This window comes from Rana temporaria, chromosome 9 (assembly GCF_905171775.1).
Source record: "Rana temporaria chromosome 9, aRanTem1.1, whole genome shotgun sequence".
Lineage (NCBI taxonomy): Eukaryota > Metazoa > Chordata > Amphibia > Anura > Ranidae > Rana > Rana temporaria.
The window spans coordinates 85,437,575-85,509,663 of record NC_053497.1 but is presented as its reverse complement, the minus strand read 5'-3'; the positions used below and the strand labels follow the sequence as shown (position 1 = coordinate 85,509,663).

The 72,089-nt window shown below is 44.2% G+C and overlaps 2 protein-coding genes across 2 annotated transcripts; one reads left to right on the top strand and one right to left on the bottom strand.

Annotated features, from left to right (window-relative positions):
• Positions 1-13,953: 13,953 nt before the first annotated feature.
• Positions 13,954-30,637, bottom strand: LOC120913684 (COMM domain-containing protein 5-like). Its single transcript, XM_040323827.1, has 7 exons — positions 30,406-30,637; positions 27,884-28,044; positions 24,822-24,850; positions 24,192-24,242; positions 21,619-21,714; positions 20,410-20,485; positions 13,954-16,641 (listed from the first exon to the last, which is right to left on the bottom strand). Exons 1-7 carry the CDS (start codon positions 30,560-30,562, stop codon positions 16,540-16,542), a joined length of 672 nt encoding a protein of 223 aa, XP_040179761.1. The 5' UTR covers positions 30,563-30,637; the 3' UTR covers positions 13,954-16,539.
• Positions 30,638-35,226: 4,589 nt separating this feature from the next.
• Positions 35,227-57,347, top strand: FAM199X (family with sequence similarity 199, X-linked). The gene is made up of 6 exons (XM_040323826.1): positions 35,227-35,594; positions 47,544-47,763; positions 48,294-48,443; positions 51,182-51,343; positions 52,652-52,912; positions 55,583-57,347. The coding sequence occupies exons 1-6, from the start codon at positions 35,428-35,430 to the stop codon at positions 55,751-55,753; spliced, it is 1,131 nt and encodes a 376-aa protein (XP_040179760.1). The 5' UTR covers positions 35,227-35,427; the 3' UTR covers positions 55,754-57,347.
• Positions 57,348-72,089: the final 14,742 nt, after the last annotated feature.

The following is a 72,089-nucleotide window of genomic DNA, read 5'->3' as shown; positions in this document are numbered from 1 at the left end:
AGGTGAGGCAAGAGTCAGCGGCACCCCTAGGTGGCAGTGCGCCTAGTGATAGCGCCGGCCCTAGGGTTGTCACCTTTTCTTCAAGCCAAACCTGAATACTTTAGCGGCACTATACACTATATGATTTTAAAGACCTGGAGAAGAGCAATAATGCATCACGCTGTGCAGTGGCAAATTAAAATAAAAACAAATGCAGCACAACCTCGCCCTATAATTATAGACAGAGAGAGAGGAGAGGGGGCAACAGAGAGAGAGGAGAGGGGGCAACAGAGAGAGAGGAGGGGGGGTGACAGAGAGAGAAGAGGGGGGCGACAGAGAGAGAGCAGGGGGGGCGACGGAGAGAGAGCAGGGGGGCTGACAGAGCAGATGAGAGCGACCTTAGGGAGACACACAGCAGGCAAGAGCAGGAGCAGGCGCGATTATCCACAGCCCAGCCCCGCCTCCACATGTTACCAGCAGCCTCCGCCTGGCCAATCGCAGACCTTCATGTCATGACCCATTCGGCCAATCACAGGGCACCTGCTAGGTTTAGACAGCACCGGCACTGTATGATACTGTAGCGGGCACGGGATGCGCGGCACCACTCCAGGTGTGGCAGCCGGGGCCAGAGATCCGCTGCCACTGGCCACATGACGGTGGAATGTGTGCCCGGGTTTCCAGTGGGTGGAAACCCGGGCACATGTGTCAAAACCAGACAGGTGGCAATCCTAGCCGGCCCTTTCTTGCGACTCACATTCTGCGAGCTGTGATGGCCGCACCGCACCCCTGTTGCCCATGGCGCCCTTTGCGGCCGCACAGCTCGCACACCCCAAAGGCCGGCCCTGAATACCATTCATTCATTCACACCTAGGCAGCGAATCATTGGAGAAAAATAAATGCAGATTTGTCTTATGTTGTGTTGTGCTGTGTTAGCGTGTTAAAATGTTTTTGGTAATGCACTGTAAACGCGCTCTTGAGCGTCTGTGGCGTAAGACTAAATCACAGAAAGATTTCAGCCAATATACATCTGCCCTCCAAAAATACCATTCCTGCCCCCACACTGCCAAACAGACCTACTATATCACTCTCATTAACACCCTCTCACGCAGTCCCCATCAACTCTTTTCTACCTTTACCACTCTACTTCATTCTCCATTACCTCCTCCCACTAACTTACTCACTGCCCAGGAAATTGCTAATCACTTCAGAAATAAGATTGAGACAATTTGTCCCGAGATCTCCGCTCTACAGATATCTCCCTCACTTTATACTCCTTGTCCTCCTGCACTATCAATACTTCCCTCTTTTAACCCAGCTACTATAGCGGAAGTCGATGAACTTTTTTCTAATGCCCACCTAACCTCTTGCCCCCTGGACCCTGTGCCTTCTCAAATACTACGATCACCATCTGACTCTATCCTACACTTTTTAACTCATATATTCAACCTCCCACTCTCTACTGGCATCTTCCCCAACCCTCTAAAACATGCGACAGTCACTCCCATACCAAAAAAGGCTTCAGTAGACCCCACCAATCTTAACAACCTAAGACCCATCTCTTTACTTCCCTTTGCCTCCAAACTCCTTGAACGTTTAGTCTACAACCGACTGAGCAACCACCTCCTTGAGAATAACCTTCTTGATCCCCTTCAGTCTGAATTTCGCCCTCAGCACTCCACAAAAATTTCCCTCCTAAAACTCACAAACGACTTACTAACAACGAAAACCAACAGTCATTATTCGATACTCTTACACCTTCTCGCTGCCTTTGATACAGTTGACCACCCCCTCCTCCTAAAAAAACTCAATTTGCTTGGTCTCCATGGCTGCACTCTCCATTGGTTCGAATCTTACCTATCTCACCGCACCTTCAGTGTTACTTACAACTCCACTTCCTCCTCTCCAACTCCTCTTACCGCTGGGGTCCCCCAAGGTTCTGTCTTTGGACCTCTGCTATTCTCGATCTACACATCCTCCCAGCTGATAGCCTCCCATGGCTTTCACTACCATTTATATGTTCACAATACCCAAATCTATCTCTCTGCCCCTCAGCTCACCCCATCAATCTCCTCACGTGTCACTGATTTACTAACAGACATATCAGCCTGGATGTCAAACCACTTCCTCAAACAGAATCTATCTAAAACTGAGCTCTTAATATTTTCTCCCCCACGTGCCCCTTCCCCTGACTTCTCTATCAAGATCAATGGCACATCTATCCGTCCCCACATGCCAGGGTGCTAGGGGTAAACTTAGACTCTGAACTGTCCTTTCAGGCCCACATCCAATCCCTGTCCAAAGCATACACCTTAGCCTCCGCAACATTTCTAGAATACGCCCCTTTTTAACTAACGACACCACCAAGCTTTTAATTCACTCACTGGTCATCTCTCGCCTCGACTACTGCAACTCCCTCCTCCTTGGACTACCTTTACATAGACTATGCCCCATTCAGTCCATCATGAATGCCGCTGCAAGACTCATCCACCTTACCAAACATTCAGTTTCCTCCACCCCTCTCTGCCAATCCCTCCACTGGCTTCCACTCACCCAACGAATAAAATTCAAAGAACTAACAATAATTTACAAAGCCATCCACAACTCGGCCCCAGCTACATCACTAACCTAGTCCCAAATAACCAACCAAGCCACTCTCTTCGGTCCTCCCAAGACCTCCTGCTCTCTAGCTCCCTTGTCACCTCCTCCCATGCTCGCCTCCAAGATTTCTCCAGAGCTTCTCCCATCCTTTGGAACTCCCTACCCCAATCTGTCCGACTGTCCCCTAATCTATCCATATTTAGATCGATCCCTGAAAACTCTTCTCTTTAAATAAGTTTATCCTGTTTCTAACACACACTGCTTTACTTCCTCCATCAGCTCATCCCCCAAAGCTATTATCTTTTGTATCAATTGACCCTCCCTGTTTAGATTGTAAGCTCTAATAAGCAGGGCCCACTGATTCCTCTTGTACCAAATTGTAATGTAACTGTAATGTCTGCCTTTATTTTGTTAAGCACTGCGCAAACTGTTGGCGCTATATAAAACCTGTATAATAATAATAAATCTAGTAGTAAATGAAAACTGTACTGTGAAAAATATGTAAACTTCCATTGCTCATTGACTTCTCAAATGCTAATTACCTGGCTTTCATGTAATCATATACATTTATTGGGGCACTAAACAAGCATGTAGACTGGTAAACCAGGATTCTCTAGCTACATACCTGTTAGGGTCAGTGACTATGAGTACATAGTTAGATATACATAGTTAGTCGGGTTGAAAAAAGACACAAGTTCAACCAAAAAATAAATAAAACACAATCCCATATACACAATCCTTTGCCCACAGTTGATCCAGAGGAAGGTGAAAACCCCCAGCAAAGCATGCTCCAATTTGCTACAGCAGGGAAAAAATTCCTTTGTGATCCTCCTATAGGCAATCAGGTTTTTACTGGATCAACTTTACCTATACAGAAAAACCTTGGTTTGCGAGCATAATTCATTCTAGAAACATGCTTGTAATCCAAAGCACTTGTATATCAAAGCATTTTTTACAGGGTATAAAAGAGAAGAAAGGCACCTCTAAGTGTAGCAATAAATTGCTAAATGTTGTACCTTCATTAAATGTAACCATATTGCTACACTTATGCCGCGTACAGACGGTTGTTTTTTGTGATGAAAAAAAACGTTGTTTTTAAAAACGTCATTTGAAATGACCGTGTGTGGGGAAAAAGTTGTTTTATGTCTTCTGAAAAACGACCAAAAAAAAAATTCGAACATGCTTGAATTTTTTGTGTCGTTTTTCAAAACGTCGTTTTTTTGTGTCAATTAAAATGGATGGTCCCAAAATAGTGTCAAAGGTGTCCAATATGTCCGCCGCAACGTCACAGAATGACAGACAGACTGACACTGTGGAGAGCAAACATTAGCAAAGTAATAGAAGCCCCTCCCAAAGATGCCACAGAACAGGGATCCAAGTCTTGTCCGTAGGGTTCAATATTGAGTTGGCCCACCCTTTGCAGCTATAACAGCTTCAACTCTTCTGGGAAGGCTTCCCACAGAGTTTAGGAGTGTGTCTATGGGAATGTTTACGAGATTACTAGCAGATATATATATATATATATATCTGCTAGTAATCTCATAAAAAGCGGCAGTACTCTTCATTACTAAAGATGACGAGCAGTTGCTCTCTCCCCCCTTCCACCGTGTAACACAAGATGGCCCCCAAATCCTGGAATGCACTTGGCCTCGTGGAGATAGATGTTCGGCAGGAAGAGGATGATATACAGATGAACCAGTCACATACAAACACATATGTGTAGCACTACCCCCTCAGGTTAGATGTGGAACGGCATGTTATGTTACCTCTGTGATGTGTCTAGGGATGATGATGATGATGATGATGATGAGCAATGACAGAATGTCCAAACAGCGGGATGTCGTTTTCTGTGCTTTTATTACTTGCCCAACACGGCAAACAGTCAACTTGAGGTAGATAGAGAAAGATTGGTGAAAGGAGAATTTGCAGATCCAGGCCTACGGATAACAGAAACAGTCCTGCCTCCAATGGGACTTTAACTCACGTCGCCACTCCAGACGGAGTGGGTATAGTGTACCTGGACAGGCCTCTCACACCGACCTGGCAGCCAGAGTATCACTCGGAACTTTTGAGAAGGAACAAGTCTCTGCCACCGACTTGGCTCTAATAGAATTAGAATTAGGAGTGGAACCTCTGCCACAGGCCCTCTACTCAGGAACGTAGACAATAGAGCGAATCCTCTCAATGAATATAATTTAGCCTGAATCTCCCTCAGGTAGACTTCTTGGTTTTGTAGTCACTGACTGACAAGTTGCAGCATACAACTTCTCAGTGTCCGGCTACCCAGATCCCTGATGGATTGTCTAAGCCCTGTTGGATCACCTGCCTCCGGGCTCACCTCAGACCGACTCCCTACCGAACAGCACAACTCGCTTGGGATCTCTTTCATAGAATGTGGGGACCCAGTAAGTCACTGGAGCCCCTTTGCAGCTTCAGTTGCTCCGGGCCATGAGGGCCCAGAACTGGGAACTCCGCGTAGCACGTGCGCCCCGGCGCCATCTCGCCGGGGCCCTTGATGTGCGCACACCCTAAAGGTGGGTGCCGCACCTGAAACCAGGAATGAGCAAAGGACCCCACAAAATGGCGTCTGCCCAAGAAATACCCTCCCCCAGCATGCCCCGCGAGGGAAAAACTACTCTGAATGGCTGCTGGAGAAAGGCGCCTCCGCCTGGACTCCTGTGGCGCCACCTGCTATCCAAAGATGGAAATGTATCTTTGGAACACAAAATGGAACCACAGAACAGCCCAGCCTGGCAGAAACCCAATTTACACAAATCAACATGGATGAGAGCAAAGTAACTCTCTTATCCCCCTCTAAATTTAACATAGCACCTGTACTGAAAGTACACAGGCGCTACACATGTGATGACTCTTGCTTATGTCACTTTGCCTATATAAGGGGCTGCTGTAAACTGAATAAAGCAGAACTGAGGAAGAGCCTGCACTGAACATTGTATCAGTGTGATTACTTCTGCATGCATGCACTTAAATTACATTGGATTAGAATCAGAGGCAGAATAGGAAATACATTCTGGTATTGGACCGGGATCAAATCCATAACAGATTAACCATCTACTTCAAATGGTAGAAAATATATGAAAATGATACAGATTTATAAAATACACAATCTCAACACACACACAGATTTTTTTTTTTTTTTTTTTTTAAAGGTAAAATACATAAAAGAAAAAAAAAAAAGGATATCTCTCAAACATCAAACTTTCTGCTTGATCAATTTAGCTAACAGTACAACATCCCACTACTGAAGTTGTCCGAGGATGGCATGTCGCAATGATGGTAAAGGCTACTGTATAGCTAGCACCAAGGCCTAGTTCGGTAGTAATTCACAAGAAATAAGGCTTAGATACTGTAACTTGTAGCAGACAAGGCTCTGGGAAGCATTTCTAATGCACTGAATCATGAAGGTGATCAATATTAAGAAGGAAGCAATAGGTCTACAAGTAAAGGCTCTGTGTAGTAGCGAGAAGTGTGCTACTAAGTTAGGTAGCCTTTTCTCCTGCCATACTTTTTATGTGGGGATCGTAATTGGCTTTAGGGGGTGAATCGGATTTAGGGGGTTATTTACTAAAGGCAAATCCACTTTGCACTACAAGTGCAAAATACAAGTGCAAAGTGCACTTGAAACTGCACTTGGAAGTGCAGTCGATGTAGATCTGAGGGGGACATGCAAGGAAAATAAAAAACAGCATTTTAGATTGCACATGATTGCATAATAAAATCAGCAGAGCTTCCCCACATTTCAGATCTACTCCTCGGATCTACGGCAAGTGCACTTTACACTTGTAGTGCAAAGTTGATTTGCCCTTCGTAAATAACCCCCATAGTTTGAAAATCCATGAAAAGCTTGAGGCTTTCAAGGAAGAATTGGGAGCAGACTAGATCTCGCCCTATTTGTTAGTACATTGTACCCAAGAGCCTTAGGCATAAATCAAAGTAACTAAAAAACAGTTGACCTAAATCTAATCAAATATTTTTTTTACTTCTCAAGCAACTATTCAGTGCATATTTATCATTGAATTTTGTGATTTACTTGGAGGTTTTATGTAAACATACGTTTTGGAATTACTGTATAAACAGCGTTTTTGGTGGCCATAGATAATTCTTTGGCTGATCAAAAGAAAACTGAACCAATTCTCCCATCCACACATCCTCTGTGTTGTTGTATTCTGACTGCAGGGATTTCCACACCATCAGAATACATTGATCAGCACTGCAGCAGATTGGCTGCAGCGATGATCTAGTGAAAATGTTCCAACATGGGAACGGCCATAGATCAGAATCTTAATTCCTGCTGAACTGAGTAAAAAAGGGAATTCCACTCTGCACAAAAAAACTTGTAGCGTATACATACATTTTTCATTAACATTCCCTTTTGCAGGAGAATGTTCCCACCATATATACACAGACTGTTTCATTGCTAGGTTTTTTTTTCCTTGCAGAATGGCGTCTGCTGCAACAGGAGATGAACTGAGCTGCCCCATTTGCCTCAATCTTTATACAGAGCCAGTATCCCTGAGATGTGGACACAGCTTCTGCCATGACTGCATTGTGAAAGCGTTGAATAATCAGGAAGGGTCTGGTGTTTATTTCTGTCTACAATGCAGAGAGGAGTATTTGGAGCGCCCTCTGCTGGGGAAGGACAGGAAGTTGCGTAACATTGTGGAATATTTTAAATTAAAGGGGTTGTAAAGGTTTGTTTTTTATTTTCTAAATAGGTTCCTTTAAGGTGACCAGATTTTTACAATGAAACCCGGGGACATTTTTTTTTTATTGGCAACTATTTTATACACATATTTTCCTCCAATGATATATGCAGTGTATGTGTTTATAAATAATTGTATGATATACATGTTATTTCTCACATTTCGTCCATGAGATAAATAATAGATGCCTCTTGGAATTTTTTGGGATAGGACTACTAAATGTTAAGAAAATAAGATAGAGAAAGAAAACTTGGAAGGAAGGGATGGGGCGGCAAAATTCGAATCCAGGCCGGGGCAACTCCAGACAATTATTTTTTGGGGGTGCTATGGTGGTGCTTGAGGTAAAAGTGAGGGTGCTAATGCAGCGGGCTACCGCACACCCTTGGATGTGGCCAAAAAGTGGGTGTGCCCAGCAAGTGGGCATGGCTTGAAAGCAGAGGTTTCTTCATGTCCTGGCCTCTGTATACCAATACACAACCCTACAATTCCACAAATGGACTTAGAAGTGCAATGGCGAGAACCTACAAATGAATATCCAGTGCAAATCAACCAATGTATTGCAATATAGTAGTGATGGTGTCACCCCCTCTGCAAAAATATTTCAATAAATTGCAGAGCTTTTTTTTTTATATACCGTATTTATCGGCGTATACCGCACACTATTTTGCCCTGAAAATCAGGGCATAATCGTGGGTGCGCGGTATACGCCGATACCCGCTTTCCCGCCACGAGTTTGAATACTGAGTTGGCATATACCGAGCGCAGTACACTTATGTATCTTCGGGCAGTCTCGGCTCTTCTCGCGCTGACGTCCTGAGCGTACAGGACGTCAGCGCGAGAGTTGCCGAGCCTGCCCGACGATACACGAGTGTACTGCGCTCGGTATATGTCGGCGCAGTATTCAAACTCGGCGCGGGAAACGAGCAGGGAGGACGCCGCAGAAGGATGCCGGACCCGACGAAGAGGACCCTCGGAAGCCGCAGAAGGACCCGTACCCGACGAAGAGGACACCCGAAGCCGCAGACGGACGCCGGACCCGACGAGGCCGCCGATGGACGCCGTGCAAGACACCAAAACTGTAAGTACAAAAAAAAAATTTTCCACAGGATTCGGGGCAACTTTAGGGGTGCACAGTATACGCAGGAGCGCGTTATACCGCGATAAATACGGTATATATTGCAATACATTGGTTGATTTCCACTGGATATTCATTTATAGGTTTTACCATTGCACTTATAAGTCCATTTGTACAATTTTATAGATAAAGTGTAGGGCAGCGCTGCATTTTTTGCTTTTTATTGATTCGTGTTAGACGAGGGAACCAGCCAACAAGATTATCTTATTGCTTTTGAGATCTTTTTTGGTTGTATGGTAGTTGTTTTACATGATTTGTTATGTCCTCTGTATACTGGCAACCACAGAGTGCAAGGTTCAGGAATGTATTACGTACAGAGAGCAAGGTTCAGGAATGCATTACGTACAGAGAGCAAGGTTCAGGACTGCGTTGTACAGAGTGCAAGGTTCAGGAATTAGTTAAACAGCACACTTATCTTCTAAAATCTTGATTACCAGCATACAGGAGCCGAGGCAAGAATGGCAGCATCAGATGGATCCCCCACAGAAAATATTGAAGCAATATTTTGCTAAAAATACATTAAAAGCATTATTAACTGATACAAAAGACAACATAACTTACATTTCTGCCAAATCTAAAATGTAAAACTGTATTGAGGTAATAATTAAAGCTCAATGTGTGAATGAGGTCTCGGGGCTCCTTTACGTGGGCCATGTGGCCTGTACTGTTACTGGAGCCACCTGGAGTTGTGCGCAGGCAGCCTATGTTACACTATGTGGCTGTATGAACACATCTGCAGGTCCTAATTTAAAAGGTGTGTGGGGGCAGTTGTACAGCCCCCCACTTAAATAGTGGACATTTGGGGCCAGTCACCTACACCTACCAGATTAAAACCTGCAGCTGTGTTCAACTGCTGTGTCCCCATAGAGTAGCAGGTGGCTCCAGGCGCCTGAGCAAACCAAACCACTCATCCACATGGCCAGAGAACCTGTGTGAATGAGACCTTTTTTTTGTTTGTTTTTTTCCTATTTTTTATTATTTATTTTTTTACTACTTTTAACATTTTTAAATAATGCTGTTGAACAGATGAATGAACAGGAAATTTTATGAATTGAACACAGTGAGTCATTGGTACCGATCACTCACTATGTTCACTGAAGAAAGAGGAAAAGAAGGGGGTTGGTAAATAGGACATATTTACCAACCATCACCCCTATCTGGTAACTATCCCCCTATGTGCAGAGAGCGGAGAAGAAGCAGCTGCTTCAGGGGGAACAGGGGGTTTAGGTCTGCTGGGGGGAGGCTTAGATCCGGGACAGGGAGTATGATCATGGCTGATCCTGGGGGATTGGTATTAGAGATCACCCCCCCCCCCCCTCAGATTAGTGAACTCCTCTTTATTTCCCTGCAAAAGTAAAAGCATAATGGGCTCTTATGTCCTGTACATGATCGGAATTTCCGATGGGATAAAATCTGATGGAATTTTCCTGTCGGAATTGTGTTCAAGCTGTCTTGCATACACACTGTCAGACCAAATTCCGACCGTCCAAAATGAGGTGGCTTAAAACACTACGACAAGCCAAGAAAAATTAAGTTCAATGCTTCCGAGCATGCGTCGACTTGATTCTGAGCATGCATGAGTTCCACAGACGATCGGAAATTCTGATGTTATTTTTTTCCAATGGAAAAAAATCCTATGTTCTATTTCTAAACTCCAATGGAAAAAAGGCCGATAGGGCCCAAACACGGTCAGAATATCTGATGAAAAAAGTCAGTCAGAATTTTTTTCATCGGAAATATTGATTGTGTGTACAAGACATTATGCATCGCATTCTGAAACCAATTGAGAGAGTTTCCTTGGCCTTGTGTTTGGGATCATTGTCTTGCTGAAATGTCCACCCTCATTTCATCTTCATCCTGGTAGATGGCAGCAGATTTTTATCAAGAATGTTTTGGTACATTTTTCCATTCATCATTCCTTTAATGATCTGAAGTTTGGCAGTACCGTATGCTGAAAACAGCCCCACGCCGTGGAGGTTTAGGAGATATTTCGAGCACCTACAGGCAAGCCTTAAGCTAGGCTTACCTGTGGGTAAAAGTAGTTGTACTGAGTTTACAACCACTTTAACACTGAATCCCAAAAGGTAAAAAAACGCTTTAAGAATTTTCAACCAGAACTGTGGAACACTTTGACCAAAAGGTATTTTTTTACTAATGCCATAGGTCAAAAACTCGTTAACCAGAAGAGTATACAGCTGTGGCCAAAAGTTTGGGGAATGATACAAACATACCATTTTCACAAAGTCTGATGTCTCAGTTTTTGATGGTAATTTGCATATACCCCAGAATATTATGAAAAGTTGTCAGATGAATTGCAATTAATTGAAAACTCCCTCTTTGCCATGAAAATGAACTTAATCCCACAAAAAAACATTTCCACTGCATTTGTGAAGAAGGCTTCAGGGCACCCAAGAAAGTCCAGCAAGTGACAAGACGATCTCCTACGGTTGATTCAGCTGTAAGGTCAGGGCACCACCAGTACAGAGCTTGCTCGGGAATGGCAGTAGGCAGGTGTGAGTGCATTTGCACGCACAGTGAGGCGAAGAATTTTGGAGACTGGCCTGGTGTTAAGGGCAGCCAAGAAGGCACCTTTCTACAGGAAAAACAATTAGAGACAGACTGATATTGTGAAAAGGGGACAGGTATAGGACTGCTGAGGACTGGAGTAGTCATTGAATCCCCGGAAAAACCTTGTCCGGAGAAGAAAAGGTAAGCACTACCATCAGTCCTGTCTCATCCCAAACAGTACAGCATCCTGAGACCATTCAAATGTGGGGTTGCTTCTCAGCCAAAGGAATAGGCTCACTCACAATTTTGCCTAAGAACACATCCATAAATAAAGAATGGTACAAAAAAGTCCTCTAAGAGCAACTTCTCACAACCGTCTAGGAACAGTTTGGTGACAAACAATGCCTTTTCCAGCATTGATGGAGCTTTGTTGAAATTATTCCTGAACCTTTGTGTCCCTTACTACTGAACCCCTGCACCAGGTCCCCCTTTAAGCCACAGCCAGTATTCAGCACATAGAAAATCACACCCAACCACTTTTTCTCAGCTGGGGGGGCCCCCAACTTATGATCCTGCAGACAGGCCCACTGCTTTCAGAAAATGCCCCTGACCTGAGTTCATCATTGCGCAACCATTCCAGATGCTTGTATGTGACATCACGTTTTAAATAACAAACATGTCATACTTACCGGCTCTGTGCACTGGTTTTGCACAGAGCAGCCCTGATCCTCCTCTTCTCAGGTCCCTTGTCGGTGCTCCCAGCCCCTCCACCCTGTTGAGTGTCCCCACAGCAAGAAGCTTGTTATGGGGGCACACGAGTCGAGCCGTTGCTCTGTGTCCATTCAGACACCGAGCTGTGGGTCACTGACCTTGATTAACAGCAGGGCCATGGCTTGCATGCATGCTCACCGCACAAGACCCCATTGCTGAAGAAAAAGCACGTTGAAGTGCTTTTAAAGTTTGCTGCACAACATTAAGACAAGCCAGGGAAAAAATAGTCTGGTAAGATGAGACCCAAATTGAACTCTTTGGATGCATAATACACACTATCTTTGGAGATCTGCATGGAGGAATGGGCCAACATACCAGCAACAGTGTGTGACAACCTTGTGAAGACTTACAGAAAACGTTGACCTCTGTCATTGCCAGCAAAGGATATATAACAAAGTATTGAGATGGACTTTTGATATTGACCAAATACTTATTTTCCACCATAATTTGCAAATAAATAATTTCCAAATCAGACAGTGTGATTGTCTGGATTTGTTTCCACATTTTGTCTCTCATAGTTGAGGTATACCTATGATGACAATTACAGGCCTCTCTCATCTTTTTAAGTGGGAGAACTTGCACAATTGGTGGCTGACTAAATACTTTTTTGCCCCACTGCATGTATTACATGAAGGTCCTGCACAGAAGCAAAGTCATGTTGAATAACTGCTTGCATTTGGAATAAACACACTGATTTTAAGCCAATCAGTGTATTTGTGAAGTTTAAATTGTTCATTTAGACCATGCTGGTCCAAACAAACTATTTACTTTACCAACAGATGCAGCTGCTATGTGCACTGTACAGTATGAAGCCTCATCTACATCTGGCCTCATCTCAGTCTGGCGTTGCTCAGCCATTCACAGTAAGCATTGTACTGTATTGTACAAATTAATACAAAGCTTCCTCTGACTGATCAGGCAATCATGACATCTGTCCATCTAAGCCAATCAAAGGATGCTCAGAAGAAAGGGTTCAGTTTTAGATTGACCAACTGAATGAACTGCATATATGTGGCACATACATTTGTATATACTATTTTGTTATACAACAATAAATAAGCTTTGGATGACTGCGGAGAAATGTACAAAATAATAATAAAAAAAAAAAAAAGGACAAATGCACATAAACCTGCATTTAATAGAAAGGTTTTAATTTTTCTAAAATATAATGTACAATAGATGTAGGTATAGTCCAAGTAGATGATGAAATATGTTAACATATTTATCAGAGAATGATAAAACGGAACTTGAAAATTGGTCCGATGCTCTGTACCCAGAAGTTGATTTTTCAGGCACAAGTAATGAAAAAAATAGGATTTTTTTTAATACAGCTTACCTGTAAAATCCTTTTCTTGGGAATACATCACAGGACACAGAGCCTTAATTACTTAATGGGTTATGTAGTCACCACAGGTGATTGGACACTGGTTAGCCCAATTAAAATTGAGTTCCTCCCCTATATAACCCCTCCCAAATGGAGAGTGCCTCGCCATTACGTAATTAAGGCTGTGTCCCGTGATGTATGATCAAGAAACATCTGTGTGACTCTGTGGAAGCCGTCACTATGTGACATACGTTGCCCATACTAGCTCTGAAGTACTAAAGATAAACATGCTCTCAGGCAATGCACAGCAACCTTCATGCTGCACTCCAATGAAGGCATGACCGTCAACCCAGTATAATGACTCGACTCTTTTGCTTCATGACAGAGACCCTTTAAAACACAGGTTAACTGTATTCTATACATTAATCTAATATTTACATGTTTTAAGAAATTATTTCTGCAAATTGTCTTATGACAAATCTTTCTGCCTTGTCTCACAATCCTTTTATTTTAGCCACAACTTTCTTTCCATCTGCTTGTATGTAATACAGTGGTATGAGAGACAAACAGTTCTCAAAATACCAAAGGGTTGTGTTTGTACAGCTCATCACTGAAATCAGATTTAAAAACATGATGGGGAGTGCATACACACCAATGAACTTTGTGCTGACCACAAACTTAAGCCGGCCATAGTTGGTTTGAATCTCAGTTGGCTCAGCAGAAACCGGCTAAGATTCAAACAAACTATGGGCAAGCTGAATCTACCAAAGTCGATCCAGCGTGTTGGATTGTCAGCATGCAATTATTGCCAGAGCCTCTAGCTGCTAGCAATAATCACTGTGTTAACTAAGTGGTAGGGATTAGAGCCTGTGGTTGCAGGAAAGAAAAATAAAAAAAATCACACCATCTATTGCCTGCTTGAAAGGTAATTTTAATCCTGTAAAAAATAACTTATATGGCACATAAATATCCATCTTAAACCGATATATGTACGCACAGGTGCACATGCATACAAAATGAGCACTACGAATACTCGTTTATTGACTTTTTCAAGCATCATTGGCACAGGAGGCCAGACAGATGCTCCAGAAGGCTGAATTTCCTTATGCGTTCTCAGATTACCTAACTGGACACAGAAATTCATAATATGGACTTAATGATAGCTTATTTATACTAAAATATAGTAGAGGCATGTGGCAGTTTAACCTTTATTTACAGAATGCCAGAGGAAATATGGAGTTTATTTATTAAAGACCACAGTGCCTAGAATAAGGGGTGTACAGTAACCTATAACAACCAATCAAAATTTGTTCTCCTTCATCTAATGTGGTGGTACCCATCCTGTAAATTAAATTACAAGCATTCCAAGGCATCTTACCTTATGGTCCTCAATCACCAGCCAAGCTATGAAGGGAAATACTTCAATATATTTTTGTTACAAACACTGAAGTTTATGATCCCTGCTATGCTGTAGACTGGGCAATGCAACATCAGACGTCCAAGCAAGGATCGTTTTTCTTTTTCATCATATTTGTGTGCACGAGAAGTAAACTTTAATAAGGGTTTCCAATCAGAGAGCCTGGATGGATGATGATGGATAAGATAATAACCTGCCCGAAAAGTGGTAAGCTGCCGAGTTGGCACAGTGACTGCAATACACCTTTCCTCACAAAGTCTTCCAGAAACATCCCTAGCACCTGGATACAATCTGCTCCCATCACAAGTTGGTCAGTGGTGGCTTGGACTGTCAACTTTTTTCTTCATGGAATTCGCAATGCAATCAGTAATTTCCTCTGTAACCAGGGTCATTAGCTTCTGGCAGCCATCATACTGATCCAAATAGCGGGTAAAACATATGGCGAAAGAATGTTCGTGTGACAGTCAGGTCTTGGGTCATTTAACACTAAATGGAAATATACACACATACATTGGTGCCCATTTTATGCTAAGGTGAGCAGTTGATAGTCAAAAATGGTTCAGTGCCAATATGAATAAATTTGTGCAAAAAAGGTTGTGGCGCTACCTCATATGTAAACCTTCAGAACCATAAGTTCCATAAAATCATAAGTGATACATATACTCATATATACCAGGGGTGCCCAACCTTTTGAAGAGCGAGGACCACTTAAACAATTCGGCAACCAGTCGCGGGCCACAATGAGCGGAGCGAGAGGATGACAGGCCCATGTCCACACTGAATATACAGAGAAAACACAGACACTCTACTCTATGGACCATCCGATCTGCCCAGACGGAAGGGGGACAGATACATCTGCCGCTCCATAGAGGTGAATGGAGGGTCCGATTGGGTTGGCTAATAACAGAAGTTTACGGCACAGTGCAGGTAACCCACAGATACGTCCATATATGCATTGTGATTTTAGTACCAAACTGGTATTTGATAACAGGATTCCATACTAGCATCACCGGCTGTTGCTGTCCCTGGCAGAGTGCATTTGGTATCACTCCACCTGTGACAGGAGCCAGCGCTATACAGGAAGCAACAGCTTATGTGGCTCTGCTCCCCCCGCAGCCACTTGCTTTCTCTATCGGCAGCTTCATTCACAACACTGATGCTCTGGGATAAAGGGCTGGCAACCCGCGATCTGGGCTTGCCGACCCGCCATCCCAAAACAGGAGGTCACGGGCCACTGGTTGGGCACCCCTGCCATATACTATATGTTTTTCCTGAGCTTTACTGCCTGATTAGTGCCAAGGATAGAAGGATCGCTCTCACTTATGCTGTAGGTTGGAAAAAACACTTTAATACCACAAGGCTTTTTTACTTTAAAGCTCTGGCGAGTTTGCATTTTGTTCACTCTGGAGCACTATTTGAAGAACTTTCCGATTTTCCTTCTCAAGGTAATTGGACTTTTTCTGTGAAGATATATTGGAGAAATTGATTTGGACTACATTTATCATGAATGTTTTATGATATCTCCCCCCCCCCCAATTCTGGTGCCGTAGGGTATACATGAATAAAGATGAAGGTTTACATATGAGGTCGTGCCAAAACCTTTTTTGTTCAAATGTATTTATTCAATTAGAGTGGTTCCTCCACTCTTAAAGGGACAGCTTCGCCCTATACTACATACATTTTTTCTGTCACCATCACTTGTCACTTTATATTCAGTGCCAATGTGTGTACTGTAATGTTACTACAATGCTGTGTTGATATCCTTTCATTTAAAAAGGTGATTTTGCAAAAAAAATACAGAATATAACATTTGTACCCTTTAGCGATGTCACAGACCACATGCCTAGCCAATTGATCACCAATGAGCTAACCAGCCAGACTAATAACGGTTTGGTCTGGGGCTCTGTATACTGTCAATTCAGTGCTGCAATTAGTAGAGAGACACATCGTTACCCCTAGTTACTTCCACTGCTTCTGTTTTCTATTCGTGTACTATCTCCAAAACCTGGGTAGCCATATATTGACATTCCGATTGGTACTATCAAGGCAGAATCCTGTGTAAAGTGCACAATAAAAAAAAATATCAGTCCTGGATTTTTAAAATATTTTTTTTCTCCAGGTCATTCATTTCCTTTAGAATCAGAGCAACGTTATATCTCAGTTCCTGGAACTTGGCAACTGAAACCTGGAAAAGCAAACAAATTACATTTTACTAGGCAAATAACTGGCACAGATTTAAATTGAACTGACAGAACACATTCACAGGAATTAAATAAATGCCAACAACTACACTCTTTTGGCCCTATGGCCCTTTCATAGACCATGTACCAGATTCAAAAAACCCTAGCATCTGTGTTTTATGTACATGTTCTATTTTTGTTCTTTCCCTGTGCACTTATTATGTATGCAGAAATAAAGATTATAAATGTTTTTTTTTTTTTTAAAAGGTGTGGGTGGTTGGATTAATGACAATGCCACTGCTTCAGCTTGTTTGTAGAATAAAGATTCTGGCCGAGGGCAGTATTTTTGGGGGTGTCGCGATTGATGTTGTAAGCGATTATGTGCTCTGTCTGCATTTCTTTAAATTAGTTTGTCACAAATGCTGTATGGAAGCTGCATTCTTTGCTGATGAACCGTAGTGCTGAATGTTGACTGTTCTTATGCTTGTCAACTTTATATGCAAAACTAAATAAAAACAAAATTCACAGAAAAAGGAAGTAAAACTAACAAAACTGTAGGCAATTAGGACCAACTCTAAGTTGGTGTACAGAGACAGGTGAAGCACCCGTTTCTGTACGCTGTGTAGTAATATTTTCCACTGCAGCCTCCTCATCTGTCCCTTGTTAAGGAAAAAGAAAGCTTCACAGCCGACAGCCTCCTAGCAACCAACCAATGACTCCAGCAGTGGGTGGAGCTTGATGCGGAAGATGAAACACCAGTTCTCCATCAGGCCTGCTTTTCTTTGTGAAAACAGGCTGTCTATTGGCCAACGAGAGTGGACCTGATGGGGAACTAGTGTCTGTGAATCCCTATCAGACTCCACCAACTAAGCTTTAAAATTCACTGCACTGAGGGTGGTGTGTCATAGGACAAGGTGTGTGCCCTAGCTTCATGCTCCCATTTACAATAGAAACTTGTATCCGTCACCCGCATTGGACATTTGTCACATGGAGGCAGGTCAGAATTCTAAAGAATGTCTTAGACATTTCTTATGAACTCTCTTAATAGTGCGAAATAGTAAACATGAGGCCCTGTGAGAGCTTAATAGGCATTAGGTTTATTGTTATCACATTATTATACAGGATTTATATAGCGCTAACAGTTTGCGGCCCTGCTCATAAGAGCTTACAATCTAAAAGGGTGGGGCAAGTGGTACAAAAGTTTGTAAGGGGGGGGGGGGGGGGTTATGGGCCGAGATGGGTTTTTAGGAATCGTCTAAAGGCAGCGAGAGTAGGAGAGAGCTGGACAGATTGAAGTAGAATTGAAGTAGAGAGTTCCAGAAGATGTGAGGCTCCTTGTGAGAAGTCCTTCAGATGAGCATGGGAGGAGACGACAAGAGAGCTTTAGATAAAGAGGTCTTGAGAGGAGGAGAAAGGATGGTTTGGGCGATATTTGAAGACAAAATTGGTGATGCAGGTCAGGGCAGAGTTGTGAATGACTTTTTATGGGGAGGGACTGATAGTGACATTATTGATTTTGATGGAAAAGCCATGGAGAGGGGGGGCACATAATCAGCTTTGTTTTAGAGAGATTTCGTTTAAAGGGAGTGGTGCAACATCCATGTTAAAATGTCAAGTTAGTAATGTGAGAGGAGACTGAAGGAGTAGAGGTGAGAAGTACAGCAATAGGACTTGTGTGTAATTGGCATAGAAGTGGTATTGGAAGCCATGGGAGGTTATCAAGAGAGGAGGTGTAGATAGAGAGGAGAGGCGCTTTACAGGTGCTATAGCACCTGTAAAGCGCCTCAGTGTGAAAGCAGCCTAATTGGACAAATGTATATCATAAAAAAAAAAAAAAGTTAATTTTGTAAGATTTCGTTGAGAATCCTTTTCTGGCAATGGATGCCTGAAGTCTGGAACCCATGGACGTTAGCAAAGACTAGGTTTCCTCCTTTTTGATGCTTTGCCAGGCTCTAACTGCTGCTGCCTCCCATTGTTGTTTGTTTGTGGCTCTTTCTGCCTTTAGTTTTGTCAGGTGATTGACTCGCCCATTGCAGAATATTCCACTTATTTTCCTTCAAAAGCTCCTGGCTTGCTTTTGCAGTGTGTTTTGGATCATTGTCCATCTGTACTGTGAAGCACCATCCAATCAACCTTGCTGTATTTCACTGAATTTGGGCTGACAGCATATCTCGAAACACTGCAGAATTAATCCGGCAGCATCTGTCACATCAAACACGAATAACCCAGTACCCACTGGAAGCCATGCATGCCCATGCCATCACACTGCCTCCGCCACGTTTTACAGATGACTGTGTGCTTTGGATCATTAGCTGTTCCAAGCCTTCTCCACACTTTTTTCTTACCATCATTCTGGTACAGATTAATCTTAGTTTATTTTGTCCAAAGAATGCTTTCCCAGAACTGGTCTGGCTTTGATTTACAAAAAGGCAGTTTTCAGGGAGGTAGGAGCCAAGATGGTTGTAGACTAAAGCTCGATACACACCATTAGATTTTCTACAGATTTTTTTCTTCAGATTTACCAAAACCATGTAGGGAAAAGGCCTGTCTGATTGCATACAATTTGAAACTCTTAAGGTTTGACCTCGTTTTATATGGTTTTGGTAAATCTGAAGACAAAAATCTGCAGAAAATCTAATAGTTCTAAAAGTTTAGAGGTGAATGGAAGCAATGAAGCATAGGTCTTAGATTGTTCAGGTTGATATGTGCATGCTTTAGAGCGGGGATATGCAATTAGCGGACCTCCAGCTGTTGCAGAACTACGATTCCCATGAGGCATAGCAAGACTGACAGCCACAAGAATGACACCTAGAGTCAGAGGCATGATGGGACTTGTAGTTTTGCAACAGCTGGAGGTCCGCTAATTGCATATCCCTGCTTTAGAGGAAAAGGGGGGACGGTGCCATTAGAGAGGGAGATGCACAAAATGCCAAGTCTATAACCCAATGTTATGCCATAATCTGCTCCCCTTGGCCTATTGCATTTCTGTCCTGTTTCTATCTACTTATACTGAGAAAAAACAATCATTGTTGGATAAAGTTATGTTTTAGGATAGGTCTTCAAACATTGAAGAAGCCCCAACAACAATTTTGGTGGAGTTGCTAATGGCATATAGGCTGTTCACTTTGAAAAGTATATGTTCTGCAAAGTCAATGTTCATATATAAGGGGAACCCGTGTACACTTTGAACACCCAAACGCATGAGAAAATTAAAAAGAAACACAATTTTTGCTAGCACATGATTTATTTATCAAGTTAGGGTTGGCTGCAGCAACCCTGAAAGAAGTGTTCTTGAAGAAATATACTTTAATGTATAACACCTTTAAGAACACCTACCTGTAAAGCAGAAACAGAAAAACAAATTTTCCAGCCACCTTCGCCTCCAAACTTTGCTCTGTTGCTATGAAATGGTTTACCAAAGTTTGCCAAGAAAACAATGCTCCTGGTAGTGTCGATCTCCTGGGTGCCCCATGCACGGTTTCCTCCTCAGTGCCATACCATTGTATGCTGAAGGAGGATGTGGGGGTTAGCAGGTGGAAACAGTGAGAAATGTAAATGACCCAAGAGATGGACACTCATTGAAATGATGGTCTCCCAGCAAACTTCGGGGGTTGATTTCACAGAAACAGAGAACTTTTTTGGGCAGTTGGTACTTTTAAACAATTAGTTTCTACAACTGGAAGAAATGTAAATAAAAAAATCCTAACATAACTTGAGTTACTTTATGAAAAATGTAACTGCATAATACTTCTTCGAACACATAACAGACTTACTTCAAAACGATGGGACTCCCCATTGGACAGCTTCATCTGCATTAAGATGGAAGGCTGCAGGGCTCTTGAAAGAGAACTACGTAGGTTGAAAATAAAAATAGATATTAATGTGCATTAAAAAAAAAAAGATGGTGCCTGAAGCAAAATTCATTCATCAACCCAAGAGAGAACATGACTCCATTAAACACCGTTTGCACCTAAACCTAAAATAATCTCTGGCAAGAATGCTATCTGGAGAGAAAATGCAAGACTTGAAAAGACTAGGATTTCTACATGCAACTGTATGGTATAGCTGAGCAAATAAATAAAGAAAAAAAAAAAAAAAACACACACACACACACACATTGTTCCCACCCATGCCATACTATTCTCCGCTTTGCCCTTTTAATGTGTTATTGGCAATCAGCATGGCAGAAAAGATAAGGGGGGCCCTGATCCTGGAGATCTTTTGACAGTGCCTAGCCACCCATAGTCGATTGTTTGCTTCAGTTGCACTACTAGGGACTGTAATGCTCCAGGAAAGCCCTTTTCATGCTGAGCTAATCAAAATGACCTCAGCTGATCACAGTTAAAAGTCAAATTGCTTTGTGTGCCATTGAGAAGATAATTAGCTACGCCCGATTAAGTTTACAAGTCATTTTAATGAAGGGTGGGGGATCCCTTTTCCAACTCAGTGATTCTGTTTTTTTATTTTTATTTCACTTGGATAGCATACGTTTCACTTAGTAAATACAGCTGGATAGAACAGAAACTGTCTTAATTTCAGGCTACAAAATCTTTCCTAGATTATGTATGTGTGTGCATATATAGTTGTGCTCATAAGTTTTTCATACCCTGGCAGCATTTATGATTTCTTGGCCATTTTTCAGAGATAATGAATGATAACACAAAAACATTTCCTTTCACTCATGGTTAGTGGTTGGCTAAAGCCATTTATTATCAATCAACCGATTTTACTCTTTTTAAATCATAATGGCAACAGAAATTGACCAAGTGACCCTGAACAAAAAGTTGACATACCCTGGCGATTTGGGCCTGATAACATGCACACAAGTTGACACAAAGGGGTTTGAATAGCTATTCAAGGTAACCATCCTCATTTGTGATCTGTTTGCTTGTAATGAGTGTGTGAGTGCGAGCGAGAGAGTGTTATACGGACGGAACGGATATGGCTATGTACTAAATGAAAAAAGAATTACACAGAATTACCTGGTTGAAATTGCAACATCAACTCTCCACCTTAAATCTTCCACAGTTGGTAACCTAATCTCTTGTTTTAATGCTGAATCCTCAAGAATTGGACGCCTAAATAAAAAAAAATAAAAAAAAAACACACAAAAAGTTAAACTTAGAGAAGGACAGGTTCACACTCGCGAGCTGCATTTTGATTGCAGCGTGATTTATCAAGGTTTTAAGTGCGTTCCCACTGATTACTATTAGACCATACGTTTTAATGAAAGCGCTTCAAAAGTTCTGTATCGTTGATGCATTTTTAGAAAACAGTGTCTAACAAAATCGTGGATTGGCAATGGAGAAGTATGGCACCGTCATCACCGCAACGGGACAAACTCAGTTACATTTTCTAAAACCCCATTATCGCAAGTGCTCCCCCTCCCACCAATATAATGCAGTTAGCTAATCTTTACATGTTTTTTTATGCTCCCCCCCTTTTATTTTTACTTAGTAATCCCTGCAAATAACACACTTTATGTCCCTTGGTGGCTACTCTCCCCATTTCATTGTATCTGTCACACAGGCTGGATTTCCAACATATCTGCCTTTGTTCATCTCCATTACATGGGGTTAGGATTAGTAGTTTACATAGCTTAGACAATATTATATTTTTTCTTTTTAACCACTTGAGACCCGCGCTATAGACGAAAGACATCCACAGTGCGGCTCTCAAGTGCCGGGTGGACGTCCTGCTATTTACATTCCCCGGGCGCGCAGCGGGGGAAACACTGTGCCCGACGCATCGCTGGGAAGCCGATGCGCGTGCCTGGCGGCCGCGATGTCCGCCAGGTTCCCGCGATCGGCGGTGACACCAGGGACGTGGAGCTCTGTGTGAAAACACAGAGCTCCACGTCCTGTCAGGGAGAGAGGAGACCGATGCTGTGTCCCTTGTACATAGGGACACAGCATCGGTCACCTCTAAGGATGAGCTCCGGCGTGTTCGCATTGAACACGTGCGGAGCCCGCAAGGAAGTCGGCACCCGCGCTGCGCTAATAACAGCCAGGCAGACATTTCCCGATCTCTGCAGCCGAGCATCGGGAAATGTCTGCCTGGCTGTGATAAGCGCAGCGCGGGTGCCGACTTCCTGGCGGGCTCCGCACGTGTTCAATGCGAACACGCCGGAGCTCATCCTTAGAGGTGACCGATGCTGTGTCCCTAAGGATGAGCTCCGGCGTGTTCGCATTGAACACGTGCGGAGCCCGCAAGGAAGTCGGCACCCGCGCTGCGCTAATAACAGCCAGGCAGACATTTCCCGATCTCTGCAGCCGAGCATCGGGAAATGTCTGCCTGGCTGTGATAAGCGCAGCGCGGGTGCCGACTTCCTGGCGGGCTCCGCACGTGTTCAATGCGAACACGCCGGAGCTCATCCTTAGTCACCTCCCCCAGTCAGTCCCCCTCCACACACCGTTAGAACACACCCAGGGAATACATTTAACCCCTTCCCTGCCAGTCACATATAAACAGTAATTAGTGCATTTTTATAGCACTGATCGCTGTATAAATGTGAATGGTCCCAAAATTGTGTCAAAAGTGTCCGATATGTCAGCCGCAATATCGCAAGTCTGAAAAAAAAATAAAAAACGCAGATTGCCGCCATTACTAGTAAAAAAATCAATATAAGCTTATTGCGATTTTTATTACCAGAAATGTGTAGAAGAATACGTTTTGGCCTAAACCGAGGAAAAAAATATTATAAAAAAAAAAAAAAAAAAATTTGGGATATTATAACAAAAAGTAAAAGTGTTTTTTTTTTTTCTAAATTTTCTGTCTTTTTTTGTATATAGCGCAAAAAATAAAAACCGTAGAGGTGATCAAATACCACCAAAAGAAAGCATAAAGAAAGAAATTATAAAAATATAATTTGGGTACAGCATTGTATGACCGCGCAATTGTCATTCAAAATGCGTCAGCGCTGAAAGCTGAAAATTGGGCTGGGCAGGAAGGGGGTTTAAGTGCCCAGTAATGAAGTGGTTAATAAAAGAACTTGTCCCAAGCTGTGTACTGTGTTTTTTTTTTTTTTTTAAATGTGAAATAGTAGGGGGTACAATGTACCCGTTACTAATACACATAGGGGGGCTGGGATCTGGGGGTCCCTTTTGTTAAAAGGGAACTTCCAGATTCCGATAAGTCCCCCGCCCGCAGACCCCCACAACCACCAGGCTAGGGACATCCATTTTTATTTTGGCGCAGGGTCTGGTATGGTTTTTGAGGGGGACCCCTATGTTATTTAAAAAAAAAAAAAATTGGCGCAGGGTTCCCCTAAATATCCATACCAGACTTGAAATGTCATTTTGTGCAGGGGCTGTTCTAAACACGGGAAAAAATGTGCTACTTTACAGGCATACTATAGACGCCCCCCCAAAATTTAAAGGGATATTTCACTTTAAGCATTATTAAAATCACTGCTCCCGAAAAAACTGCCGTTTAGAACCTTGTTTTGCATTGATGTCCCCTGGGGCAGGACAAGTTCAGGGGCAGCTGAAAATACATAAAGCCTTAGTAAGGTGTACATAAAAAATTTAGCAGGTTGTTCAATTTAGTTTTATACCTGTTTCCATAAACAATATTAGAGAAGTCACCGATAAAATCATCAGGAATTCTAAAACAAAAGAAAAAAAAAACGCATAGATGAAGTCACAACGGCAATCTCAGAACATATATACTACAAGTTAGAGCTGCACAATTCATCATTAAAACAGGTAGACAATGGGGTTTATTTACTATCGCTGGAGAGTGCAAAAATCAGGCTCACTTCTGCTTATATAAGGAAATTGGAGAACTGGACACTTTAATGCACTGTGATGAACTTTATGACAACTGGACATTTACATTAGCACTTGTGCACCATTTATGAATTACTGTATTTATTGGCGTATTACACTCACTTTTTTACCCTGAAAATAGAGGGTAAACCGTGCCTGCGTGTTATACGCAGGGGGCTGTAGAAAGTTTTTTTCCTGAAACTTTCCTCTTAAAGTTAGGGTGCGTGTTATACGCCGATAAATACGATATATGCACGGATATTCGTTCACTATAGATTTATTATTATAATAGTGCTGTACCTATTCATTTTCTTATTGAAAACATATATTTGACAAGTGGAGCTGCAGAATGTGATTTAAATGGAAAGAATACAGAACATACTTTGGAAAGGAACAAGCACTTTTTCTGTCTTTACCTTAATTCTTTCAAATCTTCTCTAAATGCCTAGGAAAACACATTGGGGGGAAAAAAAACACACATCATGAATGATACTTTATGGAATCTGCAGCAAAAAAGGTTAAAAACAATAATTTCTTTACTTTGGAGGGTGATGAGGGGAGCTTTCATGTAAACCAGGCAGGTCCAAAGACCGGCCCGCGGGCCATTTGCGGCCCACGTCACGGTTTGATGTGGCCCCCACTTGGGATTTAGATATACATTCTAATGTGGCCCGCCAAGTATATCCGTGTGTTATTTATTTTTTGGGATACATCTTTAGCATTACAAATCCTGAGCGCCGCTCTCACTGTGTAGCGGGGCGTGTAGCTGGGCATGTTTACAAGTCTATTTGCCAAAACCGCTGTGAATCTGCAGATGCAGAGACCTGGAAATGTCACAGTGCCTGTGATTGACTCTGTGCGCTGTCAGCTTAACAGGGGTTTTGGCAAATAGACTTGTGAACACGCCCCACTACACAGTGAGAGCGGCGCTCGGGATTTGTAATGCTGAAGATGTATCCCAAAAAATAAATAAACACACGGATATACTTGGGGGCCACATTAGAATGAATATCTAAATACATGCCCAACTACACGCCCCGCTCATCCTAACAACGAGAGCAGCGCTCGGCACACAGAGCCAGAGTTTGGGGGAAAATGTCACAGTGCCTGTGATTGGCTGCGCGCTGTCATCTTCCTTGCGGTTTTAGGCACATCTACTTGTGAACAGGCCCAACCTTCTTTTCAGTCAGTGAGATGGCTAAATGGCAGGAGGAGACTTTGCTGCAAAAATACAAAAAACATATATAAAACACCCAAGCTAATCCTTAGGCCTCGTACACCCGACCGAGTTTCTCGTTTTTGACGAGGAAACCGGTCGTGTGTACATTTTTTCGACAAGGAAACTGTCGAGGAGCTCGACGAGCCAAAAAGAGCATGTTCTCTTTTTCCTTTACGGGAATGGAGAAAATTGGCTTGTCGAGTTCCTCGGCAGCCTAACAAGGAACTCGACGAGCAAAACGATGTGTTTCGCCCATCTGGTAAGAATAGAAAGAATATTGTTTAAAAAAAAAAAAAAAGTACATTAAACACCCAAGCTCATCCTTGGTGAGAGGCACTGGTATATTTCCTGGTTTTTTTTCCATCCGCCTTCAGATATGAAAGGCAGAATGATTTAACACCTGTTTAGATTTGTCATCCATGTTACAAAATGAAACGTATGCCATTTGCTATAAACTTTGCATAAAATATTTAATTTTAATGGTTCAAAGAAAGTCAGGCAAAATGGTCGGCCCTCATACATGTTCACTTCATGAAATCTGGCCCTCTTTGAAAAAAGTTTGAACACCCCTGATGTAAACCAACAACCCTCCCACCTTCAACAATCTACAGTGTCAGAGCCTCACTGGCGAACAAAGGCTCTTGCATTTGACTGATGAATAGTGTTTGGGGGGGGGGGGGGGGGGGGGTTTGAAAGAAAGCCGAGGCCTATGCAGACAATAAATAAAAATGAAATGCAAACGTTTAAAAAAGGTACATTCTTGCACCCGTTTTTCAAAATATTCCAAGCTGCATTTCTGGCTGTAGCCATCTTAAGGGCAGACGATTCATGTACCATTTACTTTCTGGAATCCATCTGCCCCTAGCTCAAGTCCGCAGGCTGGAGAGTGTGCTTGGCTCAGAAACCCCTCCTTCTCTCCTATCCTGAAGACTCCTGGGGGATTTAGGACATAATTTGCCTAGGAAAAGTTTAACACAAGTAAGTATGCTATACTTTGCCATCTATTTACTAATGCCAGCTGCCTAAAAACAATCAATGTTGATTGGGAGAGTGAAGTTCCACTTCAAGAACGCTCATTTTAATCTCAAATGTTTAGTGGGGCAAATAAAAGTTTGTTTTCGACTCCAGGGATGATAAAATTCAAAGGAGTAGGATAAAAAATGTTAGCTTGAATGAACACAATTCGAACAGTGTATGCCAGTACACTCAACATACTGATGAGATCTTTGGTATGAAATGTCCCTTCAAAAATCTACCAGCGTGTAGCCAGCTTTATTTCAATTAAAGCGGATGTCTGCTGAAAAAAAAAGTCCAGCGCCGTCCGCAGCAGAGGACAAGCGATCGCTCTTCACTCTGCTGCCCCCCCCGCCATCCTCGGTGAGGGAACCAGGAAGTGAAGCACTCCGGCTTCACTGCCCGGTTCCCTGTGGCGCATGCGCGAGTTGCGCTGCGCCTGCTGATTGGCTCCCGCTGTGCTCTGGGAGCCGATCGGGGGTGGGAGGTGACGTCCTGCCCGCAGTCTGTGGCCGGAAGTGGGTGCACCCCCCTCCCCCCTGAAAGGTGTCAAATGTGACACCGGAGGGGGAAGGGTTCCGATCAGCGGGAGTTCCACTTTAGGGTGGAGTTCCGCTGTCTCATACTTAGTTTTCCTTAGCCCTGTATCTCTGTAGATAAGGATTTGTGTTTAGCTATCTCATGGAGATGTCCTAAAAACAGAACTCCAGGCTCTAACTGGTCCAAATTAACTATTTACTACACTAACAGATGCAGCAGCAGCACTGTATGTAGCCTCAGTTATATACAGTGCTGTGTTCCAGGAACTTCCCAACCCGCTCCTGAAAGTAGCTGAGGTAAGTGCTGCTCAGCCAATCACAGGTATATGTGTTCTATGAATGAGGCAGAGATGTCACGATATGCACCTCAGCCAATCAGCTCCACTTGATTTTGTTCGGGAAGCAGGACAAGGGGGAGGGGAGAGAGAAGAGCAGCGGGATAACGGAGGCACGTAAGCTGACTGGGATATCATGGATCAGCAGCCATGATTACCGTGGTCAGAACACTAAAGGAGGGACACAGGAACAGACGGGATCAACCAGGTTTTTTTTTTTTACAATATAGAGAGGGACAGATTAGACAGCACAAAGGGGTTGGGGGACCTCTTAAAAGCACTGGACCTTAACATCCTAGCTACAAAAGTGCCAATAACTTTACATAGTACTTCCCCCCCTCAAGCCAATGTTTCAGTCGGAAATTACTTACTTCTTGTTTAAGGGTTAATACTGGAAGTCGGAGTGCCACTCGCAACAGCGTGTAAGCTCCAGCAATGATAAAACTAAGCTGTTCTTCAGATAGCGAGGTATTCTGTTGTATTACTTTCACTGCTTCTCTGCAGTCTTTTCCTTCAAGAGCACCCACCACAGCTAAAAGAGAAAACAAAAGTCATGTAGCTTTGCAAAGTGTGCAAGTGTAGCGCAGAATGCAAAAATTTTCTAAAATTTCAGTATTTTTTTTAGTTGTTGCGCAAAAAATAAAAATAAAACCGCAGAGGTGATCAAATACCACCAAAAGAAAGCTCTATTTGTGGGAACAAAGTGATAAAAATTTCATTTGGGTACAGTGTAGCATGACCGCACAATTGTCATTCAAATTGCGACAGCGCTGAAAGCTGAAAATTGGCTTGGGCAGGAAGGTGCGTAAGTGCCTGGTATGGAAGTGGTTAAAGCTCCTTTTACTTACCTTATTCTTTACTCCTTCCATGCAACCAGTCTCTTCTCTTTGGTGCTCCAGTCTGCTGTCACAACTGTGATGTTATTATTCATAATGCATTGTGAGCAAGGGTGTTGGGGGCATGCCCACAAATAGGAGTATCAGAGAAGACTGGGTGCCAGGGGAGCAAGGGATTAAAGCGGAGGTTCACCCTATAATACAACTTTCTACCATGCCATCCAGCATACTAGCGTCAGCTACAGAATGCCTTTATTTTATTTTTTTGCGCTGTACTTACAGTTTAATCCATTAGTTTTGTTTCAGACTCCCCGCGGGGAGTAGGCGTTCCTATGAAGAGGGGAATATGATTGACGGCCGGCTATGGCGCGTCACGTTTCCCGAAAATAGCCGGAGTAGGACTCGGCTCTTCACGGCGCCTGCGCACAGACTAGGAGCTGACTGCGCAGGCGCCCGTGAAGAGCCAAGTCCTATTTCGGCTATTTTCAGGAAGCGTGACGCGCCATAGCCGGCCGTCAATCATATTCCCCTCTTCATAGGAACGCCTACTCCCCGCGGGAGTCTGAAACTTAAATAACGGATTAAACTGCGAGTACAGCTAAAAATAAATAAAAATAAAGGCATACTGTAGCTGACGCTAGTATGCTGGATGACATGGTAGACAACATTTTATTTTATTTTTTTAGGGTGAACCCCCGCTTTAAAGGGGAGTTCCAGCCATTTGTATGTTTATTAAAATTCAGCAGCAACAAAAAGTGTAGCTGCTGGCTTTTAATAAACAGGCACTTACCTGCTCCAGCGCTCCGCCGGCCAGGGCTCCGCTCCTCTCCCCCCCTCCCCGGCCGGCGTCTTCATTTTCAGTGTGGGCACCCGGCCGTGACAGCTTTCGGCTTCACGGCCGGGCACCCACTGCGAATGCGCGAGCGGCACTGCGCATGCGCGAGCGGCGCCGCGCCATTGGCCAGGAGATCGCCTAGGACCTGTGACGTGTCCTAGGCGATCGCCTACAGCAGCCACTTCCTGAAGGCGATTAAGCTTAGTCGCCTACAGGAAGGAGGAAGTGGGACAGGAAGTCCCACTCGTGCTGAAGCCCCCACTCCCCCCCCAAAAAAATTACATGCCAAATGTGGCATGTAAGGGGGAGAGGAGTGGGTTAAGAGGAAGTTCCAAATTTGGGTGAAACTCCTCTTTAAGTACAAGTCTCTTTGGGGTGTAATACAACCTTAAAAGGCAAATAATGAGAATTTAAAGCTGTATTACACCCCATTCACACTTGCATGACTTATCATGCAACTTTGGACAGAGTCGCATGACAAGTCATACCCCATGTGTTCCAATGATAACCAAATATGTGCGACTTAGAGCAGGAGCCACTACTGCACTAGGTTGTTTGTCTGTTGTTGTGTTTTTCTCTTGTAAACATGCTACGGCTGTATGCTACTAATGTTGGAAGCAGCCTATGGCCAGCTGGTACTGACTCCTGCGTGGGTCTAGTCCCAATGCCGTGGCAGGTTTACTGTTGTGGTTTGTTTGTATGTTTTATACTCAATAAAAAGATAAAAAATAAAATAAAAAATATGTGCGACTTAAAAGTCACAGTGACTTCCAAGTACTACTTTGTTGTGACTTTCATGCAAGGTATACTTACCTCAATCTAATGGGCACAGGTCAGCTGTTTGTTTGCAGATCTCAGTGCCCTGGCCGTATCTGCCTATTACAGCCCCACACACTTCTATGGGTCCATCTACAAAGGTCTCTGACTTTGGGGCACAGTCCTATAGAAGTCTATGAGGCTGGAATGTGCAAGACTCCCACCGCTGAGTGGAAACAGTGGACCTGCAGATGGAGGTAAGTGCACCTCTGTGAGGAGGAGGGGGGTATTTTTAGGGTGCACCACCTATTACCTGACATCTTCCTGGAGCTCATTAGAAGAAGTGAATGTACAGCACACCTGTCTTCATTTAGGAACCAAGAGGGATGAAATGCTGGACAGCAGAGAGTTGTCATCCTCTGAGGGAGTGAATGAATAGAATGGGGGAGGGGGATTTTCCACACACCTTTTAGGATCTTCCTGAACGTCTCCTTATCCAGATCCCTCACATGTCTCACCATGACCTCCACCTCGGGGGGGATCTTGGCTCCCAGGTAGCTGATCCTATCATTGTTAATGACAGAAGACGAAGAATAGGAACGTACAGACCGGACTGAAGCCATTTCCCTCTCTCCTCATCACACAGCACAAGCACCCCTCTACCCACGTGATCTGCCTGGCCCCGGTCATGTGACTTCTGTCGGAACTGTATATGCAGCTAAATGTTTCCACACAGAGCCATGTGATGACGTTAGCGGCGCCCTCTGGTGGACAGCTCATGCGTTGCAGGCAGCACACATTCCTACCTCCTACTGGAGAGATTGGGCTAGATTCAGAAAGAATACGCCACGTAAATTCAAATCTACGCCGGCGTATCTTTTTTCTGTATTCAGAAAGCAAGATACGCCGAAATTAGGCTAAGATCCGACTGGCGAAAGTCTCTTACGCCGTCGTATCTTAGGGTGCATATTTATGCTGGCCGCTAGGTGGCGCTGCCGTCGATTTCAGCGTAGAATATGCAAATGAGCTGGATACGCCGATTCAGAAACGTACGTGCGCTGGGCGGATTTTTACGTTGTTTGCGTAAGGCTTTTTCCGGCGTAACGTTACTCCTGCTATATGAGTCATAGCCAATGTTAAGTATGGACGTCGTTCCCGCGTCGGATTTAAAAAAATTTACGTCGTTTGCGTAAGTCGTTCGCGAATAGGGCTTTGCGTAAATTACGTTCACGTCGAAAGCATTGACTATTTGCGACGTGATTAGGAGCATGCGCACTGGGATACGTTCACGGCCGGCGCATGCGCCGTTCGTGAGAAACGTCATTTACGTGGGGTCATGTTTTATTTATATAAAACACGCCCACCTCTTGACAATTTGAATTCGGCACGCTTACGCCGGCAGATTTACGCTACGCCGCTGCAACTTACGGAGCTAGTGCTTTGTGAATACTGCACTTGCCCGTCTAAGTTGCGGAGGCGTAGCGTAAATAGGATAAGCTACGCCCGCATAAACTTACGTCCCCTACCTTAATCTAGCCCATTGTTGCTATTGAAGAGTGTTCCGCCCAAAAAAATGTAAATAAAAACCAGCAGCTACACATACTTTTAATAAATGGACACTTACCTGTCCTGGAGTCCAGTGAGTCGGCACCCGCAGCTAATGTTTCAATTAGCTGTCGGGTGCTGCTGCCGCCGCCATTGCGGTTAAGAGTACCAGGCAGTGTAGCCTTTCGGCTTCACGCCGGGAACCCTACTGCGCATGAGTGAGATCAACTCCTTTCTCCTACTGGCCCAGCGGCCACTGAGGTCACAGACAGGTATCCTGTCCATCCTCCTCCTGAAAGGTGCCAATTGTGGGAGGGAAGAATACGATGAGCGGAAGTTCCACTTTTGGGTGGAACTCCGCTTTAACCACTTCAGCCCCAGAAGGATTTGCCCCCTTCCCGATCAGGCCAATGGGAGTGCATCTGCTGCCAGAGCCCACAAAAGCGAGATCCCGAGCGACGTACAGCTACAATGATTCGCGGCATTGTGCCACCTTGCCACAGGATAATGACGACGGGTAGTCGTCAAATACCGTATTTATCGGCATATAAAACGCACAGGCGTATAACACGCACCTTCATTTTAGGAGGGAAGTTTCAGGAAAAAAAATGAATTTTAAATAAAGAACTTTGAAGCAAAATAAGGGTCAGTGCCCATCAATGCAGCCTGATCAATGCCCATCTGCAGCCTCAAAATTTCCCATCAATGCCCATCTGCAGCTTCACAATTGCCCATTAATGCAGCTTGATCAATACCCATCTGCAGACTCACCATTGCCCATCAATGCAGCTTGATCAATGCCCATCTGCAGCTTCACCATTGCCCATTAATGCAGCTTGATCAATGCCCATCTGCAGCCTCACCATTGCCCATTAATGCAGCTTGATCAATGCCCATCTGCAGCCTTACCATTGCCCATCAATGCTGCTTGATCAATGCCCATCTGCAGCCTCCCCATTGCCCATCAATGTAGCTTAATCAATGCCCATCTGTAGCCTCACAATTGCCCATCAATGCAACTTTATTAATGCCCATCTGAAGCCTACCCATTGCCATGAATGCAGCCTGATCAATAATGTAACTTCAGCATTGTCTGATCGGTTACAACTATGCAAAGTAGTAAGGCTGGGTTCACATGTGCGATGCAAATTTAAGTTTAAATTTCACAGCTAATTGACAAAGTAGTTCAGCATTTCAGGTCAGGGTTGCTAACATTATCAAAAAATGTATAGGGACACTTTTTTGTCTGTAGGCGGGGGCAGTGGCGGCTGGTGCTCCAAATTTTTGGGGGGGCGCAAACAAATGAAAAAAAAAAGACAATTGCAGCCTCACTGTGCCCATCAAAGGAAGCCACTGTGCCCATCAAAGGCAGCCACTGTGCCCATCAAATGCAGCCACTGTGCCATGCCATCAATTGTCGCCACTGTGCCATGCCATCAATTGTCGCCACTGTGCCATGCCATCAATTGTCGCCACTGTGCCATCAATTGTTGCCACTGTGCCATGCCAAACGCAGCCACTGTGCCATCAATTGTCACCACTGTGCCCATCAATTGTCACCACTGTGCCCATCAATTGTCACCACTGTGCCATGCCAAACGCAGCCACTGTGCCACCAAACGCAGCCACTGTGCGATGCCATCAATTGTTACCACTGTGCCCACATCAATTGTTGCCACTGTGCCCACATCAATTGTCCCCACTGTGCCCACATCAATTGTCCCCACTGTGCCCACATCAATTGTCGCCACTGTGCCCACATCAATTGTCGCCACTGTGCCCACATCAATTGTCGCCACTGTGCCCACATCAATTGTCCCCACTGTGCCCACATCAATTGTCCCCACATCAATTGTCCCCACTGTGCCCACATCAATTTTCCCCACTGTGCCCACATTAATTGTCCCCCACTGTGCCCACATCAATTGTCCCCACATCAATTGTCCCCACTGTGCCCTGTAAAATGCTTCCAGTCAGATTGCCCCCCCGCCCGGCACTTACCTTTCTGGGGTTCGCCATCCTCCTTCCACGGTCCCTCGATGTCTTCTGCTCTAGGTTATATGTGCCCGGGTTTCAGGCGGCTTGAAAACCGGGCACATGTGTCCAAACCCGGACTGTCCGGGTCAAAACCGGACAGGTGGCAACCCTACTTTACACCCCTTTAAGAGGTAGAGAGTGGAGATGCATGGCGGAAGCTGCGGGAGGAGCAGACACTGGAACCGCTGCTCGCACCTCGCCACCGGCTACCTAGATGGGGCCCGCCCGCCCTCCGCGTTGGAGGGGACACCAGAGCCACTGCCTGCACCTCACCACCTAGATGGGGTCCGCCCACCGCACTGGAGGGGACACCGGAGCCGCTGCCCGCACCTTGCAACCTAGATGGGGCCCACGCGCCGTGCTGGAGGGGACACCGAAGCAGCTGTGGTTCGCTAGTGCCACCGGCTGCTGGGGGGCGGTGGTAGTGCCGCGCCGACAGGGGGGCCTTGCCTGTCTCTGATAAGTCAGCAGTTATCTGTATGGTGAAGGTACAGGCTTGAAATTTGTAACTAGGCCTTCCACACTTCTGAATGTGGGAATACATACCACCCTACTTTTTGAGATGGGAACGAAGGACATCTATTAGCAAAAGTATGTATGCATTGGACACCACCCGCCACACCCCCTTAAAGGAGAATTATACAAAAATAAAAATTATTTAAACCCACAAGTGCTTTTTTTAGCTCTACTATTCCTTTATAGTGGCTTTTCAAATTTACAAATGCAGCAATTTAGAATTCGGATGAAAGGTTTAGCACTGGGAAATAATGTTTGAAAGATACAATGTGCATTTTATATACAACTATATAGATCAGACCAAAAGAGGGACAAATGAGGAGGAAAGAAGGACATTGTTCAGAATCAGGGACAGTCCCTCCAAATCAGGGACAGTTGGGAGCTATGGGAAAGCCAAGCACAGCTATGTGTGTCACCTTTCAGGTGATAGAAAATTGGGGACACTGCAGTGTGTGCTAGGTGCAGTGTAGGACAAAAACACCTGACTCACAAAATGCTTTTTAATGATAAAAGGTGGAGCTCTTATGTGAAATTATATGGTTTCTGTAGGCTGTGACTTGTCAGGAATTTAGTCATACAGACTGGTAAATTCCCTTAGACACCCATAGATTTCACAGGTCCATGCTAGGACTTGTAGTCCCTCACTTTTGGGGTATGTGACCCCCTCCCAAAGGTGAAGCACTACAGGTCCCAGCATGAACCTGTGAAATCTATGGGGTCACACCCTTAGATCTCAGGGGTTCATGCTGGGACTTGTAGTCCCTCACTTTTAAGGTATGTGACCCCCATCCCAAAGGTGAAGGACTACAGGTCCCAGCATGAACCTGTGAAATCTATGGGGTCACACCCTTAGATCTCAAGGGGTTCATGCTGGGACTTGTAGTCCCTCACTTTTTGGGGTATGTGACCCCCTCCCAAAGGTGAGGAACTACAGGTCCCAGCATGAACCCCTCAGATCTAAAGATGTGACCCCCCCTCCCCGCCAAAAAATGGGAAAAAAAAGGTATTAAATATATATTTTTATTTTTAAATATATATACCGATATATGTGAAAGCCTGGTGGAGGAATACTGGTCCAGTCCCTGGCAGTGTGTGTAGAACATTCCCAGCACTGTTCCCATCTGTATCTCCATGCAGTGATTCTCCCGGCCTGTAGGTGGCGGCCGTCCCCGCACGCTCACCCCACACAGACAGGAAGAAGGGTCGGCCTATCTCTGCTAGTCCCGGGAAAAGCTGCGACATTTGCCTCATTCCAAGGCCAGGTTGCTGAGCCGGTGAGCTGGATTATTTACCGGCCCGAGTCAGCGTTGAGTGGAGGGAAGACTCCCGGAGATGGGTGGTCGGCCCCTGTGAGCTGTACATAGGAGGCCGGACCCCCTCGGTGTGCATCATGTCTGAGGGCCTGTATGAGAAGTTCCTGGCCCCCGACGATCCCTTCCCCCTCCTCTCCCAGAGAGGCAGCATCAGCGAGGAGGGATGTCTGGATGGCAGCGACTTCGGCTGTCAGCTCTCCTCCTGTCACCGTACCGACCCCCTCCACCGATTCCACTCCAACAGGTGGGTGTACAGCAGGCCACACACTCAGGATCCCCACATCCAGCACAGGGCATGGGGCTGTACTCCTCCTATACATGGCAGTCATCAGACAAGACTGATGTATACATGGCAGTCATCAGACAAGACTGATGTATACATGGCAGGGATCAGACAAGACTGATGTATACATGGCAGTGATCAGACAAGACTGATGTATACATGACAGTGATCAGACAAGACTGATGTATACATGACAGTGATCAGACAAGACTGATGTATACATGACAGTGATCAGACAAGACTGATGGTATACATGGCAGTGATCAGACACAGGGCTAGACTGATGGTATACATGGCAGTGATCAGACACAGGGCTAGACTGATGGTATACATGGCAGTGATCAGACACAGGGCTAGACTGATGGTATACATGGCAGTGATCAGACACAGGGCTAGACTGATGGTATACATGGCAGTGATCAGACACAGGGCTAGACTGATGGTATACATGGCAGTGATCAGACACAGGGCTAGACCGCTGTATACATGGCAGTGATCAGACACAGGGCTAGACTGATGGTATACATGGCAGTGATCAGACACAGGGCTAGACTGATGGTATACATGGCAGTGATCAGACACAGGGCTAGACTGATGTATACATGGCAGTGATCAGACACAGGGCTAGACTGATGTATACATGGCAGTGATCAGACACAGGGCTAGACTGATGGTATACATGGCAGTGATCAGACACAGGGCTAGACTGATGGTATACATGGCAGTGATCAGACACAGGGCTAGACTGATGGTATACATGGCAGTGATCAGACACAGGGCTAGACTGATGGTATACATGGCAGTGATCAGACACAGGGCTAGACCGCTGTATACATGGCAGTGATCAGACACAGGGCTAGACTGATGGTATACATGGCAGTGATCAGACACAGGGCTAGACTGATGGTATACATGGCAGTGATCAGACACAGGGCTAGACTGATGGTATACATGGCAGTGATCAGACACAGGGCTAGACTGATGTATACATGGCAGTCATCAGACACAGGGCTAGACTGATGTATACATGGCAGTCATCAGACACAGGGCTAGACTGATGTATACATGGCAGTCATCAGACACAGGGCTAGACTGATGTATACATGGCAGTCATCAGACACAGGGCTAGACTGATGTATACATGGCAGTCATCAGACACAGGGCTAGACTGATGTATACATGGCAGTCATCAGACACAGGGCTAGACTGATGGTATACATGGCAGTGATCAGACACAGGGCTAGACTGATGGTATACATGGCAGTGATCAGACACAGGGCTAGACTGATGGTATACATGGCAGTGATCAGACACAGGGCTAGACTGATGTATACATGGCAGTGATCAGACACAGGGCTAGACTGATGTATACATGGCAGTGATCAGACACAGGGCTAGACTGATGTATACATGGCAGTGATCAGACACAGGGCTAGACTGATGGTATACATGGCAGTGATCAGACACAGGGCTAGACTGATGGTATACATGGCAGTGATCAGACACAGGGCTAGACTGATGGTATACATGGCAGTGATCAGACACAGGGCTAGACTGATGGTATACATGGCAGTGATCAGACACAGGGCTAGACTGATGGTATACATGGCAGTGATCAGACACAGGGCTAGACTGATGGTATACATGGCAGTGATCAGACACAGGGCTAGACTGATGGTATACATGGCAGTGATCAGACACAGGGCTAGACTGATGTATACATGGCAGTGATCAGACACAGGGCTAGACTGATGTATACATGGCAGTGATCAGACACAGGGCTAGACTGATGTATACATGGCAGTGATCAGACACAGGGCTAGACTGATGGTATACATGGCAGTGATCAGACACAGGGCTAGACTGATGGTATACATGGCAGTGATCAGACACAGGGCTAGACTGATGGTATACATGGCAGTGATCAGACACAGGGCTAGACTGATGGTATACATGGCAGTGATCAGACACAGGGCTAGACTGATGGTATACATGGCAGTGATCAGACACAGGGCTAGACCGCTGTATACATGGCAGTGATCAGACACAGGGCTAGACTGATGGTATACATGGCAGTGATCAGACACAGGGCTAGACTGATGGTATACATGGCAGTGATCAGACACAGGGCTAGACTGATGGTATACATGGTAGTGATCAGACACAGGGCTAGACTGATGGTATACATGGCAGTGATCAGACACAGGGCTAGACTGATGTATACATGGCAGTCATCAGACACAGGGCTAGACTGATGTATACATGGCAGTCATCAGACACAGGGCTAGACTGATGTATACATGGCAGTCATCAGACACAGGGCTAGACTGATGTATACATGGCAGTCATCAGACACAGGGCTAGACTGATGTATACATGGCAGTCATCAGACACAGGGCTAGACTGATGTATACATGGCAGTCATCAGACACAGGGCTAGACTGATGGTATACATGGCAGTGATCAGACACAGGGCTAGACTGATTGTATACATGGCAGTCATCAGACACATGTCTAGACTGATGGTATACATGGCAGTTGTGGGACGCAGGGCTAGACCGGTGTATGTTGCAGCTGTGGGACGCAGGGTTAGACTGGTGTAAGTGGCAGCTGTGGGACGCAAGGTTGGACCGGTGAATGTTGCAGTCGTGGGACGCAAGGCTTCTGAAGACTGCCATGTACAGTCATGGCCAAAAATATTGTCACCCCTGCATTTGTCAGATAATGCATCACTTCGCCCCGAAAATTGTTGCAATTAAAAATGTTTAGGCGTTCTCATGTTTATTTCTTTTGTTTGTATTGGTGTGACACAAAAAGCCAAATGGGACACTCCACGCAAAAAGCCAAAAATGGACTGAACAAAATTATTGGCACCCTCAAAGTAATAATTGGTAGCACACCTTTTGAAAAAAATAACTGAAATCAGAGGCTTCCTGTAACCATCAATGTGTTTCTTGCACCTCTCTACTGGAATTTAGGACCTCTCTTCTGTCACCAATGGTTCCCAGGTTAGAGGTAGACCGATATTGGGGTGGCCGATGGCCGATATAGCATGCCGATTTTTGAGGCCGATTAAAAAAAAAAAAAAAACTCACCCACTTCAATCCTTCCTGCTTACTCTGTCACTCTAGCACACACTTGATGTCCTCAGTACAGTTGGCACTGGCAGGGGGCACTGGTTGGTGGCACTGGTTTGGAACTGACAGCACTGGCAGGTGGCACTGGTTTGGGACAGATGGCACTGGCAGGTGGCACTGATTGGCGGTGGCACTGGCAGGTTTCACACCAAGCCGAGTGTAACTGTGTGAAACAGAGGAGAGGGAGAGAGGAGCTGTCAGCTCGGTCGGGGGTGGGCGGGATCCAGCAGCTAAATTACACCAGCCAATGATTGGGCTGCTTTAGAAAGGGGGCGGGCCACATACACGTAGCGGCTCACCCAGATACCCTCCAATTGGCTGGTGTAATATAGCTGCTGGGTCCCGCCCACCCCCGATATCGAGCTGACATCTCTCTCTCAGCGCAGCGATTGATGCTGCCAGAGCCGCTGAGTGTGGAGAAGGGAGGAGGAACAGCGGTCAGTGTAAAATATCGGCCTAATTTTGATAATAATCGTCCGATTTATCAAAAATTACCAAATATCGGCTGATATATCGGTCTACCTCTATCCCAGGTCTCTCAGATTGGAAGGGTTCATTTTCCTAACTGCTGTTTTGAGATCTCTCCATGGGTCCTCAATGGGATTTAGATCTGGACTCCTTTCTGACCAGTTCGGTACTCTACATTGCTTTGTCTTAAACCATTTCTGGGTCTTGAGGGGGGCAAGCAGATAAGTCAGGACACTCTCTAATTTGCAGATAGAGAAAGGAGCTGTGTGTTAGTGGGCATCCTGACACTCCTGCTCGCCCCCCCCCCCCTCAAAAGGCTTTCTCCACACCAGGGAGAAAGCCTCGCATTACGGTGTTGAGTTACAGACAGAACAGGAAGTGAGGATTTCTCAGAAGAAATAAGGACGTTTAAAAGCAAAATGGAAGGATGAGGTAAGTGAAGGAGGACCGCACTAAGGTAAAGGAAGCTATTTAGGGAATTTTTTTTTCCCTTTACAACCCCTTTAATTTTTCTGAAACCGGTAGAATGACGGGCTTTACCAAAAAGCTGTCATTTTGTTCTGTCCACAGCACATTATCCCAAAAGGATTTAGGCTTCCTCATGTAAGTTTAGGCAAACGCCAATCAGTTTTTTTTATGTTTGTGTCAGCAGTGGGGCCCTCCCGGGTCTTCTACCATAGTGTCTCCTTTCATTCAGATGGCGATGTATAGTGCAAGCTGACAGTTGTACCCTGTGCTTGAAGGTCAGCTTGTATTTGTCTGGAAGTTGATCGAGGTTCTTTATCCACCATTTAAACAATCCTTTGCAATCTTTGATCAATTTTTCTCGTTTGTCCAGGGAGATTAGCTGCAGTGCCAAGAGCTGTAAACTTTTTGACAATGTTGTGGACACAGAAACAAAGGATCTCTGGGGATGGACCGGTATCCTTGAGATTGTCCATGCTTTTCCACAATTTGTGTTCTCAAATGCTCAATTCTTTGCTGCTCTTTCTCATCTTCATGCTGCGTGTGGCACACAGACGCACAACAGAAAGGTTGAGTCAATTTTTCACCGTTTTTAACTGTGATTTCTATATTGTCATCACCTGTTATTGATGCATGCGAGTTTAATTACAAATTATCAGGAGCATCACAAACTTGGAATGCAATTATTTCTTCCAATTTTGAGAAGGTGGCAATTTTGTTCAGTCCATTTTTGGAGTTTTGCATGGAATGTGTCAGATTTGACTTTTTGTTTCTCCACTTTTTTGTGTCCTACCAATACACCTAAAATAAACATGAGGTTGCCTAATTGTAACAATGTTCTGGGCACAGTGGTGCATTATCTGACAGAAATGCAGGGGTGGCATTTTTTTTGGCCATGGCAATCGGACACAAGGCTATACTGATATACATGGCAGTCATTAGTCAGATTTGAGCTTTGTGGCATGGTGCATTATTCTGCTGGAAGAAGCCATCATATGGGTACACTGTAGTCCTAAAGGGAAGGACAGGTCAGCAACAATACTCAAATGATGCTGAGTTGGTACTAAGGGACCCAAAGTGTGCCAAGAAAATTTCCCCCACACCATTACACCATCACCAGCCTGAACCGTGGATACAAGGATACAGGATGGATCCATGGTTTCATGTTTTATGCCAAATTCTGACCCTACAATCTGAATGCTGCAGCTGAAATCGAGACTCGTCAGACCAGGCAACATTTTCCTATTCTTTTATTGTGCAGTTTTGGTGAGCCTGTTCTTAGCTGACAGGAGTGGCACCTGGTGTGGTCTTCTGCTGTAGCCCATCTGCTTTGATGTGTTGTGCATTCAGAGATGATATTCTTCATACCTTGGTTGTAACGAGTTGTTTGAGTTACTGTTGCTTTTCGATCATCTCAAACCACTTGGCCCGTTCAGCCCAAGACATTTTTCGTCCACACAACTGCAACTCACTGGATAATTTTGCTTTCTGACAATTCTCTGTAAACCATAGTGATGGTTGTGCATGAAAATCCCAGTAGGTTTTTGAAATACTCAGACCAGCTGTCTGGCACCAACAACCATACCATGGGGCATGACTGTTTGAAGTCACTTAAATCCCCTTTCTACCCCATTCTGATGCTCGGTTTGAACTTCAGCAAGTCGTCTTCACCACGTCTAGATGCCTAAATGCATTGAGTTGCTGCTATGAGATTGGCTGATTAGCATTTTGTGTTGAACAGGTGTACCAAATAAAGTGGCCGGTGAGTGTATGTGGCAGTCATGGGACGCAGGGCTAGACTGATATATGTACATGGCAGTGTTCTAGATCTGCACGAATAATCGTTATCGCAATTTTTTTTATTTTTTCCCGATTCTGACAAAGTATTTCCTGATCTTACTATGCAGAGAATTCTCCATACTCTGCTGAAGCCATCAGCGTCAAATGAAAGGGGGGAAAAAAAATCTGGGCAGTCTGCCAAGTATCAGAACATTCTTTAGCAGTGGAACGTTAAGTCTAAACATTGTAACAATTTGTCCTTTAGATCAAAGGAATAAACTTCTGTGTGTAAATGAGGAAAGTTTAACCACTTAAACAATAAACCTTTTTCTGACATTTGATTTCATGTTAAAATCTTTTTTTTTTTTGCTAGAAAATACTTGGAACCCCCAACCATTATATAATTTTATTTTTAGTAGAGACCCTAGAGAATAAAATGATGTTTTTTTCAATATTTTACGTCGCACTGTATTTGCACAGTGGTCTTTCAAATACAATTATTTTGGAAAAAAAAAACAGTAAAGTTAGCCCAAATTTGTTTGTATAATGTGAAAGATTTTACGTGGCGAGAAGTGATCTTTATTCTAAGCACAACTACCTTACATTATAGCAGTGTACATCTTGTATGACAGTGTAAAGTTGCTGTCCCCTTAAAATTACTTAAAGGGGTTGTAATCCCTCATGGTTTTTTTCCTTATTGCATTCTATGGATTAAGGTGAAAAACCTTCTATAGTACTGCACCCCACCCCCCCCCATTTTACTTACCTGAACGCTGTCATCCCCCGGGCGGGAACAAGCACACCATCTCTAGCTGGTGTCTCATGTCCTGATTGGATAGATTGATAGCAGCACAGCCATTGGCTCCCGCTGTCAATCAAATCCAATGACGCGGTGCTGGTGGGCGGGGCCGAGTTCTTTGTGAATGGACACAGATGTAGGACTCAGGAGCGTTCACTCTAGGAGAGATTTCTCCAAACTGGACACTTGATGCAGGGAGGAGCCACCAGCACTGCTGAGGCACCACAGAAGAGGAGGACCTTGGCCACTCTGTGGAAAACGAACTGCACAGTTGAGGTAAGTATGACATAGAGCTGCACGATTCTGGGAAAAATTAGACTCGCGATTCTTTTGCATTAAATGAAGATCACGATTCTCTCACAATTCTCAATTTTTTTATTTTAAGTTATTTCCAACACAAAACGGAGCTTATGTGCTTAAATACAGTATATGTAAATCTGACGGACTGTTTACATGTTAAATTTTAAAAGCCAGAGCAAACCTGCTGACCTTACATGGTTGCTAATGTGAAAGAACAACTCTGATTTTCACATTTAACTAAATGTGAAAATCAGAGGTGTTCTGTCACATTGGCAAGCATGTGAGGTTTGCTGCTGCTTTTAAAATTTAACATGTTAACAGTCTGTCAGATTTGCATATACTTTATTTAAGCACATAAGCTCCGATTTGTGTTGAAAATAACTGTAAAATTTAAAACTCTGTTGGGTGTAACAAGATGTCCGCTTGCCCCCTTCTCACCAACATTACTGTGCAGGAGTGTGGGGTGGAGCAAGATGGCGGCGACGAAACGTCACTTCCTGACGAGACAGCCACCGCCGGGTGTACCAAGATGGCAGCCGCTCTGGAGCTAGGCCAAAGACGGGGGACTTTCCTATGGCCGCACTTGAAAATCGCGATGTGGGGGGTGTGAATCGAGATTGCAATCTTTTCAGCTCTAGTATGACATGTTTGTTGTTTAAAAAAATAGAGGGTTTACAACCCCTTTTAACAGAGCCATTATTGTCTAAACCACTGGAAACAAAAAAATGAGTACACCCCTAAGCGAAAAATTTCTAAATTGTGCCCAATTAGCCATTTCCCCTCCCTGGTGTCATGTAACTCATTAGTGTTACAAGGTCTCAGGTGTGAATGGGGAGCAGGTGTTGCATTTGGTGTTATCGCTCTCACTCATATTGTTCACTGGAAGTTCAACATGGCACCTTGTGGCAAAGAACTCTGAGGATCTGAAAAAAAAGAATTGTTGCTCTACATAAAGATGGTCTAGGCCAGTGATGGTGAACCTTGGCACCCCAGATGTTTTGGAACTACATTTCCCATGATGCTCGTGCACTCTGCAATGTAGCTGAGCATCATGGGAAATGTAGTTCCAAAACATCTGGGTGCCAAGGTTCGCCATCACTGGTCTAGGCTATAAGAAGATTGCCAAGACCCAGAATCTTGGCTGCAGCACAGTGGCCAAGACCATACAGTGGTTTGACAGGACAGGTTCTACTCAGAACAGGCCTCGCTGTGGTCGATCAAAGCAGTTGAGTGCAAATGCTCAGCGTCTTATCCAGAGGCTATCTTTGGGACGTATGAGAGCTGCCAGCATTGCTGCAGAGGTTGAATGGGGGGGGGGGGGGGGGGGTGTCAGCCTGTCAATGCTCAGACCTTATGCCGCACACTGCATCAAATTGCTCTGCATGACTGTCATTCCAGAAGGAAAGCCTCCTTTAAAGACGGTGCACAAGAAAGGCTGCAAACGGTTTGCTGAAAACAAGCAGCCTAAAGACATGGATTACTAGAACCATGTCCTGTGGCCTGATGAGACCAAGATGAACTTATTTGGTTCAGATGGTGTCACATGTGTGGCGGCAACCAGGTGAGGAGTACAAAGACAAGTGTGTCTTGCTTACAGTCAAGCATGGTGGTGGGAGTGTCATGGTCTGGGGCTGCATGAGTGCTGCTGGCACTGTAGAGCTACAGTTCATTGAGGGAACCATGAATGCCAACATGTACTGTGACATACTAAAGCAGAGCATGATACCCTTACCTCCAGAGACTGGGCCGCAGGGCAGAATTCCAACATAACGACCCCAAACACACCTCCAAGATGACCACTGCCTTTCTAAAAAAGCTGAGGATAAAGGTGATGGACTGGCCAAACATGTCTCCAGACCTAAACCCTATTGAGCATCTGTGGGGAATCCTCAAACGGAAGGTGGAGGAGCGTAAGGTCTCTAACATCCACCAGCTCTGTGATGTCATCATGGAGGAGTGGAAGAGGACTTCAGGGGCAACCTGTGAAGCTCTGGTGAACTCCATGCCCAAGAGGGTTAAGGCAGTGCTGGAAAATAATGGTGGCCACACAAAATATTGACACTTTGGGCCCAACTTGGGACATTTTCACTGGGGGATTTACGCACTTTTGTTGCAAGCAGTTTAGACATTGATGGCTGTGTGTTGAGTTACTTTGAGGGGACAGCAAATTGACACTGTTATACAAGCTATACACTCACTACTTTACATTGTAGCAAAGTGTCATTTCTTCAGTGTTGTCACATGAAAAGATATAATAAAATATTTACAAAAATGTGAGGGGTGTACTTTTGTAAGATGCTGCTGTACATGGCTGTCATCGGATGTTCAGTGAGGGGGGAAAAGTATTTGATCCCCTGCTGATTTTAAATTTTTGCCCACTGACAAATGATCAGTCTATACTTTTAATGGTAGGTTTATTTTTACAGACACAGAATAACAAAAATATCCAGAAAAACACATATATAAGTATTTATTTGATTCCCCCCCCCTATCGATCAGCAAGATTTCTGGCTCCCAGGTGTCTTCTATACAGGTAACAAGCTGCAATTACGAGCACTCTCTTAAAGGGAGTGTTTCTAATCCCAGCTTGTTACCTGTATTAGAGATGCCTGTCCACAGTAGCAATCAATCAGATTCCAACCTCTCGACCTTGGCCAAGACCAAAGAGCTGTCCAAGGATATCAGGGAGAAGATTGTAGACCAACACAAGCCTGGAATGCGCTAAAAGACCATCGCCAATCAGCTTGGTGAGAGGGTGACAAGTTGGTGCGATTTATTCGCAAATAAAAGAAACGCAAAATAACTGTCAATCTCCTTCGGTCTGAGGCTCCATGCAAGATCTCACCTCATGGAGTTTCAATGATAATAAAAAACGGTGAGCAATCAGCCCAGAACTACACGGGAGAATCTTGTCAATGATCTCAAGGCAGCTGGTACCATAGTCACCAAGAAAACAATTGGTAACACGCTCGCCCTAAAGGACTGAAATCCTGCAGCGCCCGCAAGGTCCCCCTGCTCAAGAAAGCACATGTACAACTTGTCTGAAGTTTGCTAATGAACATCTGAATGCTTCAGAGGAGAACTGGGTGAAAGCATTGTGCTCAGATGAGACACAAATCAAGCTTTTTGTCCTCAACTCGCAGTGTTTGGAGGAGGAGCAATGATGTCTATGACCCCAAGAACACCATCCCCACCGTCAAACATGGAGGTGGAAACATTATGCTTTGGGGGTGTTTTTCTGCTAAGGGGAGAGGACAACTTCCCGACGAGCTCGCGCGCAGAAGCAAACACATACGTGAGTAGCGCCCGCATATGTAAACGGTATTCAAACCACACGTGAGGTATCGCCGCGATCGTTAGAGCGAGAGCAATAATTCTAGCTCTAGACCTCCTCTGTAACTCAAAACATGCAACCTGTAGATTTTTTTTAAACGTCGCCTATGGAGATTTTAAAGGGTAAAAGTTTGTCGGCATTCCACGAGCAGACGCAATTTTGAAGCGTGACATGTTGGGTATCAATTTACTCGGCGTAACATCTTTCACAATTTAAAAAAAAAATTGGGATAACTTTACTGTTGTATTTTTTCATTTAAAAAAGTGTATTTTTTCCCAAAAAAGTGCGCTTGTAAGACCGCTGCGCAAATACGGCGTGACAAAGTATTGGAACGATCGGCCATTTTATTCTCTAGGGTGTTAGAATAAAAAAATATATGTAATGTTTGGGGGTTCTAATTAGAGGGAAGGAGATGGCAGTGAAAATGGTGAAAAATGACATTAGAATTGCTGTTTAACTTGTAATGCCAACGGCCACCACCAAATGGCACCAGCTCACAGAAGGAAGAGCTTGGGACTTCACAAGGCTGCAAAGCCGCGGCCCCAATTACCGGCTGTCGCGGGCCTGCCGTGATCGCGGTGGGGGCGCACGGAGACACAAGATCCTGTGCCTCCATGCGCCCCCACCTCCCCTGCCGTGCGATCGCGGCGGCCGGTAATTGAGGCTGTGTGGCGGCCTCAATTACCGGCGGGTGCCAGGTCACAATTTCTTGTCGCAATTCAACCTGGCGCCCGGATATTGTCGACCCCTGGCCAAGGCAACAAAGGAGTTGCTCAAGAAGAAGCACATTAAGATCCTGGAGTGGCCTAGCCAGTCTCCAGACCAAATTCCATAGAAAATATGTGGAGGGAGCTGAAGGTTTGTTACCAAATGTCCACCTCAAAACCTTAATGTCTTGGAGAGGATCTGCAAAGAGCAGTGAAACAAAATCCCTCCTGAGATGTGGGCAACTACAAGAAACGTCTGACCATCTGATTACCAACCAAGGTTTTGCCACCAAGTACTAAGCTGGGTTTTGCAAAGGGGTCAAATACAGATTTCACTCATTAAAACATGAATCGATTTATAACTGTTTTGAAATGTGTTTTTTTTGGGGGGGGGGGGGATATTTTTGTTCTAGCTGTTAAAATAAACCTACCTATCAGCAGGGGATCAAACACTTCATTTTTTCTCACTGCGCATGGAAGTCATCGGACACATGCATGAATAACATGGATCTGATGCTGGGTCTGCCGTTGCTGATCACCTTCTGGAAATGCCCAATTCCTGGCTGTTCTGACCATCTGGCTGTGTTTCTTTCTGATCACTGACTTGGAAAAGGTTTGCAAATCAGTAACATCAGAACTCCTTAACTACAGAGGGTCAGCATAATGGGCATTGAACTGACCAACTAGCATTTGCAGAATGAAAATCGGCCATGGCAGTGTCATTGTTTATCACAGGAAAGGTATTCTTTAAAACTGACCAATGTTTTCTGAACTAAAAAAATTCTTGCTGGAGATGGGTTTTAATTGCTTGACATGAAGATGTCCAGGTCCCAGGTGGACAGTGAGGTCCTGGAACATGTTAATATTCTGTTATCCTGTAAGGCATTTCTAAGAATTAACGAGTGTCCTTGTAATCTACAGGTGGAATCTGACATCTTGTGGAACTAGTGTGGCAAGTTCTGAATGCAGCGAGGAATTATTTTCCTCTGTCTCTGTTGGGGATCAGGATGATTGCTATTCCCTTCTGGATGACCAAGACTTCACATCCTTTGATCTGTTTCCAGAGGGAAGTGTGTGCAGTGATGTCTCCTCATCCATCAGTACATATTGGGACTGGTCTGACAGCGAGTTTGAATGGCAGGTAATTTGCAGAGTAACATTTTACAAGTGAAACCACCTAGAGCTCCTCATGTTCACACATTTTTAGTGAGATTTGAGCTCATGCACTTTTTATTCTAGAAGTCGCCATGAATAGCTTTCGCAGTGTATGCCATGCTGCAAAAGTGCACAGCAGGATTTTGAATTAAAATCACTAGATTTTAAAATGATAAAGGACTTGAAAAACCCCTGTACTTCCAAAATCCATGGTGACCTGTAATGCATACATTGGCCAGATCTCTCATGGTTGCTCTGGGACATATCTCGTCCCATATACTTTGTCTCCCTCTTTACCACAATGTGTGATTGGGTGTTCTCACTGACTAGTGTGTTGGAAAAGGGGAGAATAAAAGGTAGGTGTGTGTGCGTGCTTTTATAGGCTGTTCTGGATCTCATGGGTGAGCCTTATTCTAGGCTTACCTATAGGTAAAAGTAAAACCATGGTTTACTTTAAGTAAATTTCAATTGCGCAGAGTAAAGCTTATCCCCCCCCCTTTTTTTTCCCCCCTCTAGTTACCAGGAAGTGACATAGCAAGTGGTAGTGATGTGCTATCTGATGTGATACCCAGCATTCCCAGCTCTCCCTGCCTTCCCTCCAAGAAAAAGAACAAACACCGGAATCTGGATGAGCTCCCATGGAGTGCTATGACAAACGATGAACAGGTAATACCAACAACACTGTGTGTGTAGTTTTTGGTTTATTTTTCCATCTTGCTGGAAAACAATTGCAAGTATCCAAACAGCATAACCAAAATCAAACATAAAAAAAATCCTAGCCACTCTGGGCGTCTACCTTCCACACAGGAACCTATCTATGAAGTCTAACACAGCCTACTGCTGGGTAGACAGTGCTGGTCATACAGCACAAAACAATAGTCTTTTGATTTTTATCACACAGAAAAATCAATCCTCTCCTCACCTTCACAGAAGACTTTCTGGCACTGCTCTCCTACTCACACAGCCTTAGGAGTGATGCAGCCAATTATTGGTAATCCTCTGGGCTACTTTATAGAGGCCTTAATTGCCTCACCCTGAACAGCTGGAGTCTTCCAACGGCCCTCCAACCTTTCCTGGCTATGTTTGTAACCATCTGTGTATCGTCTAAACAAGGCAGAAATGTATGTCCCATCAGTGACAACACCCACAGATTTACCTGACTTCCTGTCAATATATATGTGTATGTATATATATATATATATATATATATATATATATATATATATATATATATATATATATATATATATATGTGTATGTATATATACCCACACACACACACACACAATTTATTTATTTTTTTATCTGTGGTTTGGAAACCTGTTTAGTGCTCTCAAGATTAAGGCTTCATGTACACGGCACGTTGTTTAAAGCAGTCTGCCAACCGCTGCAAAAATTAAAAGCCAGCAGCTGACTTTTAATAATCGGACACTTACCTGTCCTGGAGTCCAGCAATGTCGGCACCACAGCTGATGTTTCCTTCAGCTGTTGGGTGCGTGACGCCTCTATTGCGAGTAAGGGAACCCGGCAGTGTAGCTTTTCAGCTTCATGCAGGGAACCCTACTGCGCATGCGCGAGGCTCTGCTTCTCTCTCCTACTGGCTCGGAGACGGGGAGGAGGAAGAGGGAGCCACAGCCATGACGTCAATACCCAGCTAAGGCTCCTGGAAGTATGGAAAGCGTACCTGTAAAAGACATATTTGGCACTGGGGGGGGAATAGTACAATGAGCGGAAGTCACACTTTTGAGCGGAACTCCGCTTTAACCTCGTCTGAATGATTTAAAGTGGAGTTCTGCCGGGGGGAAAAAAATTAAGTCAGCAGCTACAAATCAGCTGCTGACTTTTTTATTAGGACACTTGCCTGTCCAGGGCGCTTGTGATGTCCTCACCCAAAGCCAATCTGGCTCTCGGGTGCAGGCGCCAGCATCTCCAGTAAGGGAATCGGGAAGTGAAGGTTTGTGGCTTCACGTAGCACTGCTAAACACGAGTTGCCGCATTTAGGAGTTTTTACAGGCTGTTGGAGGAATTTTGACGTTTCTAATGCCTCGGAACATCCGTCTGAACCCATTTTTTTTTTTTTGCATTCCTAAAAATGCTTCTAAACTTAACTGCCTAGAAACGACTATAAATGACCCTGTGTACATGTACTAATAAGATAGAGTTCAGGGCAGCTGAAAAAAATGCCCAACTGCTCCTAAACATCCGTTTACCAGCAGTGTACACGAGGCCTTATTGTAAATCTTTCTGTACTATACTTGAGTTTTTTACCCAGTGGAGTGTTTCTTTTAACCGCTTGACCCCCAGGCCTTTTCTGACACTTTTTGTAACAAGTACAGATGAAACTCAAAAGTTTTTTTGTATAACGTGAAAAATGTTACGCCGCGTAAATAGGTTCCCGTACATGTCGTGCTTTAAAATTGAGCACATTGGTGGAATGGCTACAAACTACGGTACTTAACTAGTTGCCGACCAGCCGCCGTAGGTCTACGGCGGCAGGTCGGCTCTCCTGGGCGAGAGCCCGTAGCTATACGTCGGCTCTTTTAGTGGTCACTAGGGGCGCGTGCGCGCCACTGGAGCCGAGCCCCCCCGCTCGTCCGTGACTCCCGTGCGGGTGCCCGGCGGGAGCGATTAACCCCTTCCCCGCCCCCTAGTGTTAACCCCTTCACTGCCGGTGGCATTTTTATAGTAATTCAATGCATTTTTATAGCACTGATCGCTATAAAAATGCCAATGGTCCCAAAAATGTGTCAAAAGTGTCCGCCATAATGTCGCAGTACCGAAAAAAAATCGCTGATCGCCGCCATTACTAGTAAAAAAAAATATACTAATAAAAATGACATAAAAATACCCCCTATTTTGTAAACGCTATAACTTTTGCGCAAACCAATCAATAAACGCTTATTGCGTTTTTTTTTTTTTTTAACGAAAAATATGTAGAAGAATATGTATTGTCCTAAACTGAGGAAAATTTTTTTTTTTATATATTTTTTTGGGGGATATTTATTACAGCAAAAAGTAAAAAATATTCATTTTTTTCAAAATTGTCCCTCTATTTTTGTTTATAGTGCAAAAAATAAAAACCGCAGAGGTGATCAAATACCACCAAAAGAAAGCTCTATTTGTGGGGAAAAAAGGACGCCAATTTTGTTTTGGAGCCACGTCGCACGACCGCGCAATTGTCAGTTAAAGCGACGCAGTCCCGAATCGCAAAAAGTGCTCTGGTCTTTGGGCAGCAATATGTTCCGGGGGTTAAGTGGTTAAAAAAAAAAAAAACTCCATTGGCGACGCAGTGATTGTGATTCTTCAATAAGCCCAGTAAGGTGTGTGTGTGTGTGTGTACCAATTCAGTGAAATGTGTGAATGTTGTTTCTGGTTTTCTAATCTTTAATACTTTGTTCTCTTAGGTTGAATACATTGAATATCTCAGTCGAAAGGTCAGCACAGAGATGGGTCTACGAGAACAGCTTGACATTATAAAGATAATTGATCCTTCAGCGCAGATCTCCCCTACAGACAGCGAGTTTATAATTGAACTGAACTGTCTGACTGATGAAAAACTGAAACAGGTTTGTTGGTCCGCTCTCGTGTAGTTAATCTATGAAATGAAGTTGACGCCAAAAACTTTCATAACACATTTTTTTGAAGAATATAAAGTTCAGACACCACACATTATGCTGCAGAAACTGGATACTGCTCTAAGTTTTGATTTCCATCAAATAAGATTGCTGACATACTGTACTCTGTTTTGGTTCTGTGCATGGTGACTTTAGCTTTAAGGGGTTGTAAAGGAAATGTATTTTTTTCATAATAAGCATCCTTTACCTGCAGACTTTCCTCTTTTCACTTCCTCATTGTTCGTTTTTTGCTCAGAAGTTGCTCTATTTCTTCTCTGTTCTGTTCACTTCCTGCTTGTCTGATTGTAACTCGCCCCCTCCTGGGAACTACATCTGTGTGGCAGGACGCTCTCTACGTGTTAGACTTCAAGGAGGTGTGAATTACTGGGTGTGTCGCAATGCATACTGGGAAATGTAGTTCTTACATGAACGAGCGCCGCAAACCAGGAAGTGAATGAGAGAACAGAAACTAGAATCCCGGAAGTGATATAGATGAAGGAATTTAATGGGTATTTACTTGTTTTTTAACAGAATCATTACACTATTCTGTCTGTCTACCTTGCAGACATTAATTTTAGCCAAAATTTATTTTTTCTTTACAACTCCTTTAATTGTAGAGGAATTGTATCAATAGACTATGGGTTATGCAGACCACCCTCAGGTGATTGGACACTGGCAATAGACCTTTTACTAGGACCGCCCCAAATGCATGTTCATATAACCCAACCCACTTCGTAAGACTAGTGTGTGTTTTTTTTTGCGAGTGTCAGTTGACGGACCTCTTCTGTTTGGGGCCAGCCTGTAATACATTTGTATATAATACTTTTTATTTTCAAGGACTTTTAAATAGTATTCTGTTCGGGGCAGTGTATGTGTTTTTTTTATTTATTTTATTTTATTTTATTTTATTTTATTTTTTAAAAGCTTGTTCCACTTGGATGTGCATACATTTGGTGTAAAGCAGCTGCATATTTCAGGCTGTCCCTGATTTTGACAGACTGTTGGCAGTGGGCTGTAAGCTGCACATGTGACCCTGGGCAGAGAATTATGCCTGACTGTATGCTGCATTAACCTTTTTGTGGTCCTTGTGTGTCTGAAGGCGTATCATTTATCCTTTTTAAGGTAGAAATTCAAGAGTTATGAATGATTAGTAGATCAATTTTAAATTTGATCGGTCGACCCTTGTAGTTGATTTGATTTAGGACTGTATGCTTCCCTCTCCCATTTGCGTGACAAGTATGGTTTTATTCTTGCTCTTAGGTCAGGAGCTATATCAAGGAGCATAGTCCTCGACAGCGATCCACACGAGAGAACTGGAAAAGAACCAGTTACAGTACAGCCAGCACAAGTGGTGTGAGCGGAGCCAGCGTGAGTAGCAGTAGTGCCAGTATGGTCAGCACAGCCAGCAGCACTGGTTCTAGTGGAGGTCACTCAGCTTCTAACTCAAGCGCCAACATGAGTCGAACTCACAGTGACAGCAATCTGTCTGCCAGTGCAGCAGAAAGAATAAGAGATTCAAAGGTAAGAATACTTCTGTAATTGCCAACTCTCCCTGTAATTTGTTGTATAGGTAAATGAGACTGACTTTAATCATTAACTTCTTTTAAGGAAGTAATATGCAAACTTTGTAAAACCTAATTAATCAGGGATGTCGCTTGATGCATGGGACATGCAGTTTCGGCATTGGGCAGGTCAATTTTACATCTGCATTGTATTAAATTCAGTAGAGCACGGGGAGACATCCAGGGTCCTGAAAAACCATGCCTGGAAACATTGATTACGATACACATGTTACATTTTGCCACACACACTGGAAAAAGAGCAATAATTCTAGCACTAGACCACCTCCGTAGACCTATAGGGAGCTTTTAATGGGTCTCCTCTAGAAAATATCGTTTGTCGCCATTTAAATCTGAGGGTGCATGCAGATTTAAAGTTTGACATGTTTGGTATCTATTTACTCGATGCTATCTATCTAACCCATTATAGTAGCGATTCTCTGCTCTTTTTGTACTATAAAGGGCTAATTTTATAAAAAAATAAATAAACCCCATTATGACAGATGATAAAAAAAAAAAAAAAAACATGCTGCTGCTACTAAACGTCTTGGGCCTTTCACACCTATGCGTGTATATGTGTGTGTATGTATATGTATGTATGTATATGTGTGTGTATATGTATATATATATATATATATATATATATATATATATATATATATATATATATATATATATATATATATATATATATATATATATATATATATATATATATAATCATTTTTTTGGGGGGTGCTTTTTGCAGACATGCTCTACAGTTCATTTAAAGTGGAGTTCCACCCATAAATATAACATTACATCAGTAGTTTTAAAAAAATGTCATTAGTCCTTTATGACATTTTTTTTTTTTTTTTTTTTAGATGCCTTCAAAGTGTTGTTGCTAGGCAGAATAGTTAATCTTCCCACTTCCTGCACCTAGGTGCTTAAGCTTCCTAACCTACACCGCACAGACTCCTGGGAATGTAGTGGGTGTAACTTTCCAGGAGTCTGTGCACTCCCCAGTCTCAAAGAATCATGTGACTTGGACAGCACAGGTGCTGAAACCTGATCTGACACTGCTTGTGCAGCACTGAGCATGTGCGAGATTTGCAAGGCTGAAATCCAGGAAGTCATACAGTCTGGCTTCATGATGCCCACACTTAAGATGGCCACGGTCAATTTCTATTTTATAAAGTCTCTAAATGCTGTAACAACCTAACAAAACGGACCTTAGTTTACAGACTAACTTTACTAGAATACATTAAGCTTGTGTATTACAGGGGTATTTATATTTAAAAAGTGAAATTGTGGCCGGAACTCCGCTTTAACATGGTTTCCTATTAAACACGTTCACATCTATGCTTTTTTCAGCCGCTGCATATTTGGAAAGGGTCAGGGACTTTTTTTCAACGCAAAACGGTGCTTCTACCCCCCCCCCCTCCCCTGCCTTTTTTGGTTCAATAGACTTCAAAGGAGAGGCTGCACAAAAGCATGTAATGCGTTGTTGCCACGGTTTGTGTTTTTGAATCTGCCCAACAACACATTAGGCAAAAAAAAACATAAGAAATGCAAATCGCAGCATAATTGCGTGTGCAAAAACGCACAGAAAAAAGCACTGAAGAAACGGATCATAAGCAAACTGCATAGGTGTGAATCGAGCCTTATGCTGCCCATACATTGAATATTCTCCTCCGAAAATCAATAATACGAATACATTCGCTGAATGAAAGAATGTTGTTTTAAAATTTCACTTGCTTTTAACATTCAGTTTTAAAATCTAAGAAGTTTTCTTTTCTGTTCCTTCAAATTTTCCTGTTGTTGTGGTCAAAAACAAAACATCCATTTGACCCGACTAACAATTAGAAAATCAATGAACGTTCTTAAAATTAAACTTTATTTTTGTTTAGGAAGTCATTGTTTTTGTATGGCCAGCATAAGTAACAGCAGGCACAGGTATTTAACAAGCCACCTGCCTATGACAAGGGAGTCTGTCATACATTATATATAACAATTTAGATCTGAGTCTGATATTTACCAGATTCAACCTCTAAAGCTGGATACACACTATACAATTTTCTGTAGAATAATTTTTTGTTTTTTTCATTCAGATTTACCAAAACCATATAATATGAGGTCAAACCTTAGGGGTTTCAATTTGTGTGCAGTCAGGCAGGCCCTTGCACTACATGGTTTTGGTTAATCTAATGGAAATCCGACAACAAAAGTTGTATAGTGTGTATGGGGTCTAATGGTATATACAGTATATCTCTTCTGTCGTTCTCAGATATTTAAGAATTAATTGCCTTTTATTTTTAACTTTATATTGACTAAATTATACACCACACTTTTTAAGGTGGTTATCCGATTAATCGATTCAATAATCGACCAACTAATCAATTATGAAAATAATCGTTGCAGCCCTAGTTTAAACGTTTATATAATAACCCCGTTTAAAGTTCAACCTGTTTAGTTGTTTTACTACCAGATCATTAAAATTTAGGTCTGTGTTTTGCTTCTGGATATGCAGGTCGTCTTTCTTTGCTTGGTGCAAATTGGTGGTAGGTAATGTTGTATTTAATGTTTTTATATGTTGTATTGCTATATGCTTTTCTGTATCTTAATTTGTTTTGTATGTTTGTGTTTCATTTAGAAACGATCTAAGCAGAGAAAACTGCAGCAGAAAGCGATGCGGAAGAGACAGCTGAAGGAGCAGAGGCAGGCTCGGAAGGAGAGACTCAGCGGCTTGTTCCTAAATGAAGAAGTGTTGTCACTTAAAGTTAATGAGGAAGATCATGAAGGAGATGTAGATGTACTCATGTGACGAGGGTGAACATAGCAGTGTTCTTCATAAGTCTCTATAAAGCCAGGGTATTTAAGTAGAATCCATTATGGAAAAATGTGCTCTCCCATCATATGCTGTAGGATCTAATTTTTAGGTCTCCCAATGTGTGCTGTTGCCCGTGTTTCCTACTTGCCACCAGAGTAGAGTATAGAAGCTAGTTTGGATTTTGTTTGAAATCTTTTAGTCCATCTGTAGTCTTGGATCCTATCTTTCTTATGACTAGTACACACAATGAGAAAATGGATAAAAAATACAGCTTTCGAAGCAGTCTTCCGATAACCTGATTGATGGTACACCACTTTCCAGAGCTCAACAGTTCACGCGAAAATGTTTCTCGTACGGTAACAAAACATGCTAATTTTTAGTTTTTAAACAGTACAGTATTTGTCCGTTAAAATTTTTTTTAAATCAAGTGACCAAAACCGCAATCTTTAAAATGAAAGAATACAATGCATCATCACGGAAATTTGTATTGTCTTCTCATCAGGTGTACAAGGCTTTATTTGTATTGAGTCAATGCAAGATGTTAACAAAGATAAGACCCCTAACCTTTGTGTAAACCATCCGTTGAAACTATCTACTTAAAGTGGTAGTAAACTCCTTGCTTTTTTTACCTACAGGTAAGCTTATAATAAAGCTAACCTGTAGGTAAAATGAATATCTCCTAAACGTGAGCTATTTAGGGGATATTCTAGTGAGCAGCAGTTGGTGACATCACCGGCACAGGCACTTGGAAGGCACACATACCCATGCTGTTTCTTCAGAGCTGTGTGCTGTGGCCAGGATTCCCACGCAGTTGCGTGGGAGCGACGTCGTTGCAGCTCGGCCAGTGAGACGGCCGAAGTCCGAACATGATAGGAAGACCAGTTGATGATGAAAGCCTTTGCAATGTAGACAGCTCGCTGCTAAAGGGCTTTGTTTTAAAGCAAGTCTTTCATAATCTGCTAGTATGTGGCGCATAATAGCACATTATGATATTGCCTTGCAGGAGAACTTTTTTGTTTGCTGCAAAAGAGTTGACTACTGCTTTAATTGGTTTAAAAAAAAACATTCAGTCTGCATATCATTTTTAAAGGTTATCACAATGGTGTTAATGGAATCCATTAAATGAATGGTTTTTACTTGCTAATCATGCTTTACTGTTACAGCAGTTAAACGCATGTGTTTTGCAAAACACGCAAGTGTGACTGGACGATTGTACACATTACTAATTGGTGCAGCCATGCCTCTACCTCAGTGGTTCTCAACTCCTGTCCTCAGGACCCACTAACAGGCCAGGTTTGCAAGATAACAGAAATACTTTCAATGTGATATCATTTGCTGCTCGGTGATTGCAGGATTCTAGTCTGCATCTCCCCAAGGCAATACTTAAAATATGGCCTGTTTGTGGGTCCTGAGGACAGGAGTTGAGAACCACTGCTCTACCTGGTAAAGAGAAATCTTGTATTGTAAAGCTATGTTCACACAAGCTGCAGCGTGTGCAAGCTAGTCTGCAAATCGGTGTACACAAACCACATCAAAAATTGGTAGAAAATTGGGAAAGCGCACATTGAAAGACCTAAATATACTTGATTACCGTATTTATCGGGGTATAGCGTGCACCCCTAAAGTTGCCCGAATTCCTGTGGAAAAAAGTTTTTGTGTCTTGCGCGGCGGCCTCGTCGGGTCCGGCGTCCGCCTGCGGCTTCGGGTGTCCTCTTCGTCGGGTCCGGCGTCCTTCTGCGGCGTCCTCCCCGCTCATTTCCCGCGCTGAGTTTGAATACTGCGCCGACATATACAGAGCGCAGTACACTCGTGTATCGTCGGGCAGGCTCGGCAACTCTCGCGCTCACGTTCTGTACGTCCAGGACGTCAGCGCGAGAGGACCCGAGACTGCCCGACAATACACGAGTGTACTGCGCTCGGTATATGTCGGCGCAGTATTCAAACTCGGCGCGGGTATCAGCGTATACCGCGCACCCACGATTTTGCCCTGATTTTCAGGGCAAAAAACTGCGCGGTATATGCCGATAAATACGGTAAATGCCAGATATTGGCTGTGTTCAGCATTGTACGAGTTAGTCCCTGCAGTGCTGGTTATCAGGACTAGTTAGTCCCTGCAGTGCTGGTTATCAGCAAGTCCTGTCTGCTGTCAGTAGTGTCTTGTAATCATCTTTCACCACTTTGTTAAAAATACACACGCTAAACTGAGAAATATAGTAGATCAACTATTGATCATTTACTAAATGGGAATGCTGCCCTCTAAAATGTGGAGTCTTAGAAATCTGGCACAGACTTGGGAAGAACACTGTATGTACTTTGTGGTTTGCTCGATTCAGACATTATCAAGATGGAAACCTTCAAACTACTTTGTAACTGTATATCTGTATATAGTAATGTCTCTGCGCTCCAGGTATATTAACTGCTGCTGATGGTGGAAGAGGCCTGTAGCCCTGTTACAGTATCTCCACTGATCATTTCTGTTCTGTGGGAAATGCGTGGACTTTATTCATATTTGATATTAATTATTGTTTCTTTTCTGCTCCTGTTATGTTGGTTAATGGCTTTGTTGGCAATCCTTCAAATGAAACCTATTATGAACCTCTTGGTGCCGACGGCGCGCAAATATGCAGCCTCTCGGCAGGTGGGTCTTGAGCGCGGAGTTGCCACATTTGCGTCCAATATTGCAAAACAATCTGTGCCGAGAGTGTGCGTCATGCATGCTCCCAAGCGCCAATTGCGATCGGGAGCTTACCGATCATGTGACAGCCGATCGACACCAAGGGGTTAAAGGAAGTGTCCGAAAACCTAATTCTAAGAAGGTGTGCTAAATATAAAATGGTTAGTGAACCAGTTTCAATGAAAAAATTTAAAGCTGAACGCCAGGGTTTTTTTTTTTTTTGTGTCAGACCGCACAATTGAAATAAAGTACCTCTAACAAGAATTATGCAATGTCTGCAGCACTACTGTTTACTGTAGAAATCTGTTCACCCTAAGCACTCTTCTGATGCTGCGACTGATAGTTCTGTATCTGATACAGTGTAGGGGACAAGCTGTTTACTCCCCCCTTGCTTTCTTCTCCTCCCTTTACATAAATGTCTTGTATTATGTTGACTGTATGACCTTCTTTGAATGGACAACTGCAGAGGAGGGCCAAGTAGATGACATGATCTCAGCTTGTCCGTCATAGAACACCTTGAATTTGAACAGAACACAAGGAATTTTGTGACTGGACAAAGGGGGAGAGGAAGTGTAGGATGGGTGGCACAATCCCTGCATTATACAAGGGCTGGTGCTATCGGCTGCAGCGCCAGAAGAACATCACTGTATCGGCATCATTACAGACTTGGCATAATCTTCATTAGAGGTATCTTTATTTTAATGTGCGGTTTACAAGGAAATCCTGGAGTCTGCTTTAACTGCTCCCACCTTTTCTGTGCCTCCTAGAAGCTACTTGAAATTCTTTGTAAATACTAATTTTCTGAAAGCTGTTATTCGCATAGGACTAGTCACTCTGTGTGACTGTGCTTAGCCACCAATTACTGTATTGTGGGGGTTCAGGGGGAGTGGGCACACATGCCCTCTAGCTGGAACTACTGGTATTTATACTGAGCTTCAGTGAAAGATCAAAGGTGGAATTGACACCTTAAGGTACCTATTACACTGTGCTAATCTTGCTCGTAAACGCTTTGATAGTTTAAAAACTAGACAAACCCTTTTCTATGATCAAACATGATTGAGAAGTCTTTTTATATGTACATATAATTAGTTTTGAGTTTTACCCTTTTAAGTATGTGCTGCTTTTATTATGCTTTGTACTTTGGGGAAAAACTGCAAACACACAAAGTTCTTAAAGTACCGTAATGTAAGCACCAGATGGGGCATGCGCTCTATTTAGACCAGGTGATCTGAATCCTGAGTAGCTGTCAAGTTTTCCACTCTGGTAGTGTTGAGTTTGACCTTGGCCCCTCTCCTGCATATTCCCATTGATCCAAACAGATGACTAGCCTTACTGTTCAAAAAGAACCCGTGGGAGGGATTTGAAGCACGAAGATGCAGTGAAAATTGTGTTCCATGGCTGTCTGGGATTTAGGGGCCTTGGGCTCCAGGACAATGCATCTAAAGGCATGTGCCTGCATTTTAGTACCAAAGCCCCCCCCCCCCCTTTTTTTTAAAACGCCCTTTTAATGCTTGTCATTTTTTGTGCATCTCAACTGGTGGTCTGTGGTGCATACTTTTTTTTTTTTTTTTAACTGAGTAAACAGTAAAGCATTTGTATTGTTATACATGAAAACGCTCCAATTCTAAGATTGCAGTAAAATCCCTTTCACACTAAGGCAGTTTTCAGGCGTTTTAGTCCTGCTAGCAGCATCTTTGGGGCGGTTTGGGAGCAATGTATACAGCCTTTCCAGAACGCCCCCTGCCCATTTCAATGAGTGTGCAGCGCTTCGAAAGCATCACAACACAAGTGTTTTTAATGCCTTCGGCCGCTAGCAGGGGTTAAAAGTGCTCCACTAGCGGTCGAAAAGCGCGCTGCTTAATCGGCAGTAAAGTGCTGCTAAAACGAGGCACAGGTGGCCCCAATGTGAAAGGGTTCCAAGTAAGAAAAAAAAGACCCTTTGGGTGGATATTAGAAAATAGTTTTATACATGTGCTGGACAATGGAATGCTCTGACTTTTAATATGATTTATATACATTTTGAAGTCCTAGATGGAGCTTATTGCACCTTATTTTGTACAGTAATCTACTTGCATGCAACCATCTCCTCTAACAATTTGGTCTAACAGAGTGTGTTGCTCTTAGTCCGTGTTTTATATGGTCATAATCCTTGCACAGCTGTTTCTGCTTTTTAGCAATATGTGCAAGCATCAAATATTTTGGATTTATTTTAGATAACAAATCTTACTTGGTCAAAGGTTCTGCTTTGTGCTTTTATTGTGGTATGGAAACTTACATACTGTATATTATGTATACCTAATTTGTTCAATACCATATCTTTACTATTTATAAAGGTGAGCATGTCCACAGTCATATGAATCATTCTGCAAAATATTGTATGCAGACACCTCCTTTTTTATATTCCATCTGCATTATCATTTTATGAAATCCAGATAAAACTTTATAGTTGAGTGGAAGATGGCAGGAAACTGCTCTTCAGGAATGCCTGACTTGTAGATATTGTCAATCATGTAAATACACAAGAAATTGCATGTACAAAAGTTCTTTGCAGATGGTTTTAAAGAAAAGTCCTTCTCTATGACCACTCCTTGCCCTGGCTTTCTGCTTATGGGCATTGATAACCTGTCTGTGGCTATTGCAGGTCTATAAATGGGTATCTCTGTTCTTGGTGATGCATTTTTTTTTTTTGTGTGAACATAACAGGAAACAAGATGTTACCAGAGCGAAGAACAGTGTGTTCTCTGTCCTTGTTTACTTTTCTTATTTCCTGGATGTGTTGGGTGCTTGCTAAGCTCAGACCACTGATCCCCATTTACCATGGGGTGACTAACTCAGGCCTGTAATGTTCACGTGAAGAAGTCTTACAGTTTTGATTGCCGTTAACATGACAACTGCAAAACTTGAAACTGACTTGTATAATTTAGTCAGAAAAGGCAACCTTGGCTTAACCAATGGCTTAATGCTAAGATGTTTTTCTTACTTGTACAGTATGTATATGTACTCAGAGCTAGGGATTTTTGTTGTGATTTTTTTTTTTTCTTGTAAAGTGATTTGTCATTTTGAGAAAAACGTTGCATTCTATTCTGTGGAATAAAACTGATTCTTCCCTGCAATGTGTGTCTTGTAATTGATTCATGCATATTATCATTTGAAGAAATAATTTAAATAGTGACTCCACTCTTGTGGAAAAAATGTAACAAATACACAAGTCAAATTTTAGACCTCGTCTGCAACACAATTGTAATTTTTTAAGGATACTCCCTATGGGTTCAAGTTTAAAAGAAAAATACATGGCACAATGAGTGCATATGAATATTTTTTTTTTTTTTTGTGATCGGTGTCAGGAATGGGATAAGTGACGACAATGCTGGTGGGAATGGGATCAGTGACACTTGCTATCACCTGTTAGTGTTCCCCCTGCATTCTAAAGGGAGGGGGTAAGAGTAGAGAGAAGGAGGGGGGGGGGTTGGCTAGAGAAAGGAGTGATGAGCGAGGGGGACGGTTTAGAGCTGGGAAAGGGGGATGAGAGAGATGGCGATGAAAAGGAGGGGTAAGAAGGTGGAGTGAGACCACTAGCACTGTCTGCAGTCCCTTTCGTGCCCCCCCTCTGTCCCAGTCTGCAGGTAGGTGTGTTTGATGCCTGGTACCTTCCATAGGTTCATGATGGTCAGCATTAGGCAGGGCCCATTTTCCTTCTGGGTGAGGATGGGGAGTGCTCTGCTGATGGATGGATTGTCCCAGGTAGCAGTGTCTGGCTGCCTGCGCCTCCTGCCTGTCCCTGGGGGGGGGGGGGGGCCCAATCACCCTGTCCTTTGGGCCACTGTAGGAGCTTGGAGAGGAGGTGGGAGGAATCCAGGCTCGGCTGTATTGGAGGATGCTGCTCCTACTTGCCTCTCCCATGGGCCCTTCGGTTCTAGCAGCCCTTTCTGCTTGCCTTCTCCCCGTTCTCGCTGCCACCGGTCCGGGACTCCCATTGATGAGGGGCAGCTACCCATTTTGTCCTGTGTTAGACGGCCCTGGGTGGATATACCTAGACCTCAGACCTACATAAGAACATTCATATTATAGCTGGACCTTACCCCGCCACCCGGCTCCTGCTGCTATCAATCTATCTTTGAGGACGGAGATGGCAGCTGAAGTTGAAGCTCTGGGGGCTGCTGCAGCACAGAGGATTTTTCACCTTAATGCATTAAGGTGAAAAACCTTGCAACTTTAAAAGGGGGTTGTAAATATAATCTTTTTTTTTTACATTTTAAGCCTTTCGAAACCACGTACAGACAGAAGGGGAAAGGCTAGGCAAAATGCTGATATCGGTAGCACCATAATACATTACTCCATGAGTATAACTATTACGAGCCCATCCCTGTCCCAGATTTTCAATCTAAGTGGACATTCCCCCTCACACTTTGGGGGAAAGAAAGAGGGCTCGCACATTAAATCAAAGCAGATACCTTTTACAGCAACATAGGCTCACATAAAGTAAGAACATGTACATGAAAAAAAAAATGAACAAAAGAAACAGAAAATTATGTACAAGAAAGGCCTTTATAAATTGGCAAACACACCTGGTTCATTAGCTGATGGGATATATCTACACTGGGAACATCAATGCTGATTCTGTATCTGGTTCTGAACTTGATTCAGGGTCTGGTTCGCTTGGACAAGTTGCCCAAATGCAGGATCTGCCAAAGTTTTTTTTTTTTTTTTTTTTTTTTTTTTTTTTTTTTTTAAAAGGGTGTTTGTTTTGGTTTTGCAAAAAAACAGACGGACTGCTATTACATGTGTTTGGTACTGCCATGTACACTTTAATCAGATGGTATATAAATTGGTCAATTGAACAGTCCGTAAGTAACAGAAGTACCCCAACAACCTACATGCCATCATTCATACTTGCACACTCACTTAAGCCCGCAGCACATACGAACCCACAGCAACAATAGAAATCCAGGAACCCCCCCCCCCCCCCAGAGGATCTGCCAAACTTAACAAAGCAACATCTAGATTAGCGGAGACTGGGGCCTGTCCAGAGGAATGACACTGCCATAAGTCCCAGATTGAATCAAAGTGATCATGGGTTCCCTTGCATGTGGCCACCCATTCCTCTGCTTCCATGATCTCTGTCACCTTCTCAAGCCAGTCCAACTCACTCGGAACTCACAGGCTTTTCCAATGAATTGCTATAATGTGCTTTGCGGAGGTGAGGGAGAGCACTGCGTTTATAGTGAGGGGGGGATGTGAAGCAGAAAGTGCTTTGGGGGAAAAAGTTAAATCTACACCTAGACTATCCGATATGCGTCTGCGGACAGCAGACCAAAAGGGTGAAACAAACAAAGTCCCACCAAATATAAAGGAGTTTTCCCCCCCTCTGTCCGCATCCCCTTCAAGACAACTGAGACTGATGGGTAAATTCTAGCAAAGGAAGTGGTTACCACCAGGACAGCAACTTATAATTATTTTCTTTTTAGAGTCTACTGAGCTAGAATGTGTGAGATGGTACAATTGCTCCTCAGCAAACTTGCATCCAAGCTCCCGCTTCCATTCTCAACTGATGCATGGTTTGGGGGAGCCTGAATCAAGTAATTTATAAAGAGCTGTGATCGTATGTGGTGGTCGTCTTCTACCCACATGCATTCAAATGCCATAAGGGTAGGCCTAATAGGAGGTTTGTGGTGCTGTAAGGAGACAAAATAAGTGTGTTGACGATATCTCCAAAATTCAAAGGGGAAACTACTGTACTGCTCCCTGAGGATGGCCAGCGAAGTTAGGCTGTGACCCTCCATGAAGCGGAACAGGCCAATACCCCCATCCGTTATCCAGGGACCAAAAAAAGACCAATTGCTCCCCAGGAGGAAACCACGGAAAGCCACCAATAGGCGCTAGTGGTGATGTTGGGGGATGCTAGGGACCTATTTAGCCTGTCCCAAACTTTGAAGACATGTGCTGTTGGGGGTTTATCAGATTGGATATCCCCACTATCGCTCGTAGGGACCCACGGTGCGTAGGATAGATTGCGCTCTGCCAAAGTCTTCTCAAGTGGTACCCAGAATTTAGAGGAGGTGTGAAATCTACAGTTAAGAATGCGCTGCAGAGAAATCGCTTAATAATATTGTAAAAGCCATGACTAGACGTGGTCGCTTGCCTTTCCAAACAAACGAGGCGAAGAGGCTGCGGAGCTCCCTAAAAAAAGCGACTAGCTAGGGACACAGGCACCATCTGCAGGATGAAAAGTATGCTGGGCAATACGGTCATCTTGATAATGTTTGTGCGGCCAATCGATGTGAAAGTTGCTCTATCCCAGGATTGTAGATCCTGGCGCATCTTCCGAAGTAGAGGAATGTAATTGTGTCTGTAAATGAAATCTAAACAGTCGGTAAGTTAAACACCCAGATATTTTAGGGAGGTGGAAGCCCAAGTAAATGTGAAAGCTCTCTTCAAGGTAGTAGCAAGGGCTCGGGGGACATCATTCGGCAGAATTTCATATTTTGCCTAATTTATCCGAAAATTGTACACTTGACTGTAAGCGGTTCTTCCATTAGGTTGGGCAACGAGACAAGGAGGTCCATGACATGGAAAAAGATGTCATAGGCATAATCCGATAATTTATGTCCCACTGAACCGACCAAGACTCCTTTGGGCACCCCTGCCTTGTGCCATTCCGAATGGAGAACTATGTGGAAAGGACAACATTCACCTTGACCTGGGCAGTAGGGGATATGTAGAGCACCATAACAGAGGGACTCAGGCCTAATCACACCAGGACAGCCCTGAGAAAGTCCCAATCCACCCGATCAAAAGCTTTCTCAGCATCCGTAGAAAGGATCAGGTATGGGGATGGACAACCATGTGCTTGTGCCCAATGGACAAGCTGGAGAGCCCTAGTCTCTCGGCCTACAATAAAGCCTGTCGATTAGCGAGGATTTTCGCAAAGATCTTTGTCTAAGTTTAGTAGCGATATTGGCCTATAATTTTGGGGGAATTGGCCTGGAGTTTATGTTTTAATTCAGCCTGCTGCAGAGCCAAAAGAACTCGCTAGAAGTCTGCCTGCCTCTCCTTTTTTAGAACCCCAGGCAATTGGGGAACCTTGTACCACGGCCTTATGGCCTTCCCAGAGAACACCTTCGCTGCCCTCCCCTGTGGCCTTCTATTCAAAATAATGTGTTCGTGTTTCTGTCACCCTCGCCACTATCCTCACCTCATCTACTAGATTTTCATTTAGCCTCCATGACCACGTTGTTTTTTCTTTAATTCCCTTTTTTTTTTTTTTAAAAGGTTGTGGTTTACAGTCAGGTAAACAAAAGTGGAAAATGTATTACTTACAAATGACAACCAAGAGGGTCACACCATTTAGATCCATAAGCCAACAGGCTAGGTAAGAGTGTATATGAGTACATATAATACCAACATTAACCTGATCATCAATGTACAAGGAATATAAGCATGACCACGTTTTGGCTGCAGTGTAAAAGAAAGGGTTATCGGGGCATGGTCAGAGATGGTGATCTGTTTGATGGTATAGTCGGCCAAGAGGTCCAAAGTGCTTTGGTCAACGAGCATTAAATCAATTCTAGTGTAAATGGTGTGAACCCTAGAATAGTGAACAGAGCGCTTTGTAGAGGTACCCAGGGAAGAGTCTGGGCTTACATTAAAGTCTCTGCCCAGAATGAGCCTACCCACCCGAAAGTCAGCTAAACGGTCTCGGACCGAGTCAATAAGACCCCTTTCACACTGGGGCATTTTTCAGGCGCTTTTGGGCTAAAAATTGCGCCTGAAAAACACCTCCCCTGCAGTCTCAGTGTGAAAGCCCGAGGGCTTTCACACTGAGGCGATGCGCTGGCAGGATGTTAAAAAAAACTTGTGCAAGCGGCATCTTTGAATCGGTAAAAGGAGCGGTGTATAAACTGCTCCTGCCCATTGAAATGAATTGGCAGCACGGCCAAACCGCTAAACCCTTTTTTGGGGGGTTAAAAGCGCCCCCAAAGCAGCCGAATACCTCCGCAAAAACTACGTAATGCGCCGCTAAAAATAGCGGGACTTTACCGCAGACATCTCGGTGTGAAAGCAGACTTAATTGGAGTTGGGAATTGGGAGCATATAGTGTAGCAAATGTGTACCTTTGGCCTAAAATGAAGCCTTTCAGAAACACGTAATTGCCCTGAGGGTCTGTGTAGTGGACAGTGGGTTGAAACGGGCAGCTCTTGTGTATAGCAATCGCTACACCACAGGACTTTGCTTTTGTAGAATTACTCAGAAACCAATAAGGAAATAGGTAAGTGGGGAGCTTGTGGGCTGAGGTGTCAGTAAAATGTGTCTTCTGCAGGAATAGCACTTGTGCCCCTAAATGTTTCAACTCCAGCCATAACCTATTGTACTTGTTAGGGGAGCATAGGCCACGGACATTATAAGATACTACCTTAACCATAGCCATGACAGGGCAGGGAAGCGTTGTCCAGGCTAATGGCAGAACACAGCCGAACTAGGTGTGAGAAGTAGCGGCCTTGAGTCCTAAAACTAAATAATTAGCAACATAGAACAATATAAAGAAATATCAAAGGTAGAAAAGAAGGGCCGCTGACAGCAGGCCTGTGAAAAACTGCATGCCTGACCCCAGGAGCCCAGACAGAAAAGGACAACCTGGGTGAGGCATGAAGCCCCCAATGGGGCATGTACCCAAATGTGGTAACCCTACGTGGGGAACGTGGTCAGACATACAGGATCCAGGAAACTCCTGCTTCTGACAGAACATAACAAGCAATAACAAGAAAGGGGTAATGCAGCTGAAAACAACAAACAAAAAGCAAAAAGGGGGTGCCCCATAGTAGTCAATAGCATGGGAACAGAGAAAAAAGGGGAGAAAAATGTTCTCTAAAAATAAAATAAGTCTCTTCTTTCTTATTGGTCCCCCAAAAAGGGCGAAGGGACAACAGCAACAACAACAGAGGGGTAGTCTCTAAGCCAGTAGGACCACGTAAAGGAAAGCTGCCAACTCCACCCACAGTAAAGCCGCCACAGTTCCACAAATGCCCATAGTCTCTTCCAAGGGCAAAAGAGTAACAGGAAAGTTCCAGGAAAATATCTCAGAGGCAGCTGAGCTCTTTATTCACCAGCGGCAGGCGTACCTGGCGAGGGCCCAGAAGAGCTGCGCTTGCGCCCTCTGGAGCGGCGTTTGGAATGAGCTGGCATCTAGGGCTGGGAAGCGGATGGCACCTGCACATCCGTAAAATGGTGCCAGTCAGGGAAATCCACAGATTCAAGACCCAATTGAGAAAGAAAGTGAGGGAGGTCATCTTTAATGAGAAGAGTAGCAGACCTGCCATGTTCATGTCGGTGAGAGGTGGATTTTTATATGATGGGGCCGGATTATTAAATAATGGGCAGTGCTGAAAAACATATTTTTTTGATATTCTTCCTGGACGCTTGCAGGGCGTGTTTAGTAAACTGAAGGGCGGGTTTTTGTATCCGAAAAATGTGTTTTGCAGCACTGGGCATAATTAAAAAATCTGCCCCCATTTTAGCAGCAATGTCCATCATTTAAAAATCCACCCCTCACCGACATGAACATGCCCCGGCAGCGAGCTTTGTTATATCGCAAAGTGGCCACTATTGTGCGCAGGCGCCGTCACAACTCAGCTGTTGTGCTGCGCATTTCGAGCCGGGCACTTCTCGATAGCGGGCACTTCTCGATAGAACGCCGGCAGTCCATGCCTAAGCCACGCCTCCCTTTACAACCCCTTTAAGTATAGCTATTGCCATGTGAGTGAGTGAGAAACTTATATAGCGCAACACATGCGAACTGAATCGCCACTGTAATACATTGGGACTAGCATTGTTCTCATTGTAAGAAAAAAAAAAAAATCTATTTCTGGTTTCAGCAAATGTAGTGTATATAGACATTGTGACTCTACATTGTTGTCAGTAGGGAACTAATTTCAGAAACAAAGCATTGGACTTCATATGTAATACACTGCATAACACAGCTGGATATAAAACATCTACAAAAAAACTTTTTGCTAGATTTACTTTTTAATTCTGCCATGATTTTGTTAATTATACTATTTGCCCACAGGAGGGCGCACTAATGATACCTGTCTTTAGGACAGAATACTTTTTGAACATCCTAGAGGAGTTGTGAAAATAAAACTCAGAGGTGGAATAATGATTCAGAAGATGAACATGCTAGCTAATCATTGTACACAGGGTTTCAATACATTTAATCAAATTCATTCATTTATAAAGCAGAAAACTTTAATTTTTGTGATTTTTTTATTTTTCGAGAAAAAGAAATTTCCTACGCAGAGAACTAATAACACTTTACAGAAAGGATCCATAGGTTCTGACTTACTGTACATCTGTTACCAGTCTATAAGATGGCACACTTGTGGTTACTGTTGAGCTAAATTCAATTCAATTCTGTCTCATCTCACCATCTTAAACACACCTTGAGGATTCAGAGGCTAATAGAAAAAGATGTTTTGGTCAGATGAGACTAAGGCTGGGTTCACACTCGTGCGATTACAGACATTGGGCCAGATTCACAAAGAGATACGCCGCGTAAGTCTAAATGTGCGCCGGCGTATCTTTGTGCCGTACCCACAGAAGCAGATACGCCTGAAAATAGGCTTCATCCGACCGACGTAACTTTCTTACGCCGGCGTAACTTGGGCGCATATTTAGGCTGGGCGCATCTGTCGCTCCCATTGATTTCCTATTCAAATATGCAAATGAGGGAGATATGCCGATTCTCAAACGTACGTTTGACCGGCGCAGGCTACGCGCGGTGCGTGTAAGCTGTACGCCCGGCCTAAAGTTACCCCTCATAAAAGCAGGGGTAACTTTGCAACAGACTTGCACAGGTCAGCTGGAGAGCAGCTACAGCAGCAGCGTTACGGACGAGCTGAGCAACCACACTTGCAGGACAACACATCTGTGTGCCAACATGCCAGGGGCAGCCGTGGTCATAGCACTACTGCGTCTACGGATATACCGCATGCGCATGAACATCTTCGGCATGGGGGATTCGGAGGTGTATCGCATCTTCAGATTCAACACTGATGCCATCCTGGAATTAGCCACAACCCTGCAGGATGACATCACCAGCCAGACACACCGCTCACATGCAGTGCAGCCACTAGTCAAGGTCCTGGCAACACTGTATTTCCTTGCAAGTGGATCTTTTCAGCGTACAAGTGGAGTCGTGGCTGGTTTGTCACAATCCCCCATGAGCAGATGCGTGCACCAGGTTGTCCCTGCAATCCTCAGACGCATGTCCCACCACTTCATCAGACCCACCCAGGAGCATCTGCGGCAGAAGGCAATGGCGGATTTCTACAGAATTGCCAGATTCCCACGCACTGTGGGGGCCATTGATTGCACACATGTGGCACTCCAGCCCCCCGTGGCACAGAGCACATCTACCGCAATCGTAAGCACTGGCATTCCATCAACGTACAGGTGATAGCCGATGCCCAATGCCTCATATGGCACGTCCGTGCCAAACACCCAGGGGCCAGCCACGACAGCTACATATACCGTCAAAGCACCATCCCAACAGAATTCGAACAGAACGTGTATGGGAACAGCTGGCTGGTTGGTGAGTGACATAGGAGTCAGGCATGACTGTCCGACCCCATGATGCAGACATCACGAGGGGCACATGCACGACTAACATCCTCCTGTCTTTTTCCTTCCAGGTGACTCTGCATATGCACTTGGACCCCATCTCCTGACTCCATACCGGAATCCCCAAACCACAGGAGAGAGAAGATACAATAAAGCACACGCACGTACCCGTGCAGTGGTGGAACGCACATTTGGCCTCCTGAAGTCCCGTTTCCGATGGCTGGATAAGTCTGGGGGGACCCTGTTGTATTCCCCAAACTTTGTGTGCCAGATCATCGGTGCATGTTGCATTCTACACAACTACGCCATGAGAAAGGGCCTGGAGATTGACATATGTGATGACCTGACCCCCGAACCACACAGTCCCCCCCTAACCGAGGGTAGCCCGTCTGCTGAGGTAACAGCAGTCAGGAGATGCCTCACAGTAGGCATCTTTGCACGTTAAACACACACATTCATCATGGCACAAGGAGAATGCACGCATGCACACCACTGTGGTCCCTAGCACACACACCCCACATCCTCATTACATTGGATTAGCCCAAGTCCACCATGCAGGACTTGGGAGCAGCAACGCCACGGCAAGGCTCCAATTATGTTGCTGACCATTCATACCACATTCACACGGTCGTGGGGATAAATTCTCCCCAACGACTGAGGGTGACACCCCTTACTGTCAGGAGTGTCACCCCCCCACATTCACACACCAGTCACACTGTAGCCTGCACTACTGATCGTGTGCAAACACTACCCAAATAATAAAACTCATAACCTGAGTATAATAAGCAAATCATATAACTGGCACTTATTTGCCCTGACGTTGGCTACGCCTAGTGCCAAGGCTCCTGATCCTCTGTTGCCTGGGGGGAGCCTCGGGTGGGGCATCGGGAGGAGGATCATCCCCCGGTCTCTCCCTGGCTGGCTGCCCTCCAATGCCAGGGCTATGCGTGTGAGGACCGCATTAGTCTGATTCCCCACTGCCTCAATGGCAGCTGTATTGGCCTGTATGGCCACTGCCAGGCTCCTGACTTCTGCCACAAGGCCTGAAGTTGTGGCCTGCAAGTCCCCCAGGCAGGTCACTGTCGCTGTGCTGTTTGCACTGACATCCTGCACGCTTTCCGTGATGGCGGTAGTCTGAGCAGCCTGCTGGGTGAGGGCCTGCTGGACTGCCAGTGTGCAGGCAGCCTGGGTCTGGCCCAAGGAGGCCAGGCTGTCTGCCACACGGCGCATGTCACATGCTACAGAACCAACATGGCGGGTCTGCCTGGCCTGGTCCCTCGACAAAGTCGCTTCTAAGGCCTCTGGATCACCCCTCGTCTTCCTCGTAGCCTTCCTGGGGGCAGGAGAGGCTTGGGGCCGTCTGTATGGGGATGCCCTTGAGGGTACTTCCCTGATGGAGGAGGAGGAGGGGCTTCCCCTGATGGTGGAGGCCCTTGGGGGGATATCCCCTATGGAGGTGGAGGTATGGGTGGGTCCTGGGATGGTGGTCTCGTCCCCAAGGTATATTCCTTCCTCCAGAGTTCCGTGCTCCTCCTCTACTTCCTCTAAAGGAGACTTGTGGACACTGTCCTCATGGGATGGCATGGGTCGCCCAGCAGCCGAGGACGGCCCTGCTCCCTCCAGCACATCTGTGGATGACACAAAACCATCACATGTTGGTGGAGCCACACACTTGTCACATGTTCCCTTGCACCCCCTCACATGCTACACACCAGATAAGAGATAAAACACACTTACCTGTCCTCAAGGGCTGATCAACTGAATCAAAGCCCTCCAGGCCCTCCACCTGCTCCCTCTCCAGGCACCTGGCAATGACCAGATCATCAGGAGTCAGCGTGATATTCAGGGCTGGCCCACCTCCGGTGCCCCTGCTGTGCCTCCTCATCTTAGCCACCTTCTCTTTCACGAGACGCCGCAGGTCGTTTATTTTTTTGCATATGTCCTTTGGGGACCGAGCCTCATGGCCAAGGGCATTGACCTGTGTTGCAATCTCAGCCAATATCTCATCCTTACGGACCTTGCTGGTCGTGCCACTCTCAG

What these genes read in the sequence shown, in the direction of transcription:
- LOC120913684 (XM_040323827.1), bottom strand. Translation starts at nt 30,562, where the DNA reads ATGGCTTCAGTCCGGTCTGTACGTTCCTATTCTTCGTCTTCTGTCATT. An exon ending in GATGTTGCAATTTCAACCAG is followed by an intron (nt 20,486 to 21,618) that starts GTAATTCTGTGT and finishes CAACCTACGTAG; the next exon opens with TTCTCTTTCAAGAGCCCTGC. An exon ending in GGGAGTCCCATCGTTTTGAA is followed by an intron (nt 16,642 to 20,409) that starts GTAAGTCTGTTA and finishes TTGCTTTTCCAG; the next exon opens with GTTTCAGTTGCCAAGTTCCA.
- FAM199X (XM_040323826.1), top strand. Translation starts at nt 35,428, where the DNA reads ATGTCTGAGGGCCTGTATGAGAAGTTCCTGGCCCCCGACGATCCCTTC. An exon ending in CACCGATTCCACTCCAACAG is followed by an intron (nt 35,595 to 47,543) that starts GTGGGTGTACAG and finishes TGTAATCTACAG; the next exon opens with GTGGAATCTGACATCTTGTG. An exon ending in CTATGACAAACGATGAACAG is followed by an intron (nt 48,444 to 51,181) that starts GTAATACCAACA and finishes TTGTTCTCTTAG; the next exon opens with GTTGAATACATTGAATATCT.